Below are 72089 nucleotides of genomic sequence, written 5' to 3' on the forward strand. Positions count from 1 at the left end.
ATAAAGTAAGTGCCAGAGACTATTCCGGTTCTTATATTATTTCCAATCTTCATAACAACCACAAAATCCGTAGTATTACATTTTTTAAAAAAGAATTTGTCCAAGACCAAATAACAGTAACTTCTAGAATTAAAATTGAAATTAAGCTGAAATCTTTCGCTTGAGCCTGCCGTAGATAATGTAAAATAAAGCTATTTCGAAGGGTTACAGCCAATGATATGTGAAATTTAAAAACATGTGAGTGTTCTCCTACTAAAAATGCCTAGAAGTATTATAATCTGCCAGAAAGCCATCTAGTTAACTTAGTTCATTCAGAATAAACTATGACTATATTTTTTTGCTTTTTTCCTTTTAAAATTATTGTCCGTTGAAATAGCTTTATGTGGGATAGAGTTTGTATAAAAGTAAATCTTGCTTTTTCTCAAATGTTTATTACTATTTGTAGAAGGAAGGAATTTAAATATCTTTGACTCAAAGGTTACTTCTGTACTTTCCAATATGGTAGCCCTTAGCCGCATATGGCTATTAAGCAACAGTGATGTGGCTGGTACACATACAGATGTGCTGCTTGAAGTATAAAATACCTTTTAAAAATTGCAAATACCTCATTTTTAAATTGAGGTATAATCAACATGTAACTTATTAGTTTCAGGTGTATAACATAACGATACGATATTTGTTCTATTACAAAGTGACCACCACAATCAGTCTAAGTAATATCTGTCACCATAGTTACACATTTTTTTTCTTGTGATACCTTAAGATCTACTTTCAACAAAGAAATGCAAGACAGTATTATTAACTATAGTCACCATGCTGAACATCATATCCCCATGAATTATTTATTTTAATAACTGGAAGTTTGTACTTTTTGATCCTCTTCACCCATTTTGCAGACCTCCATCCCCTGCCTGTGGTAATTATGATCATGTGCTCTGTATCTCTGAGCTCAGTTTGTTTGTTTAGAGACCACATATAAGTGATATAACAGTCCCATTTTCTCTACATCTTCGCAAATACTTGTTATTTCTTCTCTTTTTTATAATACCCATTCTAACTCCTGTGAGGTGATATCTCATTGTGATTTTGATTTGCATTTCTGTGATAATTCATGATCTTGAGCATCTTTTCATGTGTCTATTGGCCATCTATGTCACCTCTGGAAAAATGTCTATTCATGTCCTTTGCCCATTTTTTAATTGGGTTATTTGGGATTTTTGGTGTTGTATAACTTCTTTATATATTTTGGATATTAACCCTTTATCAGATACGTCTTTACAAATATCTTCTCCCCTTCAGGAGGTTGCTTTGTCATTTTGTTGGTTTCCTTCACTGTGCAAAAGCTTTCTTATTTTGGTGTAGTCCCAGTAGTTTATTTTTGCTTTTGTTTCCCTTGCCTGAGGGGACATATCTAGAAAAATGTTTCTGTGGATGATGTCAGGAAAATTACTGCCTGTGCTCTCGCCTAGGATTTTTATGGTTTCAGGTATCACATTTAGGTCCTTAATCCATTTTGAGTTTATTTTTATGTATGGTGTAAGCAAGTGGTCCAGTTTCATTCTTTTGCATGTAGCTGTCCTGTTATTTGTTTTGTTTTGTTTTGCTTTTGAGTCATATGAGGGTTTTTTTAATTGTATATTTTGGATGTTGACCTCTTATCAGATACATGATTTGCAAATATTTTTCTCCCATTCTGTAGGTTGACTTTTCATTTTGCTGATGGTTTCCTTTGCTGTGCAGGAGCTTTTTAGTTTGATGCCATTCTACTTGTTTATTTTTGCTTTTGGTGCCAGATACAAAAAAAAATCATTGCCAAGAACAATGTCAAGGAGTTTTCTCCCTATGCTTTCTGTTAGGGGTTTTATGGTTTCAGGTATTACATTCAAGTCTTTAATCCATTTTGAGTTGATTTTTGTATATGGTGTAAGATAGTGGGCCAGTTTCATTCTTTTGCATGTGGCTGTCTAGTTTTCCCAACACCATTTATTGGAGAGATTACATATACTCTTGCTTCCTTTGTCATATATTAAGTGACCATTTATGTGTGGAATATTTCTGAGCTCTCCATTCTATTCCACTGATCTCTGTGTCTGTTATTATGCTAATACCATACCATTTTGATTGCTATTGGTCTGGAATATAATTTGAAATCAGATAACATGATGTCTCCAGTTCTGTTCTTTTTTCTCAATATGGTTTTGGTTATTTGAGGTCTTTTGTGGTTCCACACAGATTTTAGAATTTTTTTTTCTACTTCTGGGAAAAATTCCTTTGAAATTTTGATAGGGGTTGCATTGCATCTGCAGATTGCATTGGGGAGTATGGACATCTTAACAATATCAGTTCTTCCAATCTCTGAGCACAGAATATCTTTCCATTTATTTATCTCATTTTTTATATTTATTGAATGCTGATAATGATATATTGGATATGTTAGGTTAAACAAAATATATTACAGTTAATTTCATCGACTTCTTTTTTCCTTTTTTTAATGTGGCTCATATCTGGCTTACATTGTATTTCTGTTGCCCAGTGTTGTTTAAAACTTTAGTTTTCAGGGAGCCTCGGTGGCTCAGATGGTTAAGCCTCTGCCTTTGGCTGAGGGATTGAGCCCCACATCAGTCTCCTGGCTCAGCAGGAGGCCTATTTCTCCCTCTCCTTCTGCCTCTCCCCCTGCTCATGCTCTCTCTCTCTCTCTCTCTGTATCTCTGTGTCTCAAATGAATAAATAAAATCTTAAAAAATAATAAAACTTTAGTTTTCAATGGTAGAAATTGAGTGGGAGAAAATGGATATTTTTCTGATCAGCTCCTTTTCAGAGAACTTTAAATATCCTTTAGTGATGCAAATCTGCTGATCTAATCTGTTGTAGAAGCCTCAGGGAAAGTCCTAGAAATAAAAGATTATTCTGCACATTGAACAATTTTTCTGTATTTGTGTTAAGGATAATTTATTACACTGTTTTATTATCAACTATTCTGTGTTGGTAATGCACTGTATTAAATCCCAAGTAACATTTAATTGACCTATAGCAACCACAGCACAATTCTGATCACAAGCCTCTGAAAAAACATGTCAGTTGATTGTATAACATTTACACATTTATAGCTATAAAAGACTCAAAGTACAGAACTTGGATTATTATAAGATAGTGTAGAAATTTTGGTGCAAAGCACACCATAATCAGAGCCAAGTAGGAAGCCTTTAACACATAGGGTCTGAAGTCAACTATGTGTACGCCATATATCCTGAAGTAGTTCATATTCTTTTTCTTCCTTGCCAAGAGTTCCTGTTAGAACAGGAAGAGAGAATTACTTTGGCAGAAAAGGATAGAGAGCAAAGGTGGAAAGTGGAAATATTTCATTTGGCAATATAAGAGCTGCCAAATAAAATGAGGCAACTCTTCTGAAATGAAGGGTGAAGAAAAATTGCAAGTAAGAGAGAAAGCAGACAAAGTAAATAGGGATTTATGTGGGACAGAGCTAGAGAGAAAAGAAACCAAAAACTCGGGCATCTGGGTGGCTCAGTTGGTTAAGCGACTGCCTTCGGCTCAGGTCATGATCCTGGGGTCTTGGGATCGAGCCCCACATCGGGCTCCCTGCTCAGTGAGGAACCTGCTTCTCCCTCTCCCTCTGCCTGCCACTCTCCTTGCTTGTGTTCTCTATCTCTCTGTCAAATAAATAAGTAAAATCATTAAAAAAAAAAAAAGAAAGAAAGAAAGAAACCAAAAACTCAGATCATGCTTGAGCTGGGCACTCAGACCCTGCCGCCTCCTGACACACACTCTATTCTCTCTCCATACCAAAAATATTGCAGTGCATTTTTTTTCCCTACTGAAACGTTTTAAGACTGTGCACTGTTTAATAGGTATTTTAATAGGAAGGTGTCAGAGCATTTCAAGTATGACTAACATAGTGCTGCAAAATTGCTACAGAGCCCATTGCTTGAAAATCAACAGCTGGAACAAATTTTATTCTTATCTCTAGCCCCTGTGAGTCACTGTCTAAATTGTCAAGGTAACTGTCATTTTTATTATAAGTTTGAGGTAGTCATGTTTCCTCTATTGCATTTGGATCACATATTATGAATGCTACAAAATGTTTAGAAAATGAATTCATAATAATGTAGGTAACCCTACCTGAATAAATATCTCCTCATATAAGAAAAATTAAATAGACAAAACAGAAAAAAAAATAAACAGCAAGGACATGTAATGAAAGAAAACTATCGTATCAGGAAAGGAAATAGTATTGTTAGAAGTCGGAAAGAATAAAGTAAGCATTCAAAGAAAACCTAAATTTTGAAATTATGTGTGTGTGAGAGAAAGAGAGAGAGTGTGTGTGTGTTTATTCTTTTAGGCATCTCCTACAAGATGCAACGTGAAATGGCCTTTATGATGAAGGCATGAGACATTATAAGGAAAGGTTGTGTGCAGCGAATGGCTAAAATGAAAATAGACAAATGTAAAAGGAAATCTGTAAAGCTGATTTTAAAATTGTTTTGAATGCAGAGTACGAGCAGCCATGAGAATATAACAAACTGAAAAAGCTTTCCCAGAACTCAGGGGAAAAGAAATCTAAGAGTTGAAAATGCTGGGTGAGAATATCACTGACTAACACAGTGAGCAAAACAGAAAGGGCAAATGTGTACTGGCTTGCTGAAGGGATGACGAATGATCAAGAGGTGGAAAGAAAACACAGAGAAAATGAAAACACAGAGGAAAAATATTGCATTCAAAGCTTCCTCCACTGAAATGTAAAGACTTGAGCACACACACATGTAATTTTTACAATTACATTAAATTTATTAACTCATGTTTGCAATAGGATATATTCTGTTCTCATTTTAATTAGTTGCAAGGCTGATTTTAGTACTTGGGCAGAAACAAAACAAAACTATACTTCCAAGGGGCAAACATTAAAATGATGGTGGTATTGCTTCTGTAACACCAAGATAGTAGGATTATGTTTATTGAGGGCAAAATGTTATGAACTTAGAATTCTGTGCAATCCAAGTTGTTCTTCATGTGTGGAAGGGTAGGACCTTATTATTATTCTTGGAGAAAAATACTGAAATATTAAGAGTTCAAATAAAAGTATTTTATAGATTTTTATTTAAAAAATTCAAAAACCAGGGTGCCTGGGTGGCTCAGTCGTTAAGTGTCTGCCTTCGGCTCAGGTTATGATCCCAGAGTCCTGGGATCGAGTCCCACATCGGGCTCCCTGCTCAGTGGGAAGCCTGCTTTTCCCTCTCCCATTCCCCCTGCTTGTGTTCCTGCTCTCGCTGTCTCTGTCAAATAAATAAATAAAATCTTTAAAAAAAAAATCTTAAAAAAAAAATTCAAAAACCAAAAACATTTAAAAATACATATATGGTCAAAAAATAAAAATAGTGACTCTAATCCCCACTAAAAATAATAATAAACATGATTTGGGAGTATAAATCTTATGAGAAGTTTAAAAGAATGTGAGATTGTAACTTTGTTTAACTGGGAGGAAAGGATTAAAAAAGTACTCAAGGAACTGTACCATACACACAAAAAGACTTCAAAAGTGACAAATTTGAAGATTCATCAAAACTGTTATATAGGTTGACAACTTGTGAACATCATGAAGGATTAATCATTAATTTAAATATAAAGCATAACAGTTACAAACTGAAAGGGTAAAATAAAATTTAATAACACTCTGAATTTATATTTACTGTTAACATATTTTTACTCAGGTAATTTCTAGAAGAGCAGGAAGAACAAAGGGCAAACATAAGGTAAACAAGTTTTCATATGGGGGGGTATTTTAAAATGTAATTTTATTCTTAACCTTAATTATAGGGATGTAATTAAGAGATTCCAGATTTTAAAAATAAATGACTCTTAGTAGAAACAAAATCAAGATCTATAGCTCCCAAACCAAGGGCAGAGGACAAAACATAAAACCAGTGCCATACAGCATAATCCCTACAGGAAAACAGAATGCATAGAGAACATCAGGCATGCAAAAGTAATAAAGAAAAGAAAGCATACTAATTTTTTATTTATGACACTGTTAATATTTTAAACCCTTTTATGAAAGATACAACTCTCAGATTAAGTTAAAGTAATACCCATTTATATTCTGTGTCAAAGAGGCACAGGACTGAATCTGGAAGAATGGGAGATGCCAATTTGACTCAGACCCTGTGCAGCTGCTCATCTCTGACTTGCATCCGGCCTCTTTTTCCTCCAGACCGCCCCTCCCTGCTCTGTAATAACACAACGTTGTGGGCACAACGTTGTGACCTCCTAGAGGTCACATTTCAATTTCTACCAGAATCCTGGGAGTGCAAACCATTGTGGGATCACATGGCCAATGAACTGGGTAGTGCAGTGGAAATAAAATGCAGACTTGGCTCCTTGGCAGTGGGAGAGTGGGGGCTGGAGGGGTGCAGGGGTGGGGGGTTGGGGTGGGTGGTCTATTTCCCTGTAGCAGGTCCTAGCTCAGCCATCTTTGAGTCCTAAATGGAATCTGTGTGTGCCTCCCTGTGGCTTTCATTCCTAAGCAGCCTTTCTAAACCTGAGGGCTTAGTGAATTTAAGGGGAATAGTATTTGTCATTTGCCTGTCTCAAAGTCTCCATGGTTGGGAGAGAGATACGACTTGAGTATATAGGCATCCGAGAGTAGGAGAGCTCTCTTCTCACAACTCCTCAGTCTAAGAGTTCTTTGAGATCTCAACACACTGTTAGAGCAGAGCCTGTCGGGCATTCCATCAGCATCTGGTTTGCTAAAGCTGAATGACTTCAGTATCCTTCCATGAGGAGCTGCTGAGGGTACAAAAAAATCATATCCAAAATGTGGTCAAGAATAGTATTTTAATTAGAAGAAAGAATAGTGCTATAGGGATGAAATCAGAATATGAAAATTACATTTTGTTAACTAGAAAAATTCACAGAATAACCTTAAATTTGATGGGACTCCTCTTCAAAATATGAGATAATACATCAGCCCACACCAAGGCTACTGCCAACAACAACTAGGAAAAAATGGCCAAATTCAAAAGCCGTATTTTTAAAGGCATCTGAAATGTGTAGGTGCAACAGAGGTAGAGGGACTACAACTTCAGAGAGAAGAGAGCAATTCAGATCTGATCTGACAAGCACCAGTCACTCCTTATTTTCTATTTCCCTGGAGAATCAGCTAATTCTGATGAAGGCTTGGCTCCAACAGAGAACCATTACTGGGTGGGGATGGGGAGGAAGCAAGCAATGCTGTTAGGGACTCCACACAGCTGGGATGACAAACTCAAGACTTGAGGGCCAGCTTCCCAAGACATTCCTGAGTTCTCAGGCTATTGGGTAGGCTAAAGAGTTAAGCTAAAAGCTTCCGAAAAGAAAAGACTCTCCTAAAATCCCACCAGAGACAAAGCCCTGGAAATAGAGCAAGCAAGAGATGACAGCCTGGGAGGAAGCCAAGATTTACCCATGGACCCTACCAATCCAGGGGCAGCTAGAAACATGAGAATAGCAGAGGTTGAAATCAACAAACAAGAAAATGCTGGTTAAGAGGAAAGAAACAAAAACAACAGAGGGAAAAATAAAAGTAAATATTTACCTATTCACGGAGGTCAGAAAGAACATTGCATTCATAAGACATAAAGACATTTAAAATAATAAACAACTGGAGACTGCTTAAGTTAAAAATAGCGTAAAATTGGTATCTTGCATAGTGTTACTTTTATTAAGTGACTAGTGATATATATAAATGGATAGGTAAACACAAAAGATAAAAACAAGGAATTTAGGAATGCTGGGAAAGGGACATTCCCAACTGATAGAGCTGTACCCAAACAGAGATCCCTCCCAATGGTAAACAATACCATTGTTTATTTGGAATTAAGTGGTTGAACAGTAAGGTAGTCTGAAGAAAAAAAAAAAATGGCTATTTATAAAAATATACAAGTAAATAAAAATAAGCAATGATTAAGTTAAAAAGAACCAACATGCCAGACACTTAATTATAGTCCACCCCTAGGCTCTGCAGGAAACAAGTTGAACATTCTCCTGAAAGTGTAATTCATTTGACTCTGAATTTGTTATATACTCAGTTGTCATGAAGAGATAGAAGAGGTGTGGAGATTGGGGCATTTAAGAGTTCAAGCTAGATCTTCATCTAGTGTAGTGAATTCTCAAGAGATATTATTTAAAAAATAGTAGGAAAAGCATATGCTATAAAAACATGAAGATAAGTAGCAGGAAAAACACTTAACATATTTAAAAGCAGTTGCCTCTGGGGAATGAACCTTTGGTTAAAATGAAATCTATTAGAAAATTTCATAAAATCGATTATAACACTGTATGTTTACAACTGGAATGAAAATACAAAATCAGAAAAAAATCTCATAATGTTAAATATGTTATAATTTATAGCTTCTGAGATTTGTGTTTTCTTAAAAAGGTCTTCCCCAAATAACAAAATCTATTTTCTTGTAAGACTTTCAGAGTTTACTTTTGTTTTTTAATACTATCTCTTTTATCTACTTGCAGTTTAATTGTGTATGATTTGATATTGTTTTTTTTAGAAATTTTTTTAAAAGCTTTATTTTTAGAGAGAGTGCACATGTGAGTCAGGGGAGGAGCAGAGGGAAAGAATCTCAAGCAGACTCCCCACTGAGTGTAGAGCCCCACATGGGGCTTGATCTCAAGATCCAGAGATCATGACCTGAATTGAAATAAGAGTTGGACACTTAACCATCTGTGCTACCCAGGCGCTCCTAAAAAATTTTTTTTTTAATCTAACTCTATACTTTGACAGATTTATTTTTAATGTTACTAATTTAAATAAACATAGGGAGATAACTAATAGACTCATGTACTCTGTTCAAAGTCTTAATTCCATTGTGTTGTAGTGAAGAAACTATATAAAATTTTAATGTTTTAGACATCACCTTATAGATGTCTTAAATGTTACATGTGCCATTGTTCTCCCCAAATAGAATTTAGTTAACACAACTATCCACTTTCTCTTCTACTTTTTGTAGTTATCACAGACTTTGAATTTTAAACACCTTTTTCTTTTTTTTAAAGTTTTTATTTAAATTCCAGTTAAAGTGTCATATTAGTTTCAGGTGTACAATATAGTGATTCAACAATTCCATACAACGTTCAGTGCTCATCACAGATGCCCTCCTTAATCCCCATCACCTATTTAACCCATCCCCCCACCCCACCTCCCCTGTGATAACCATCAGTTTGTTCTCCGCAGTTAAGAGTCTGTTTCTTGGTCTGTCTCATTCTCTCCCTCTCTTTATATATAAAAGGAATTTCATGCTAAAGGAATTAGTAATCCTTCTTAAAGATTTCATTATAGTTCTCAATGGACTACAGGAGTTTTTCACATTGATCAAGTATCAGAGGAATAATAAAATCTGACCAAGGTATTATTCATACTTCCTCTTTAGACCTGTTCCAGTCTCTGAGACTCGGGCATTGGACAGCACTGCCCCATCACCATGTCACAAGCACTGATATCCAAGCACGGGGTATACTCAATCCACTCCTCGCAGAATCTTGGCAACAGGAAATGTATACTGCTAATATGAAGCATTCATGCTTTTCTTTGATCCTGAAATTCCTGTTGTTAAATGTTATTTTACAGTTTTTTAAACGCCCTGATGAATTTCTGGAATAAAAAAAAAAAAAAAAAAACCCAAGTACCTCAGCGTTAGTCAAGACATTTGTTGACTGATCTTCCAGTTTCCAAATATTTGTGGTATCTACCTCTGCTTTTGGTGGTGTCCCTGAGAGAAAGCACCAGCTTATGATTAGAATCATTGAGTTACTGGAATCCTCTGAAATTATTCTCATTCCTCCCCTTGATTTTATTTATTTTATTTATTTATTTATTTTTATTTTTTTAAAGATTTTATTTATTTATTTGAGAGAGAGAGCACATGAGAGGGGGGAGGGTCAGAGGGAGAAGCAGACTCCCTGCCGAGCAGGGAGCCCGATGCAGAACTCGATCCCGGGACTCCAGGATCATGACCTGAGCCGAAGGCAGTCACTTAACCAACTGAGCCACCCAGGCGTCCCCCCTTGATTTTAAATAAGTACTGCCTTTCTTGTATTTTCAGAAATGATCTCATCCTCTGTTACTACTGTCTGTTTAGCATCTAGGCTCAAAGCAGGGGGACTGTGATGTGTGTATGCATGTGAGTATTTTGTAGTCTCCAAATATTTTTTTTTTTCCTTTTCTAAATAATGAATCAGATTCTGGAAACATTAGCCCCACCATAGCACAGCAGGAATCATATTAAAGTTCTACTCTGTAGTTCAAATAAAGCAGTCACTTTTTAAATGTCACATTTAAGATAAGAGCATTTAGTCCAAAATATATTTCATACCTAGAGAAATTAAGTTAATTAAAGATTTATGTAAAAAGCTGCATTTCCATTAAACCATAATATCCTCTGAGCTATATTATCTAATCATTCACAGGAAATAAAAATAGACCTAAAAGCAAGCTAAAAAGAACTGATATATTCTGATTTTATTTAACTGAATGAATATGTCTAAGAGTATAGAAACATATTCATCCACAACATTACAATTTATAGATCTGAATACTATTTTCTTACTCTTTATCCCAAGTTTCAGCTTAATGTTAAAATGAAAGATCTTTTTAGTTTTAAATTCACATTCTTCTCTTAGTCGTCTCATGGTACAGAGGATTGCCTCATATCTTTTTCTGAGCAAAATTTGACTTGTTTGATAACAAACTGGAGCGACCATTAAGAGAAAAGAACCCTAATTCCTTCTCTTATCTCTTTATGGGAGATAGTCTCAAACCTATTCATCACTGTTGTTCTTCTTGAGATCCTTTCATTTTCATTTTTGGTCACCAAAATGGTGACCAAAAATGAAAAGTGTAGTCAATTTTAAATACTAATAAAATACATATGAAATAATAAAAAAATGATTAGTGAAATACTGACCAATGAAAAACATTTTATTGGTGTATATCTCAACTACAGTTAATCTGTCCTTAATTTAAGCCTCATAAAATAATCATAAAAATGTTGGCCTTCTTCAAAATGGCAGGATTTTCATATCATCAGTTATGGCTGCAAGCTCAAAATTAAATGGCTATTATCCGGGCGCCTGGGTGGCTCAGTTGGTTGAGCGACTGCCTTCGGCTCAGGTCATGGTCCTGGAGTCCCAGGATCGAGTCCCGCATCGGGCTCCCTGCTCGGCGGGGAGCCTGCTTCTCCCTCTGACCCTCCCCCCTCTCATGTGCTCTCTGTCTCTAATAAATAAATAAAATCTTTAAAAAAAAAAATAAATGGCTATTATCCTCTCCATTTTACAGGTGAGAAAACAGATTTCACAATACCAAGTGATTTGCTCAAATGTCTTGTGCACGTCTAATGGTTTCCAAAACCTCCCCTCTATAATTCTGGGAGGTCAATAAAGAAGAGGGTCTGTCCAATCCACAGACATGCATGTGCCACTTAAGCAAATCCTATATTCATCGAAGCCACTGTTTCTCCCCTGTAAAGTGTAGACACCAATATCTACAGCTCAAAGCAGGTAGAGTAGTGACTGTTGCATGGTGGGGGCAGGAATGAGAGCCATTGTTTCTATTATGTTTGTGCTTCAGCTGTCCTTCTTATAACACTAAGTTTTATTATGGGAGTTCTTTAAATTTGTTTCCTATTATGTTCTCTTCCTTTAGGGCCACTTTTATTTCTACTTCTCTTCTAATACAAAATAATATAGAATTATATATTGCTGTTTCTCTGTTTCTTTATCCAGCTTGTCATTGTGGCTTTCGGATAGCTTATTTAGGACAAATCTCTTTCATTTTGTTTTCTTTTTTTTTGAATTCTCTAACAAGCAAAGTTTAATAACACAATATGTTGATGAGAGTGTGGAAAACTGGCATTCTATACACTGTTGGTGGGAATACACATTTGCACAACTCGCTGGAGGACAATGTAGCAATTTCTATCAAAACTACAAATGCATTTCCCTTTATCCCATAGATTATACTTCTAGCAGCTTATTCCTGCAGATACTCTTATGTTCACAAAACCTCATATAAGGTTGTTGAGTACAGCATTTTTACAGCAAAATATTAGAATCACACTAAATGTCCTTTAGTAGGTGAACAGTTAAAGAAATGCAGAGGGAATACTTTGCAGGTGTAAAAATAAGAAAGCTCTTTATGGAGTGTTATGGAATGATTAACTATATATAATGTTTCACATCACTGCTGCCGTTAATTGGTAACACACCCCCATAATTATGGTTCAACTTGGACTTGAGTATTTTCTCCAAATAGAATACATTCGAATATAAGATATATTTCTCTTGTATTTTAGAGGTCCAAATAAGAACATTATTACATTCAATATCAAATTGTTTTCCTATTTAAACTTCTCAAGCTATTATTGCAGAAAATAATTATACTGGTCTGGTAGAGTTTCCTTTTGAATACATCTCTTTCCTTTTTATTAGTTTCTTTGGTGAATATGGTGGATATAGATGCATAGAACACATCCCTAAAAATTACTCTTTTTTAACCAGAAGAATCATCCTCAATGAGAGTGGAGTCTTTCAAATGTTCCTTCATTAGTTATGTCCCCAAATGAATTTAGTCTTCATTTGAAGATATAGAAACCAGATTTTTGGAGTTTATTTCAAAAAATATTATTGTCCTGACAATAATATATCATGGGAAGAAACTTTTTATGCATTCTCACTTAGAAATGGATTATGTCAACAAGATAAAAATGTATTAAAATTAGAAATAATCATTCTCATGCTTGCCACTCCATCTGGTGTGATGTACCCCATGTTCAGCCACAGAGAGGAGATCTGTTTGTTTACCAAGGCAAGAGGCTTTGGAGATTTTTTCATATCCCACACCGATCACAGTCTACATTTTTATTCCTAAGAATAAGCAAGGGTCGGGTCAGGCCAGGACATCTTGGAGGAAAATGCGCACAATGTGTAGTTCCTTCCACACTAATCTTTAAAGTCTATGTAGCAGCTCCTTTTGGGATATGAAGACAATACTGTATTTTCACCATTTTGATTTAAAGTCAACTAACAGCTCCTTTCTTCCATACATTTGTATTAACCTCTGTAATGGCAGCATCATAAGGTAGGCATTATTGGAAGCATGAATAAACAAGGCTATTTTCCACATATATCACTTCACGTTTTACATAAATGTTAAACTTCACAATAAAATGTTCAACTTTCTTTATTGTGATATCTCTTTCTTTAGGCTGTTCAGTATAAACTATGCTAAGTTATTATAGTTCTGTTTTAAAATATTTATATCAGAAGTTGATCAATACAATAAAAAGAATGAAAAGGGGTATTTTCAAAACAATATTGATTTTCAGGGCATGTGGGTGGCTCAGTCAGTTAAGTGTCTGCCTTTGGCTCAGGTCATGATCTCAGGGTCTGGGAATTGAGCTCTGTGTTGGGCTCTGTGCTCAGTGGGGAGTCTGCTTGAGGATTCTCTCTCTCCCTCTCCTTCTGCCCCTCCCCATGCTTGTGCTCTCTCTCTCTCTCTAAAATAAATGTCTTTAAAAATATATTGTTTTTTAAATTAATGTGGCTATGTGTATTCTAATTTAAGGAAAATATTTAGATTACTGTTTTCTTTTATTCTCAGTGTTTTATAGTATTTACAATTCTAAATGTTTTCCTTAAAATTACAAATAATATTTGAAGAGAAAAATTCAGACCTTTACTTTATTGGTTAATGCCTATGTTTTTATATTACAGTATTGTGTCCCTGACACTTTTTTAGTCTAATATATAAGAGTTTCAGGTGTTGTCAAGATATTTATTATATAATGTTTAGTAGATATGTAAATAATTTCAAGAGATTTCAAAAGAGATAGGACCACATAGCCAATAAAAGGACACAGGTTTAAGTACTTAAAATCAACAGCAAGCATTACAATTTTAAAATTTTCTGTGAGGCATTTCCAAGATTTCTTAAAAAGTGCACTTTCCTTTTTGCACAGAAAATTTACTTTCTAAATGTATTTGTTCTGAGGGAAATTATCTCTTAAAAAGTACAGGGAGGTGAATAAACCTCTATTTGTTAAATATTTATTAAAGTCAGGTATGAGGTCAGATGGTTCTCGTATACTATTTCAGTCTTTGAGGGAGTGTTCTATTACAAGTAACACGCTCAAGGTCACAGAAATGATAAATAGCAAAGTCTATCTTCTGATCTAGTTGGAGGAATATGAGCGCAAGCAAAACAAATCAGAGGTTACTGTATTTGTGGTGAATTGTCTGCAAAGATGAATGGCAACAACTTCTAGGACGTCCCTGTGTGTGCATATGGCTCTTTCCATAAAGCCATGGGGCCAGTTTCCTCTTCTCTTGAATAAATCCACATACTCTGGAATGGCCCTTTGACCCTCTTGGACCAGTAGAATCTGGAGGGGGGTAGATTGTGTGACTCCCCAGGAATCTTCCTGAAAGTCAACATCCATGTGAAGAAACTCAAGCCTGACTACTTGAAGTCAACCAGAGGCCTAGCCAACAAATTGCCACTCCTCAACCCCTGTAAGGTATCAGAGATGGGAGCGAGGTCATCTTGGACACTCTGGCCCCAGTGATCTCTCTGTGGAATGTGCTGCTGGAGTAACCACAGCCACCTCCATTTAAAACAGAAAACCATCCCACTGAACCCAGCAAACCCACAGAACTGTGATAAACAACTTATAAATTTTGTAGGCAATTAAATATTTGGGTAATTCATTTTGCATCAAGAACTATCTCAAACATACATTGGTCCCTGGAAGTGAGGTGCTGCCATAACAAAACCCTAAAATCGGTGGCATTGGATTAGGGACCATGGACAAGTAAATGCCAAAAGGACAGCAAAGAGATTGTCGGTGATGGCTGCAAGATTGGGGACAAGATTGTTACTGGAGGCTGGAGAAAAGGAGACTCAGTGTAATGCACGGTTGTAACCATTAGCGGTCGTGTTACCTGTGAGAACATGGAAAATCTAACACCGTGTAACAAACTTGTGAGCCTAACTAACAAGATTTCCAGGCAGAATGTTAAAGTGACAAATGTCTTCTGTTAGCCATGTATGATAAGCAGTTGTATGAGGAAAAACAAGCTAAACATTGATTTAGTTTTCATGCAGATTTTACAGGAAATAGAGAAGGGATTGTCTCCAGGTGCAGATAAAATCAAATTGACAATAACACCTTTTATTAAGAACTAAAAAAGACTTAAGGCAGGGCTTAATAGCAGTTCATAGGTAGACAAAGAATATAAAAATCTTAAGAGTATTATGTATAGCAGCCTGACAAGCACCAAGAAGAGAGAAATCTGTCTCAAAAGGACGGTAGCTATGGTTTGTGGGACATAGCTGTAGTAAGTACTGATAAGGTTCATATAAAACTCTTAAAGGTTTAAAGGGGGTACTACCAGGAAAATCACCACCAGGTTGAATTAAAATAAAGAGTTAAAAATGAAAAGACACCTCTACTTTCCCAGTATTCTATGGTGAGGCTGTGGGAGAAGAGCTAATTGACAGCAAACTTGACCCTTTCTTTGAAAGAAGGATGAGTATGCGGGCAAGCAAGAGTCCAGAGTATAAAGCTGCAATCATGCTACCTCTTGGGAACTAGCTACCATTTAAGAAGCACAGACTGTGCTACCGAGTGGTGAGAAATGAACGACATGGGGGAAAATGCCTGGGCCACAGAAACCCCAGCCCCTCCAGGGATCTGAGTGAGGCCATCTTGGACATCCCAGCCACAGTCAGACTCCCGGTTCAATGTAACCACAGACCAATATCACACAGGGAAAACCAACTTTTCAGCACAGTCTACCCACCAAAACCTGAACAGTGAGAAATCACTGCTGTTCCAGCCACTGAGTTTTGGACTAATTTGCTGCATAGCAAGCTAGAATTAAAACAAAAATTTTGTTCCCAACATTTAGTAAGGAAATCATTGAGGCAACTGACAGTCCAAAACCATTACCTGCACAAACCAAATGTCCACTATGCAAATCCCAGTCCTGAGGAGGATTTACCCAGAAAGCTGGGTGTGCTTTCTTCCACAATCCTGTCCACTTAACCAACTGTACCTCCATTTCTTCATTTGGTTCATGAGGATAATAACAGGCCCCATCACATAACTCTTGTGGAGATTAAATGAGTTGACCTATATGAAGCGCCTAGAATAATGCTTTGCATACAGTAGCCCCGTAAGTGGTAGCTGTCAATAAGAGTCTGTATTGAGATCCTAGATTGCTGCCTCATCTGCCTATCACAATAGTTGAGCTTTAGAGTAAAAAAAGGACATGATATAATGAGGATAGAGAAGCCCACTTCTTTTTTAGCTCTGGGAACCCAATTTTAAGAAAAGCTTTTTCAGTTCTCCTTTATGTGCTTCAGTATGGATTGTGTGCAAGGAACTGCTACAGAACATAAATCTGAATTGAGGGAGGGAGGTGGGGAGACTCTTGTTTTTTACAAGCATCTGGGATCTCAGGAGGAAGATAGCTCATGTTGTCCCATATTCACCTGGGACACAACTACAGAAAAACTGAGAAACGTGGTCAGGCAGAGGGAGGTGCTAATATTTAACTTCTCAAAACTGCATTCAGTTCTCATAGGGGTTGTGGCTGAAAGGAGAGCCCATCCTGAAGGTTCCATTGTATGAATCACTCAGTCTGTTGGTTCATAGGGGAAGTGCTGGGATACAACTCAAGTTGTACCAGAAAGAGCCAAGATGGGGCCAGTTTAGAAAGATGAATGTTGAGCAAAAAGAAGAGAGTTCACATTTCAGCATCACAGTGCTTCAGAGCATCCAGGGACAAAATGGACTAGATCCCACCATACAGACCAACAAATACCCACCAGTGCATGCTTAAGGGCCAGCATAAGGCTGACAACTGGCCTCTTTGCCCCAGATCTCAGAGTCTCCCTTAGTCGTACCTTCCCCAAATTAGAGAAAGAAACAGGGATAAAAGGGAAAGATGGGTGAACAAAACACAGAGACAGCTAATTCGTCAGACAAAAGTAAGCTTTATTCACTAATCAATTAGTAAGTTTCATTTTTTCCCCACTAATTGAGAGATAAACACCATGTATATTATTTTACAAGTCTGCTTCATTTGGAAGTAGCTATCTAGGATTCCATAGTGGGATTTTTTAAAGTAAATTTCTTTATCTTAAAAACTAAACTTAAATATAAAGTAGTTTACTATATAAAAACATTTTAAAGACCTATTCCTCCAAGTAAAAGTTCATACTTTGTTCATACCACTCACAGGGATATCACAGCTTTATTGCAGCCTGATTTATACCTAGATAAAATACTTTTCAACACTGGTGGACTTTTCTATGATTTTACTGCAAAATGACGGTCCAGATAAAAGCCAGAAGCCTTCTTAGTTTCTCAGAGGTACTTATAGCTTTTCCATAGCTTTAATCACAGGTGATCTATTACTTTTCTGAGAGTATTTGTATCAATATGAGTGTAAATCTTAGCTTGCTCTGTCAGTCTCCTTTTAATACAGATCATGTTGTTTGACACCTCTGTCTACTTTTGCCCTGAAGATCCTTTTGCCTTTCAGGAATTTTACACCTTTTAGAACTAGTTTTTAAAATGACATTTAAATTGTGTTTACCATAACATGAAACATTTATTGGACAAAAAATAATAAAGGCTAAGAAGTCCATCAATTCAGGGCGCCTGGGTGGCTCAGTCAGTTAAATGTCTGCCTTCGGCTCAAGTCACGGGAGCCTGCTTCTCCCTCTCCCTTTGCCTCTTCCCTCTGCTTGTGCTCTCGCTCAAATAAATAAATCTTTTTTTAAAAAGTCCAATTGAAATATTAAGTGACTTTGAGTTTCTTTCATTAATATTTCTAACTAATGAAAATGTTATTGATATATAAGAAAATATGGGAAAAAAGATAGCAGTATTTTCTTATCTAAGGGTTCATTTTTTTTTTTTTTAGATTTTATGTATTTATTTGACAGAGAGAAAGAGAGCAAGCACAAGCAGTGGGGAAAGACAGAGGGAGAGGGAGAAGCAGTTTCCCCACTGAGCAGGGAGCCCGATGTGGAGCTTGATCCCATGACCTGAGCCAAAGGTAGACGCCCAACCAACTGAGCCACCCAGGCACCCCTAAGGGTTCATTCTTGAAATCAACGTATTTTCTGAAATAATTTGTAAGTGCCTGAGTTTGCTTTCCAAGTTTTCATTTGTCTCTGTTCATCTCGAGATCCCTGGAGCTTATAGATCTGATTCAGGAAATCATCAAGCTGAAAGCAAAGCAGAAAATGTTTGACTTAAAATGATTGAAATGAGAGAATCCTTTTAAAAACAAATTCGGTTTTTAGGTGATATTCTTTAAAAAAAAATTTTTTTTTAACATTGAGTATAGTTGATCCCAATGCCACATTAGTTTCCGGTATCCAACATAGTGATTCAATCCTCTATATGTTAGGCTATGCTCACCCCAAGTATAGCTCCCATCTGGCACCATACAACGCTATCACAACACAATTAACTATATCCCCTATGCTATATCTTTTATATCTGTGACGTGTTGCATAACAGGAAGCCTGTATTTCCAACTCTCCTTCACCCATTTTGCCCATCCCCCTACTTGCCTCCCCTCTGGCAACCAACCCTTCTCTTTATTTATAAGTCTGATTCTGCTTTTTGTGTATTCATTTAGATTCCACCTGTAAGTGAAATCATATGGTATTTGCTTTTGACTTACTTCACTTAGCACAAATACACTCTTGGTCCATTCATGTTGTTGTGAATGGCAAATCTCATCCGTTTTATGGCCGAATAAAATCCCATTATGTATATATACTACCACTTGTTTTATCTTTTCACTTATGAATGAACATACCTGGAGTTGCTTCCATATCTTGGCAATTGTAAATAATGCTTTAATAAATAGAGGGGTGTATATATCTTTTTAGATTAGTGTTTCCATATTCTTTGAGTGAATACTCAGTAGTAGAATTACTGGATCCTATGGTAATTCTTTTTAATTATACTTTAATTTATTGGATAATATAAATATGGATAATATATTTAATTACCAATACTGTTTTCCAAGTGGCTGCATCAGTTCTCATTCCCACCAACAGTGCCCAGGAGTTCCTTTTTCTCCACATCCTTGCCAATACTTGTTGTTTCTTCTGTTTTTGAGTTTGGCCATTTTGACAGGTGTGAGATGGTATCTCATTGTGATTTTGATTTGCATTTCCCTGATGATGAGTGATGATGAACATCTTTTCATGTGTCTGTTGACCATCTGTATGTATCTTTGGAGAAATGTCTGTATATGTCTTCTGCCCTATTTTATTTTATTTTATTATGTTAATCACCGTACGTTACATCATTAGTTTTTGATGTAGTGTTCCATGATTCATTGTTTGCGTATAACACCCAGTGCTCCATGTAGTACGTACCCATCACCAGGCGAACCCATCCCCCCACCCCCCTCCCCTCTAGAACCCTCAGTTTTGTTTCTCAGAGTCCATAGCCTTTCATGGTTCATCTCCCCCTCTGATCTCCCCTCCTTCATTTTTCCCTTCCTGCTTTTTTCTTCTTCTTCTTCTTCTTCCTTCCTTCTTCCTCTTCCTCTTCTTCTTCTTCACATACAATGTATTACTTGTTTCAGAGGTACAGGTCTGTGATTCAACAGTCCTACAAATTCACAGTGCTCACCATAGCACATACCCTCCCCAATGTCTATCACCCAGTCACCCCATCCCTCCCACCCCCCACCACTCCAGCAACCCTCAATTTGATTCTGAGATTAAGAATTGCTCATATCAGGGCACCTGGGTGGCTCAGTCGTTAAGCATCTGCCTTCGGCTCAGGTCATGATCCCAGGGTCCTGGGATCGAGTCCCACATCGGGCTCCCTGCTCGGCAGGAAGCCTGCTTCTTGCTCTCCCACTCCCCCTGCTTGTGTTCCTGCTCTCACTGTCTCTCTCTCTGTCAAATAAATAAATAAAATCTTTAAAAAAAAAAAAAAAAAAAGAATTCCTCATATCAGTGAGATCATATGATACATGTCTTTTTTAAAGATTTTATTTATTTATTAGAGAGAGAAAGAGAGAGAGCAAGCACATGAGAGGGGGGAGGGTCAGAGGGAGAAGCAGACTCCCTGCCGAGCAGGGAGCCCAATGCGGGACTCGATCCAGGGACTCCAGGATCATGATCTGAGCTGAAGGCAGTCGCCTAACCAACTGAGCCACCCAGGCACCTGATACATGTCTTTCTCTGATTGACTTATTTCGCTTAGCATAATACCCTCTAGTTCCATCCATGTTGTTGAAAATGGAAAGATTTAATTGTCCATCTGTTGATGGACATCTTGGCTCTTTGCATAGTTTGGCTATTGTGGACATTGCTGCTATAAACATCGGGGTGCACGTACCCCTTCAGATCCCTACATTTGTTATCTTTGGGGTAAATACCCAGTAGTGCAATTGCTGGATCGTAGGGTAGCTCTATTTTCAACTTTTGAGGAACCTCCACACTGTTTTCCAGAGTGGTTGGACCAGGTTGCATTCCCACCAACACTGTAGGAGGGTTCCCCTTTCTCCACATCCCCGCCAACATCTGTCGTTTCCTGACATGTAAACTTTAGCCATTCTGACTGGTGTGAGGTGGTATCTCATTGAGGTTTTGATTTGGATTTCCCTGATGCCGAGTGATGCTGAGCACTTTTTCATGTGTCTATTGGCCATTTGGATGTCTTCTTTGGAAAAACGTCTGTTCATGTCTTCTGCCCATTTTTTGATTGGATCATTTGTTCTCTGGGTGTTGAGTTTAACAAGTTCTTTATAGATTTTGGATACTAGCCCTTTATCTGATATATCATTTGCAAATATCTTCTCCCATCCTGTCAGTTGTCTTTTGGTTTTGTTGGCTGTTTCTTTTGCTGTGCAAAAGCTTTTTATCTTGATGAAGTCCCAAGAGTTCATTTTTCCCCTTGCTTCCCTTGCCTTTGGTGATGTTTCTAGGAAGAAGTTGCTGCGCCTGAGGTCGAAGAGGTTGCTGCCTGTGTTCTCCTTTAGGATTTTGATGGACTCCTGTCTCACATTGAGGTCTTTCAACCATTTTGAGTCTATTTTTGTGTGTGGTGTAAGGAAATGGTCCAGTTTCATTCTTCTGCATGTGGCTGTCCAATTTTCCCAACACCATTTGTTGAAGAGACTGTCTTTTTTCCACTGGACATTCTTTCCTGCTTTGTCAAAGATTAGTTGACCATAGAGTTGAGGGTCCATTTCTGGGCTCTCTATTCTGTTCCATTGATCTATATGCCTGTTTTTGTGCCAGTACCATGCTGTCTTGATGATGGCAGCTTTGTAATAGAGCTGGAAGTCCGGAATTGTGATGCTGCCAGCTTTGGGTTTCTTTTTCAACATTCCTCTAGCTCTTCGGGGTCTTTTCTGGTTCCATACAAATTTTAGGATTATTTGTTCCATTTCTTTGAAAAAACTGGATGGTATTTTGATGGGGATTGCATTAAATGTGTAGATTGCTCTAGGTAGCATGGACATCTTCACAATATTTGTTCTTCCAATCCATGAGCATGGAACGTTTTTCCATTTCTTTGTGTCTTCCTCAATTTCTTTCATGAGTATTTTATAGTTTTTTGAGTACAGATCCTTTGTCTCTTTGGTTAGACTTATTCCTAGGTATCTTATGATTTTGGGTGCAATTGTAAATGGGATCGACTCCTTCATTTCTCTTTCTTCTGTCTTGTGGTTGGTGTATAGGAATGCCACTGATTTCTGTGCATTGATTTTCTATCCTGCCACTTTACTGAATTCCTGTATGAGTTCTAGCAGTTTTGGAGTGGAGTCTTTTGGGTTTTCCACATAAAGTATCATATCATCTGCAAGAGTGAGAGTTTGACTTCTTCTTTGCCAATTTGGATGCCTTTGATTTCTTTTTGTTGTCTGATTGCTGTGGCTAGGACTTCTAATACTATGTTGAATAGCATTGGTGATAGTGGACATCCCTGCCGCGTTCCTGACCTTAGGGGGAAAGCTCTCAGTTTCTCCCCAATGAGAATGATATTTGCTGTGGGTTTTTCATAGATGGCTTTTATGATATTGAGGTATGTACCCTCTATCCCTATACTCTAAAGAGTTTTGATCTAGAAAGGATGCTGTACCTTGTCAAATGCTTTTTCTGCATTGATTGAGAGGATCATATGATTTATTTTTTTGATCATATGATTCTTGTTCTTTCTTTTATTAATGTATTGTATCACATTGATTTGTGGATGTTGAACCAACCTTACAGCCCAGGAATAAATCCCACTTGGTCGTGGTGAATAATCCTTTTAATGTACTGTTGGATCTTATTGGCTGGTATTTTGGTGAGAATTTTTGCATCTGTGTTCATCAAGGATATTGGTCTGTAATTCTCCTTTTTGATGGGGTCTTTGTCTGGTTTCGGGATCAAGGTAATGGTGGCCTCATAAAACGAGTTTGAAAGTTTTCCTTCCATTTCTATTTTTTGGAACAGTTTCAGAAGAATAGGTATTAATTCTTCTTTAAATGTTTGTTAGAATTCCGGGCACCTGGGTGGCTCAGATGGTTAAGCGTCTGCCTTCGGCTCAGGTCATGATCTCAGGGTCCTGGGATCAAGACCCGCATCAGGTTCCCTGCTCAGTGCAGAGCCTGCTTCTCCCTCTCCCTCTGCACTCCCTCTGCTTGTGCTCTTCTATCTCTCGGTCAAATAAATAAATAAAATCTTTAAAAAAAAAAAAGAATTCTGCTGGGAAGCCATCTGGCCCTGGGCTTTTGTTTGTTGGGAGATTTTTGATAACTGCTTCCATTTCCTTTCTGGTTATGGGTCTGTTCAGGTTTTCTATTTCTTCCTGGTTCAGTATTGGTGGTTTATACGTCTCTAGGAATGCATCCATTTCTTCCAGATTATCTAATTTTCTGGCATAGAGTTGCTCATAATATGTTCTTATAATTGTTTGTATTTCTTTGGTGTTGGTTGTGATCTCTCCTCTTTCATTCATGATTTTGTTGATTTGGGTCATTTCTCTTCTCTTTTTGGTAAGTCTGGCCAGGGGTTTATCAGTCTTGTTAATTCTTTCAAAGAACCAGCTCCTAGTTTCGTTGATCTGTTCTGTTCTTTGGTTTCTATTTCATTGATTTCTGCTCTGATCTTTATTATTTCTCTTCTCCTGCTGGGTTTAGGCTTTATTTGCTGTTCTTTCTCCAGTTCCTTTAGGTGTAGGGTTAGGTTGTGTATTTGAGACCTTTCTTGTTTCTTGAGAAAGGCTTGTATTGCTATATACTTGCCTCTTAGGACTGCCTTTGCTGCATCCCAAAGATTTTGAACAGTTGTGTTTTCATTTTCATTGGTTTCCATGAATTTTTTTAATTCTTCTTTAATTTCCTGGTTGACCCATTCATTCTTTAGTAGGATGCTCTTTAGCCTCCATGTATTTGAGTTCTTTCCAACTTTCCTCTTGTGATTGAGTTCAAGTTTCAAAGCATTGTGGTCTGAAAATAGGCAGGGAATGATCCCAATCTTTTAGTACCAGTTGAGACCTGATTTGTGACCTAGAATGTGATCTGGAGAATGTTCATGGGCACTAGAGAAGAATGTGTATTCTGTTGCTTTGGGATGGAATGTTCTGAATTTATCTGTGAAGTCCATCTGGTCCAGTGTGTCATTTAAAGACTTTATTTCCTTGTTGATCTTCTGCTTATATGATCTGTCCATTTTAGTGAGGGGGGTTTTAAATTCCCCCACTATTATTGTATTGTTGATGTGTTTCTTTGATTTTGTTATTAATTGGCTTATATAATTGGCTGTTCCCATGTTAGGGGCATAGATATTTATAATTGTTAGATCTTCTTGTTGGATAGACTCTTTAAGTATGATATATTGTCCTTCCTCAGCTCTTATTATAGTCTTCGGTTTAAAATTTAATTTGTCTCATATAAGGATTGCCACCCCAGCTTTCTTTTGATGTCCATTAGCATGGTAAATGGTTTTTCATCCCCTCACTTTCAATCTGGGGGTGTCTTTGGGTCCAAAATGAGTCTCTTGCAGACAGCATATCAATGGGTCTTGTTTTTTATCCAATATGATGGGCCTGTGTCTTTTGATTGGGGCATTTAGCCCATTTACATTCAGGGTAACTATTGAAAGATAGGAATTTAGTGCCATTGTATTGCCTGTAAGGTGACTGTTACTGTATATTGTCTGTGTTCCTTTCTGGCCTATGTTACTTTTAGGCTCTCTCTGCTTAGAGGACCCCTTTCAATATTTCTTGTAGGGCTGGTTTCATGTTTGCAAATTCCTTTAGTTTTTGTTTGTCCTGGAAACTTTTATCTCTCCTTTTATTTTCAATGACAGCCTAGCTGGATATAGTTTTCTTGGCTGCATATTTTTCTCATTTAGTGCTCTGAATATATCATGCCAGTCCTTTCTGGCCTGCCAGGTCTCTGTGGATAGGTCTGTTGTCAGTCTAATGTTTCTACCATTGTAGGTTACAGATCTCTTGTCCCAAGTTGCTTTCAGGATTTTCTCTTTGTCTCTGAGTATCATAAGTTTTACTATTAGATGTCAGGGTGTTGACCTATTTATATTAATTTTAAGGGGGGTTCTCTGTGCCTCCTGGATTTTGATGCCTGTTTCCTTCCCCAAATTAGGGACATTCTCTGCTATAATTTGCTCCAATATACCTTCTTCCCCTCTTTCTCTTTCTTCTTTTTCTGGGATCCCAATTATTCTAATATTGTTTCATCTTATGGTATTACTTCTCAAATTCTGCCCTCATAATCCAGTAGTTGTTTATCTCTCTTTTTCTCAGGTTCTTTATTTTCCATTATATGGTCTTCTATATCACTAATTCTCTCTTCTGTCTCATTTATCTTAGCAGTTAGAACCTCCATTTTGATTGCACCTCATTAATAGCCTTTTTGATTTCAACTTGGTTAGATTTTAGTTCTTTCATTTCTCCAGAAAGGGTTTCTCTAATAGCTTCCATGCTTTTTTCAAGCCCAGCTAGTATCTTTAAAATCATCATTCTGAACTCTAGTTCTGACATCTTACCAATGTCCTTATTGATTAGGTACCTGGCAGTACTGACTCTTGTTCTTTTTTTGTGGTGATTTTTTCCATCTTGTCATTTTGTCCAGAGGAGAATAGATGAATGAGAGAACAAAATGCTAACAGGGTAACAACGACCCCAGAAAAATATACACTAAACAAATCAGAAGAGACCTGAAACGGGAAAAGAAAGGGAAAGAAAGAAAAAAAGAAAAAGATAAAAACAAACAAGCAAACAAACAAAAAAGAGTGTGTTCAAATATGATCAGGCTGGTGCATAGATCAGTGCCACACACTAGATTTTGGGTGTATTTTGGTCTGTTAGAAGAAAGTGCCTCTGGGACTATATCAAAAAGCTTCTGAACGGCAAAGGAAACAATCAACAAAACAAAAAAGGCAACCTAATAAATGGGAGGAGATTTTTGCAAATGGCATATTTGATAAGGGGTTAGTATACAATAAATAATATATATACTCAACACCAAAAAAATAATATAAATATATATAATTTAAAAATGGGCAATGGGAGGAGCAAGTGTCTGAGGAGTAGGAGACCTAAATTTCGTCTGGTCCCAGGAATTCAGCTGAATAGGGATCAAACCATTCTGAACACCTATGAACTCAACAGGAGATCAAAGAAAAGAATAGCAGCAACACTCTGAACAGAAAAGTGACCACTTTTCCTACTGGAAAGTAGGACGTGCAGAGAAGTGAATCCGAGGCGATATTTGGGAAGATAGACTGAGGGGGAGGGGGCCTCACTCTATCACTTCTGGCAAGTGATAGAGCAGCAGAGTACAAAATAGGAACTTTTAGAAGTCTGCTCCACTGAGGGACGTGATACCTCCAGTTTTGTTCTTAAGATCACTTTGGCTATTTGGGTTTTTTTGTGGTTCCATATAAATTTTAGGATTTTTTTCTTTAGTTCTGTGAAAAATGCTGTTGGTATTTAGATAGGAATTACATTGAATCTGGAGATTGCTTTAGGTAGTATAGACATTTTAACAATATTCTTCCATCCATGAGCATGGGATACCTTCCCATTTGTTTCTCTCACCATTAATTTCTTTTATCAGTGTTTTATGGTTTCCAGAATACAGGTCTTTCAATTCCTTGGTTAAATTTATTCCTAGGTATTTTATTCTTTTTGGTGCAATTGTAAATGAAATTGTTTTCTTAATTTCTCTTTCTACTGCTTCATTTTTAGTGTTTGTAAATGCAACTGATTTATGGATATTAATTTTGTATCCTGCAACTTTACTGAATTCATATATTCTAATAGTTTTTTGGTGGAGTCTTTAGGGTTTTCTGTATAGTATCATGTCTTCTGCAAATAGCAGTGGTTTAACGTCTTCCTTTCCAATATGGATGGCTTTTCTTTTTCTTTTCTTTTTAATATAATTACCAGGGCTAGGACTTCCAGTATGGTGTTGAATAAAAGTCGAAAGAGTGGATATCCCTGTCCTGTTCCTGATCTCAGAGAAAAAACTATTTTTCATCTTTGAGTATGATGTTAGCTGTAGGTTTTTCATAGAGGGACTTTATTATGTTGAGTTATGTTCCCTCTAACCCACTGTGTTGAGAGTTTTTATCATGAACATATGTTGACTTTTGTCAAATGCTGCTTCTGCTTTGGTTGAGATGGTATGGTTTTTATCCTTTGTGTTGTTGATGTGGTATATCATGTTAATTGATTTGCAATTGTTGAACCATCCTTGCATCCCTGTAATAAATCCCATTTGATTGTGATGAATGATCCTGTTAATGTATTGTTGGATTTGGTTTGCTAATATTTTGTTGATTTTTGCATCTATGTTCATCAGGGATATTGGCCTGTAGTTTTCTTTTTTTGTGGTGTCTTTGTTTTGGTACCAGAGTAATGCTGGCCTTGTAGAATGTATTTGGAAGCTTTCCTTCCTTTTCTATTTTTTGAAATAACTTGAGGGCAATAGGTATTAGCTCTTTAAATGTTTGGTAGGAGTCACATAGGAATCTATTTGGTCCTGGAAATCTATTTTTTGGTATTTTTCTGATTGCTGATTCCATTTTGTTACTAGTAATAAGTCTATTCAGGTTTTCTATTTCTTGATTCAGTGTTGGAAGTTTGTATACTTTTAGGACTTTATTCATTTCTTCTAGGTTGTCTAATTTGTTGGCCTACAATTTTTCATAGTAGTCCCTTTAGTCCTTTGTATTTCTCTGTGTTAGTTTTTACTTGTCTTTGTTTTTATTTTGGGTCCTCTTTTCTTTTTTAGTCTGGCTGAAGATTGTTATCTTTTCAAAGAACCAGCTCCTGGTTTCATTGATCTTTTCTATTTTTTAAAAAAGTTTTTATGTCATTTAGTTCTGCTCCGATCCTTATTTTCTTCCTTCTACTCACCTTGAGTTTTTTTTTTTCTCTCCTAGTTCCTTTAAATGTAAGTTTATATTATCTGAGATATTTCCTATTTTTTGAGCTAGGCCTATATTGCTATATATTTCCCTCTTAAAACTGCTTTTTCTGTGTCCCAAAGTTTTTGGACTGTGTGTTTTCATTTTCCTCCACCTATTTTTTTAATTTTTACCTTGTTGTTTGTTGATGCATTTGTTGTTTAGTATCATGTTCTTTAACCTCCACATGTTTGTATTTTTTCCATGTGATTGATTTCTCATTTCATACCACTGTGGTTGAAAAAGATGCATGATATGATTCAAACTTATTAAATTTACTGAGACTTGTTTTGTGGCCTAACATGTGATCTATCCTGGAGAATGTTCCATGTGCACTTATAAAGAATGTATATTCTGTTTTTTGGGGATGGAATATTCTGTATATATCTGTTATGTCCATCTAGTCTAAAGTGTTGTTTGAAGGCACTATTGTATGACACACTCTTATGCATGAGTTTCTTTTGTATATATACATGAGTATATGAGAATATTCATTTACTTTCAATAACAATTAATACATGTATTCAATAAAATAAACATCTATATGGAGTCTAGAGTATTTGAACAAATCCTTTCTATTTAGGCACTCTCCTTTTCTACCCTTTCCTCCCCTAAGTCAGTCACTATACTGGAACTTGTACTTACTATTCCCATGATTTTGAAAATATATAGTTTTAACATGTATAAATATATATATTTAGATATATTTAAACATAACATGTGTTTATACATACACATATGCTAAGTGTATGTATATGTGCAAATATAAATATTAAAAACAACTAAAGGAAACATTACATTTTAACTTCAATATACAAAAATTTGGTTATCATGCTGTATGCAATGTTTAGATACTTGTTTTTTAATTCAGTTGCTAAAACTTATTTATGTCTCACTGTAGTCTATTGGTTGTATATGTTTTGCATTATAGCACTGCATAAATATGCTATGACATTAAACCACCCTCCTGTCCATCAGTGTTAGTTTGTAGCCTTGTGTTGCTCTGAATATCCTTGTATATACCTCCCGATGCATATGGGCAAAGTTTTCTTTTGAGATAACTAGGAGGAGAGTTACTAAGTTATAACTTTATAATGTTTAATTTTATAAGATTATACCATCATGTCTCCTAAAATGGTTTAGTAATTTACCTCTCATGAACAATTACAAGTTGTGAGATACTAAAACTTTGCCTATCTGGTTAATAACATATTTGATACATCTTTAATGTTTTCTTTTGTGTTTATTCCAATTTACGCTCATTCTATTTGGAGATTTTCCTTTTTTTCTCATCTGTACATTATTACATTATAATCTTGGAACACTTATAACAAAGGATGAATATAAAGTGTCTCCACCTAGTATATATCAACTTTATAACTTATTTTTCCATTTTATTTAAGATATCTTTGAGGAATATTTTGTTAAATAAAATTTGTCAATATTTTCTTATATTAGAATGTATTTAAAAATGCTAAAAATACTTCCTTACTCAGTTTAGAGAAATATTAATCTATTTTGTACTAAAATTTGTTAAAGTTTTGCATTTGTCATTTGAGAGAGCGAGCGAGCGAGCACGGGGAGAGGGGCGGGGAGAGAGAGTCTTAATCAGACTCTGCATTCAGCATGGACCCTGATGCAGGGCTTGATCTTAAGACCCTGAGATCACAACCTGAGCCAAAATGAAGTCAGATGCTTAATTAACCCACTTAGGTGCCCCTGGGTTAATTTTTATGTATGAGGTAAGATAGATATGCAATCTACTTTTCTATATAGAGGAAATATATCAAATTTGTCAGATATAAAAATTCTATATATTCTGTGCATCAAATTTCCTCTATGAAATCTATGGGTCTGTTTTTGGGGGTTACTTTATTTGTCCCTTTATCCTATGAATTTCTAGGGCCTGCATTATAAACCTTTATATGTAATAGGGTAGGCTCTCTTCTAGCTTTTTTTCCTCAGAAATATAAAAGGTATTATTGATTCTTCATAATTTTGGAAACAACACAGTTATTCATGTTTCCATGAGCCACCTGATTTGTATTTAGCCCAGAATTATATTTATAGGATAATTTGACATTATTTCAATATTTAATGTTTTAATTTCCATGAACATACTTATTCATTAGGAATTGTATACTACATTTTATTTATAAGAATTTTATATTTATATTTATTTATAATATATGTTTATATATTTATAATGGGGTATTTAAATTTTTTTCTAAATTTTGTTGATGTATAGTATTTAATTAAATCTTATTAACTGAATTATTTTATAAAACTTACATCTTGCTAAACATTCCTTGTATTCCTAAAAATTAGTTGACATTTTCCTTTTTTCTGATATAAGGTAATTATTTTAAAGGTTTCATTTTGAAATGTGACTTTAAGCTTTGAAATGAAACCGTCATTAATTTTTTTTATTTGTGTAATACAGCAAGTTTCTTATGCAGAGAGTCTCAAATTCCTCTTGTTTAGAAGGGTTATAATACTAGCACTTATTTTACAGGCTTGTTAAGAAGATGAAGTAAGATGTTACATATAAAATACATAGTGTGGTACTGGGTATGCAGTAAGTATTCAATATATGTTAACTAATCTAAACTTGTTTTATTAGAAGCATAATCATGATTAAAATCTAGAGTAATTCTTGTGGCACCATTGGTTCAGCATCTGACTCTGGGTTTCAGCTTAGGTCATGACCTCAGGGTCCTGAGACCGAGCCCTGGATCAGGCCCCATGCTCAGCGTGGAGTCTGCTTAAGACTCTCTCCCTTTGCCACCTCCCCATAAAATAAATAAATCTTTAAAGTCTAGAGTTACTCTGAGTCCTGCAATTATGAGTAATGCTTAGCTACCGTATGGCATCATCGTGACTGGGAATGCTAATGCAGTAAAATGTGGAAGTCACTTTAAAAATAGAGCAAGACTTAAGGTGATGCCTAGAATGTAACAGAAATGGTAGAATCAGAAATTAGACATTTTCAAGAAGTGCAGCACACGTGATGATCTAATCCTACTGAAATTTTATTCTCTCTCTGTAGTTACAAGTTGTAATGCTCAAGCCTTGTGAGTTGAAGGACAACCCTGTGTGCAAGAGTCTCCTTCAACTCTTGGTTCATAAACAATATCAAGTTTCTGGAAATGCAAGCTTAAGCGATGGACCCTGGCACACTCTGAACAAGGTGTGAGTTCTTGGCTTTGAAATAAAAATATATCTTCTTCAAATATTATTGAGTTTCTCCAATTTAAACATTAAGTATTTTTAGTTTTACCATCCTTTTCCTCACAATAATTGCTAGCAACCCTATTCCTTCAATGGAATATTTCAAAATCTTATGGAGATTTCCATGCATATGCAACTTTAAGACAAAAATCTTGCCTCTCCAGATTTCTGCTCTATTGTACCATAGAAAATAATTTTAGTATTTAACAAAATTGTAAGAGTAATCAAATCTTCCTTATTATGTACAAAGTCAGAGTACTCCTAAAAACCTGGTCCCAATTCCCTAATCCCTTAGGCCAGTGTTATTCAAGTTAAATCACTTTAAACATTAGAAAGAATTATACATAGTTAAGTTGGTATTATTTTCCAGGGAGAATAAAAAAGCTATTTTCTTCATACCCTCATGGGGGTAATACCATTCTATAAGCTCTTTTTATCAATTATTTTTGTTAAAGTATATAAAAATTAAATATTGTTTCTAAATTTCAAACATTCAGACATTTTTAGTAATACCCATTTTATTGACACCCACAATTTTTAAGTTCATATACACCTAATATAACTACTTTTATATAATCTAAGTTTACTTTTTACCATAAAAATTCTCCCTTCTTAAACTTTCATAGATCTTTGCAGACCTCACTTTTTTTAGTTTCCACTTTATATAAATATTGAATTAAAAAATTTTTATGGAACTGTTACATTTCTGCAGTTCTAATTTTGTCTGCATTTGTTAATATAACATAACAGATATGTTAGGCTTATGTTGCATTTTAATCATATTTTACCTAAAGTTAGTTATTCAAATCAATATTGTTATCAATTTAATAGGTAAAGGTGACAAAAATATGTGAGTGCAATTATATACTAATTTTTCTCTTGATCATATAAAGTAATAGGCTAATAATAATGTTTGCCTAATAATATTCTGGAACCTCAGCTTAATTCACATTTTAATCCTCTTTCCTAAATATCTACTTGGCTAAACAGCACTTATTTGGCATTACAGTGTGAGTTCCAAGGACAGTTCCTAAATGACTTAATTATGAATGAGAAATATTATTTGAAATTTTTTTCTTTAAGGCATAATTTTTAGCTTGTATGCTTTCATTATAGATTTCAATATATGAATAGTAATATGGGATATATGGTAACTACTTAGAAAGCTTAATCACAGACTGGTATTATTAGCTTAATGAATATTGCAATTCAACTACATGAAAAAAAGTTTGAGTACAGTATGATACTATAATACATAAAAGTTATATTCACAATTAGAGTACCTGGAGTAAATAAGTTTTGTGATCGGTTTTGGAAATGTATACCAAAAGTGATGGTTTTTTATTTATCATTTAGTGAAAGGTCTGAAAAATACCAGAAAAACATAAAAGCTCTCTTAGTACAAATATTTTTCATTATGATCATGAAAAAGATTGACCTGAATGTATTACATTTAATTATAGTATTACATTTATAGTCCATCACTCTGATAGAACATTCTGTAGACTTTAAAAAGTTTAGTTAGCTTTTATAAATCCTTATATTGTGAGTATGACATTTCTCACGTTAAACATAAAACTTTTATGTTTAGAAGTTTTGACATTTTCTAAATCTGTGCCATGCTTTCATAAATTTACAGTAAAAAAAAAAAAAAAAACTTTTAAGTAACTTCAAGGATGCTTTAAGTACAATGGAAAGTGCCCAAGGTGTAATCCAGGCCTTCTTAAGTCCTCATCTGGCTACCTCAAGGACTTGGCTAAAATGCAGACCATATTGCCCCACTAGACAAATCCCTTAATAGCCTCCAGTAGCTACAGAATGTATCTTAGTGACCAGGTTAGCCCATAAACCCTCTTCTATTTTCCTCTCTCACATTACCTCCTCCCAGGGTAACTGCAGGGTTTTTTTTGTTTTGTTTTGTTCCTCCAGCAACCCTGAACTTTCTGCAGTTCTCAGCATACAACACAGAGGGTTTGGTGGTGGGCATGTTCTCTTTTTTTCTTTTCCAAGGCCTTTACTTACATTCTATCTTCTCTCTGGAATGGACCACCCTACTCCTAAAATCCTTTAAAACAAGCTTCTTAAACTTTAACATCTTTATGAATTACCTTAGTGTCCTGTTAAAATGCAAATAATTCAGTTGGTCTCAGGTAAGCCTCAAGATTTTTGCATTTTGCCAAGTTCCCAGATGATACTGATGATGCTCATCCTTGGAATAATCTGTGAGTAGAAGTCAATACAATTACCCATGCTTGAATGATGTAGCTTTCCTTAGATATTCAGTTATAACTGTTATTTATATACTTATCAAACTATACTGGTCATTTTCTGTTTCTCTTATAGACTGTGAACTTCTTGATAATGGTGTAGTCATATATTGTATGAGCATGTGTATACATATATATGGGGTGTGTCTATATACAATTTATATAAATACTAAAGTATATATATACTTTATATATACTTAACTTTCTCTGCCCCCAGCTGTGCACTAGATCCCATTTTCTTTCACCTGCTCAAGAATGTACATAGTTGCATCAGTATGTAGTGCTTGGTCATATATCATCTGGTTTCTTTCCCTATTTTATCATCATTCCCATTCGGGGCTTTCTACTGATTCTTCCTTCTGCCTAGAATCTTCTTTCAACAGATATTTGAATGATTAACATCTTTCATGCATTTACTCACATCTGAGACCAGACTCCATATTTAATATTGCAACCTGTTCCCAAAGCAAGAACACTGATTTTTTTTCTAACAGTTATATGATTTATATATTAGCTTAGTCTCTCTCCACTGGAATGTAAATTGCATGCAGAAAAGATATTCATTTTATTCATGTGTATATTTCTAGTGCTTGAAATAGTGTTTACATATTAAAAATAAGAATAAATGGATGATTGATGGGTTAAAGCAACAGATGCCCTTCCCTTCTTGTTAAGTCTTTGCCAAGAAAGTAGGCTGTAATTTAAAAAATTCTGTATCAATAGTATCCTAAAACTTTTACATGCTAGATAAATCCAATTCAACATATATTGTGAGTAGAGAATAATTGCTTTGTTCCTACTGCTACTCTGTCAAAGCTCCAGGCAGTCTGGCTAAAACCTGGGTAGATTCCCAAAAATTTATGATTCAAGAAAAATGTGTTCAAACCGTATCTTTATAATCTGGTCAAACTGGCAATATAACAAGGTCCAAACTATAGTCCAAGCCTTGGTAATATGGAGACAATGATTTCAGCCAGAAAAAAAAAAAAAAGGCTGCAATTTCTGGAAAATACTAATTTCTACCATTGCAAAGAAAGGAAAATAATACAAAGGCTAGAAAAGGAAAGCTTGTTAGATGTTGCACATGGCAGTACATAAATCCTATTTTTACTTGTATTATAAATCTTTATCTAAATCTAACTGAAAACAGTTGATAATCAGTTTTGATACATCCTTCCATTAGCAACTGAACAGGACTGATTCCTGTCACAGAAATTTAACTGACAGGTTGAGCATGGAGTATTCTGGCAAGTCCTCCTGGCAAATCTGGTCCAACTCTGCTCCAGGGCATCCACAGTGGGATGTCTTTATAATCTCTCCAGGCTGGAATTTGATGAAGGTAAGAAGGAATGATGGCACAAATTCAAGTAAATATCCTATTCACAAATTCCCTAAATCTAACTCATGTAATGCAGAGCCTTTGTAAGCAATGAGTGGGTGTGACAACTTGCCAACTTCAAATAATTAACAGACTAAATCTTGTACAGATATTTATAATTGGAACTGAAGTATTCTGAACCATTTTATTAAGGATTATACAATATGCTCTTCTCCTTAAAAAAAAAAAAGGCAAAAATCAATAGGAATATTTTACTAAAACTTCACTCACTGATCTCTAATGGAAAGTGGTTGCATTTTGAGAAGTTTATAGTTTGTGTTACATGATTCCACCTATTTTTCAATGTTAACGTTAACTTTAAGTCTTTAAATGTAATAATGCATTCCTACCTATATAGAAATTATCGAATGATTTAAATTCAGTGACTTCAAATTATTACCAAGGTATTCAAAAATTGAGATCTCATTTTATTTAAATATCTATTTATGATCTAATATGATCTCATTTTGATAGAATATAAAATGTGTGATTTTATAACCTGTGATAAGTGTGATTTACCAGAATTATTTGTTTCCTCACTGACTTTTTTATACATATATCATTGAATTTCATAGAATTTTCAAGCTTCATGAAACTGGTCGCTAAATTTCTACCACGTTTTTTCCATGTAAAGTAAGTAGCTTCAGTGTCTCCTGGACAGTTGTTAAGATGCTTGAGGAAAGTGAAGCTAGCACTGGATAGAAACACTGCTGAAATAATTTATTGACCTTTGAGGTTCTATAAACTATAACTTTTCTAATGAGCTAAGGTGACAATACAATTGTTGTCAATATAAGGTTAGTGAAACTGAGTATATCTCAGCTAAATAACTTAATCTGTGACTTGTTTTTTAGAGCAAAAAGTATAATTTCTGCTTATAAATACATTGGTTTAATCCCCACAAGGTTCAGATCTGAGATATTCCCATTTTAAGGAAACTGTATTTTTGGAAACCTGGAGACCATTTTCTCTATGAAAGCCTTATAGTGCATGCAATGATAATAACATTTCCAATGATTTGAACCAATCATTTCTCCAGAGGCAGTTTTGCCTCAGCAACAAAAGCCAGAATAATTTCCAAGTGGTTGTTCTTTAGTGCCAGTTTTGGAGGCACATGTGGATAACATTCTTAACCAAAAAAAAAAAAAAAGTATGAAAACAATAGAAGAATTAGAAGAGAATAATAACTTTGGAGAACTGGCACTACCTGGTTTTAACACTTACTCAAAAACTATAGGATTCACAATTTTTAACTGGCAGGATACACATTTAGCTCAATGGAATAAAATTTGTGTCCACAGACCAGAAAGAAACTTACATTTGTGGTTAACTGGATATTGGCATGTTATTTCAATAAGAAAGAATAATCGTTTCAACAAATAGTTCTGGGCCAACTAGATATCCACAAGCAAAACATTGAAGTTGAACCCCTATCTCACCTCACCTCGTTTATAAAAATGAACTCAGAATGTACTATACATCTAAATATAAGACCTAAAACTATAAAACTCTTAGGACAAAATATGGTAGTAAATCTCTATTGCATTGAAAACAGAAAATTTTGATGAAACCAATTTGTTTTATGCTTTAAATAAAAGTGCCGAGAATTTGAAAAGACAACTACATAATGAGAAAATACTTGCAAATCCTATATCTGAGAAGGGACTTGTGTCCAGAATATACAAAAACAAAACAAAGACAAATAACCCAATTAGAAATGGGCAAAGTATCTGGATATATATTTTTCCAAGAAAATATGCAAGTGACCCTTTAGTATATGAAAACATTAGTTATTAGGAAATTCAAATCAAAGCCACAATAAGATACCATGTCACCTCTACCAGGATAGCTATAATGAAAAAGATGGACTCTAACAGGTGTTGGTGAGAATGTGGAGAAATTGGAACCCCCAAACATTGCTTGTGAGAATATAAAATATTGCAGCCATTTTTGGAAGTAGTTTGACAGTCCTTAAAAATGTAAACATTAAGAATTGTCATATGATCCAGTAATTCCAAGGGAAGTAACCTACATCTACACAAAAACTTGTATATAGATATTCATAGCACCATTTTCATAATAGCCAAAAACTGAAAACAACCCAAATACTCATCAACTGAAGAATGAGAAAGATAGGTGGTATGTCCATATAATGGAATATTATTTGGTCATAAAAAGAACTGATCCATACTACAATGTGGATGAACCTTGAAAACATTATACTAAGTGAAAGAAACCAGTCACAAAAGGTCATATGTTCTATGATTCCATTTACATGAAATGTCCAAAATAGGTAGATCCATAGAGACAGAAAATAGATTAATGGTTAGTAAAGGGAGAATGGGCAATAGCTGCTGGTGGGTAGGTAGTTTCTTTCTGGGATGATGACAAATCTTTTAAAATTAGATTATAGTAATTGTTGCACAACTCTGATTTTACTAAAAACCATTGAATTGAGCACTTTAAATGAATGAATTTTGTGGTATGTGACTTAGATACCAATTTGTTCTTAAAGCAAACAAACAGAAGTAAATATTAAGCCAAATAAAAATTAGTTTTAGGGTATCTACAAAAGAAGTCAATTGAATACAAACAATGATTCCAAAACTCTTAAGAGTATTATCTCTATATAATGAACTTTTGAAATACTCAAGAATTGGGAGTTTAAATGGACATTGATGCCTTAATCTAAAAAATATTGATATTGCTTTAAAATGTTTCAACCCAGATAATCTTATATGATTATTGGTATTTATATACAAAGGATTCTATTTAATAGTTTATTCCAGCTCAGAGCTAGTTTTCTTTTCTTTTCAATAAATTAAACCAGCATCATGACCAGTGGGAGCTAAGCACTTGACATCCTACAATGCTGGTGTTTCTTAATTTATGCCCTGAGGGACTAATACTGAGAATATGTTCAGGGTACCATAGCAACTGCAGAATCAAAGCAATGATATCATATGGCAAGTTTGTAGCTGAGAAAACACTTCAGGATTCTATGGGATCACCTGGGGCAGCAATATTACAAGTGTTCATGGTGTGGCATCTTGATAAGGGACACTTAATTGGTGTTAATTTTATCCAAATTGAAGACAATATAGAGCATCTCTTTCCATAGAGTAGAATTGTCTCATAAAGACGTGTTACAAAACATTAAGGATGTTTAATTTGTAATAGTGTTTCACAAGGGTTTTGATATGGATCTTTATTAAAACTGACTTCAAGTTGCTTTAACCTTAGTAATATACTAAAATGTTTGTGCAGGGAATAACAATATCTTGTCTAACATCAAAGGAAGACAAAACATTGTCAACTAATATCAATATTAATTTTCATGACAACAGCAGTTGTATTTGATCATCACCTGATATACGTATTCCCCACTTTTCTTTGAGAATCTGAATAGTGAGAACACTAATAAAGTACCCAGGGAACCAACAATCCCTCCTTTCCTATTTCATTTTACTCAATTAACATACAACAGATGTCAACTTTCAGAAGAAGCTTTTTAAGAGCACTGGGCTATGTGCCTCTTTGCCTTTGGATATTGGAATGAATTCCATCATCATGAAACTCAAAGAAATAAAATTGCCATTATCTCCCCAAGTTCCAATCTGTTATCACATATCATAAGCCACCAGGCTTAATATCCAACTAATGTTGAATACAGGTATAAAAATCCAGTTATTTCTCCTTATTCTCTTAATCCAAAAAAAAGGAAATTATGAAAACATTAATTATAAAAATCAAAGGTGAAATGGGATTAAAATTATGAAGCTCTCTAAAGGAATTTAAACATTAAGAACAAGAGGATTCAGTACAAAACTTAATTTTACTTATTAAAACATGTTTTGGGGGTGCCTCAATGGGTTAAGCATCTAACTCGATCTCTGCTCAGGTCTTGATCTCAGGATCATGAGCCCAGCATGGAGCCCACTTAAAAAAAAAAAAAAAGAGCAAAAAACATGATTCGGAAACTCTCTTGGCTCTGTACTCTAGCAATTCAGCCCAGTTATTAAGACTGTCCTCTGTGTAGATAGCCTATGGTATGGCAGGCACTGACAAAAATCTGTTTCCACAACAAGGTGGAATTTTATTAAGAACCCCATGACCTGCATCCAAAAATAAAAAAAAAAAAAGGAAAAAGAAGTTAGGAACTAATGGAATATTTAAAAACCAGTAAGTATTCTTAATTAATCGATTACAACTAATGTTCATGTTATTAATACAAAAATTAGATATCCAAAATTAGTAAGAGAAGTAGTTATTTCAAAATGAAATTGATAAAGTGGAAAAAATCTTCAAAAAGGTGTTTTATAAACAAGTAGACTACAAAAAAGTAATACAGAAATGAATACAAATGAAGAGAACGGCAAACAAATAAATCAAAGGACTAATCCTTAGCTTCCCACAGAGGAAAGAAAAGATATTGTAATGTAATATTCATTTGTTTAAATTTAAAAGTGAACCCCTAAATCTCTAAAAGGAGCTATAATGAAAGATGGGTAATGTATGATAACAGGAAGAAATATTTTCTTCCACAATACACATATTTTTCCAGATTATAATTTCCAAAATGACAAAAGCATGCAGGTGAAGTTACTTACCCTGCAACTTCTTGAATGAATACCCTTAGGTCAGAGGTACCTAAAAGCTTTTATATGGGCTTCTTTCCTGGAATAGAAAATAAGACAGGACAAACTAAATCTTTCTTCCATTGAATAAGATTCAAATAGAAAACCTTATACTGAAATATATACTTCATTTTAAGAAAAGATTTATATGGATTTGTAAATGAACTTTTGCATGTATAACCTATGAGCATGATTATTGGATACATTCCCATGAAAGTTTCAAAGAACCTTAAGGGATTCCCAAACTGCAATGTTTCTAAAACTGTTTTGGAAACAGATATGGACACCTCATTGTTTGTTGAATTATGTTTAAGCTTCTGAGCTCCAAAATTCCTGCATTTGTCTACTATAAATTTGATTATTATGTAACTGGACCTATAGCCATATCTTTCCAGATAATTCCTCAAGAAACTTCCATTAATTTCCTCTGAATAATGTTGATGACTGCTATCTGGAATAATCAGCATTTGCGGCAGTAACTAAATTGCTGAAGACAAGAGAAAAGAGGAGTTAACTGGCACATTAGGATAAGTGTTTAAATGTAAAAAATGTTTAAGTATTTTACATATTCCTAGTAAAAATAAGTTCATGATTTTTCCCTGTTGTCATGGTTAAGCTACTTTGACAACAAGAAATAGTAAATGGAAAATGTCATGTTTTACAAACTTTATGCAGTCTTGAAATATAAAGAAAACATTTCTCCCACTAAATAATTAGAATAAAGTTGGCATATTTTTATTTCAACACACCACTTCCAGTCATAGCATTAGTGATATTACAAAAGTCAAAGTAGACTCGTTAGTGCTGATAGGATAAAGACAGATGACCAGTACCTAAAGCATATTCCTTAAAATGAAAATCCAATTCTGACATATGAAAACTAATGATAAAATAGTAAGCATTCTTTCAGTAGAGTAATATGCATTCCAAAATTTCAAAATATTTCTTTGCACATTTCTTTGAGCATAATCTCTCCTACAATCTGAGTCACTGGAACCAACTGCTCTGCTATTTATTTTGAGCTATCAATTCAAAGTCAATATAATGAAAAGAGTGAAAAACATCTTTATTACAGAAGTAGTTTTGACCTCACAGAAGCTCCAGAAAGATTCTGTAGGACCACCAGCGTTGGGAATTCCTAGTTTGAAGGTTCTTTTCTCAATACAATACATTCCAAGTTGGATGAGCTCTTAATGTATTTAGTTTACTTTGCATTTGGCTAGAAGTTACTAGAGACAGTATGGAAAAAACATCCTCATGTATCTGATACAAACTTCCTTGCATGTAGATTACATGGAAATGGAGAAGCAGGTCATCCAACCTGCTCAGGAATGAAGACTTCTCATGTTAAGAATGCCACACAACAATATCTGCTTTAAAAGACAACAGCTTGTGAATCACTATATTGTAGACTTGAAACTATTACTATACTATATGTTAACTCACTGAAATTTAAATGAAAACTTAAAAAGAGCATTAAAAGACCCTAGCTTGGAATGCTGCTATTCAATTCATCTAAGACTACCTGTATAAAGTTTTGGAGATTTCCTCCATTAATAGTGTGCACGTCCTACCACACTTAGCCTCTTGATAAAGAACTAAAGATAAGTGAGTAAATGAAAGCAAACAAACATGCCTTAAGTGCATATAAGTGAAGTGGGATATGGATTGGAAAAATTCCTGAGTGCTATTGGTGATCTTGTTTACACACATCCACTTTGCCCTCCACACCTAGGCCATTGAGTGGACACATTCTTTGTGGAGAGGCCAGTGTAAAACTTTCTACATCTATTTGGTGAGATAAAAATCATGTAACTCTTTGGAATTCTAATTTTTCCTATATTTGAGTAAATATAAACTGATAAAACTATTATTTTACATTAAGATTATGCTGGATATTTTATGTAACAGAAATCATAAACATCAAAGAAATGTTGTATTAGCTAAGGACTAGAATGTCCTGGGCTATTAGTTCACTCTGTTATTCAGGGAATTTTGTGAAAAATAGCCATCACTATAGAATACCAGTTATTATACTTACATAAGACAACACTACTTATTATACACCTCAATTTAGTAATGTGAGTATATTTCTCCTTTTGAACATTATTGATTAAAATTGAGGGTTTTCCCCCCCAAAGACCATATTCTTCTAGAAGGCAATATGCCATGAAGTGTTTAATTTTGTTTGCTTAGTACTTAAAATGCAGTGTGGTAGTATAGGTACTGAAGTAAATGCTGTAATGCTAGAGATGTTTAATAGAATTTTAGCATGTAGGAGTTTTAGGGACTTTTAGCAGACTTTATTTTCTAGAGCAGTTTTAGGTTTACATAAAAATTGAAGGGAAAGTAAAGAATTCTCATGTAACCCCTCTGCTGCCCACCTCCCCCACCCCACTTTTTCCTATTAACATCTTGTGTTAGTGTGGAATAGACAAAAGATAATGGTGTCTTGAGCAAGACTGGCAGTCATGAGGTTGGTGATAAGTGGTCACATTTGTGATATATTAGAAATAAGAGACTTCAAGAACGTGTGGATTGATTTTATATGGAGTAGGGGAGAAAGAAGAGCTAAAAATGAGTCAACTATTTTGCCTGAGCACTGGAATAGCTAGAGATGCAAGTTTGAAGGTATAAATTTGAGACAGATCAACATAAAGATGGATTCTGAAGCCATGAGGGTTAAAGATAACCTCTCTGTGGTGAGTGTAGCAAAAACAGAGGGATAACTTTGGAGACCCTCATGCATGCCAAATTGGAGACATGAAGAGAAATCAACAGAGATCAACAAGTACAACAGAAGATTGTACAAGAAACAAGAAACACTACTTTTTCTAGAATCCAAGTAAGTAAATTAGCTTAAGAAGGTGACTGACTGGGTGTGTCAAATCATGATATTTCCAGAAAGATGAAGACTGAGAATGAACTATTGGCTTTAGACGTATGGGAAACATTTGTGATCTTGACATCTTTTCTTTTGTTAAAGGGGAACTAGTCAGACTATCCCTGCTGGGATTTAGAAAGATAAATATATTTCTTTCAAGGATTTTTGTTGTGAAGGGATGGATTGAAATTTTTAGTAGCAGCAATGGAATGTGTGCTAAAAGGAAGCTCATTTTAAACATTTTATACATAAAATCTTTATGCATGTATATGTATAAATACATATGTATGTTTATATGCACGTATGCACATCTATACCATAAATACATCTCAGATATATATTTATATATATCAGATATGTATATCTCTATTACTGAGATATATAATCAGATATATGTATAGATATCACCATTGTTGCATTTTTACATCATCATTGTATCATTGCTACTTAATTAGGACATGGCACTTGGTAAGACCTTAGTACACAGTAGCTTTTCATGCAAAAATTCATGTGTAGGATGAATGACAGTTCACTTATTGGTAATTTATGTTATAGTCCCTGGTTATCTGTCAATCACAGCAATACTGCACATATGTACTGCTTAAGGAAAAAAAATTCTATCACTAAATATGGAATACTTTCACTATGAAGTAGTTTTAATTTGACTAAAACAAAGATTACCTTCTCCATCAATCTGCCACTATTCTAAAATTTTGCTGATGTCATAAAGTGTAAAACTGCACATTGAACAAGATTTTAAACTGCCAGAGCTTTAAAGTTAAAAAGTTAATGTTCCAAATGATTTACACCTGGACGTAGCATGCAAAACCATCAAAATGAGTCTTGCCTGTTGCATATAGAAAATTCCATTTCTAAAATTATATACATTGATATAATAAAAACTGAGTGCCTATAAAGGGTATGTGCTTATGGCAATCAAGAAAATTTAAAAATGTGCTTTGCATTGTTTTATGATGTATTAGAGTTGAAAAACCATTTTAATAAAGTCAAGGAGCAAACTGTTTCCATAGGATCATGGATATGAAAAACATTTGCTAAAGTCATCTAAACCATCACGTTGCCTCAAACAATGGGTCCTGTAGTCCACCTCTAATGAAGGAACTCTAAAGATCTCGTGAGCCCTGTTTAACACTTCTGAGAGGACATTACAAAACAGCTGTGGAAAATTTGACGATTTAAAAATTTTGAATAGTATGAGTTTATATTAGCTTTGAATAAAAGTTCTAAAGAATAATGCTGGAAAAATGTCTGTTCATGTCTTCTACCCATTTCTTGATTGGATCATTTGTTCTTTGGGTGTTAAGTTCTTTATAGATTTTGGACACTAACCCTTTATCTGATATGTCATTTGCAAATATCTTCTCCCATTCTGTCAGTTGTCATCCAAATGGCCAACAGACACATGAAGAAGTGCTCAACATCGCTCGGCATCAGGGAAATCCAAATCAAAACCTCAGTGAGATACCACCTCATACCAGTCATAATGGCTAAAATTAACAAGTCAGGAAATGACAGATGTTGGCAGGGATGCGGAGAAAGGGGAACCCTCCTACACTGCTGATGGGAATGCAAGCTGGAAGCCAGTCTGGAAAACAGTATGGAGGTTCCTCAAAAAGTTGAAAATAGAGCTACCATACAATCCAGCAATTGCACTACTGGGCATTTACCCCAAAGATGCAAATGTAGTGATCTGAAGGGATACATGCACCCCGATGTTTATAGCAGCAATGTCCACAATAGCCAAACTATGGAAAGAGCCAAGATGTCCATCGACAGATGAATGGATAAAGAAGATGTGGTGTGTATATATATATACAATGGAATATTATGCAGCCATCAAAAGGAATGAAATCTTGCCATTTGCAATGACGTGGATGGAACTGGAGGGTATTATGTTGAGTGAAATAAGTCAATCAGAGGAAGGCATGTATATGATTCCACTGATATGAGGAATTCTTAATCTCAGGAAACAATCAAGGTTGCTGGAGTGGTGAGGGGTGGGAGGGATGGTGTGGCTGTGTGATAGACATGGAGAGGGTATGTGCTATGGTGAGTGCTGTGAATTGTGTAGGACTGTTGAATCACAGACCTGTACCTCTGAAACAAATAATACATTATATGTTAAAAAAGATGATAGTAGGAAGGGAAAAATGAAGGGGGGGGAATCAGAGGGGGAGATGAACCATGAGAGACTATGGACTCTGAGAAACAAACTGAGGGTTCTAGAGGGGAGGGGAGTGGGGGGGATGGGTTAGCCTGGTGATGAGTATTAAAGAGGGCATGTACAGAATGGAGAACTGGGTGTTATACGCAAACAATGAATCATGGAACACTACATCAAAAACTAATGATGTAATGTATGGTGATTAACGTAACATAATAATAAAAAAAAATGCTAGAAGTGGAAGGTGAACCTCATTTAATCCTACTCTGTCAATTCATGATTGACATAGCTGAGGAACAGAAAAACTGGCTCATTTTTTAAACACTACCCAGCAAGGTGAGTGGGACTTCCCAGATCACTTTCTGATACCTTCCCAACCCCCCATGCTTATTTTTATTGTACATTTAGATGCTATTTCTGTAATTCTTTTTCTAGAATATAAGTTCTTAGAGAATTGGGACTACAGGTCTATTTCTATGTATAAAGTGGAAAAAATAACAAATACACAACAGAATAAATATGACATAATGTTTTGGGGTCTACCCATAGGTGTCATTTTGGAGATTTTAAATTCTCAGTCTCTACCTCCTTCTCTTCTCCCACCTCCAGAACTAATATATTTCCATATTTGTTTTCTAGAGAGTTTCCTGGCTTTAGTTAAGGAAGATTTTAAGGAGCCCAGGATTACCATTCTGAAACATTTGTTGATCATTTGTCTTTACACTGAGCCTCTAAAGTGTTCTGCTTCATTCTGAGATCAAGACATCACCTCTCAGCTTTGAGACTAGATTTTTTTTCTTGATATACTGCTGAGTATTCCAGTTCCTTTTCAGTTGAGGCCCTGATTGAATCACAACGGTCTTCTCTGTCAGAACAAAAGTTCTCTGCTTTAGAAACCCATGCAAGAAGGTTTTATGAGGGACAGTGATAATTGTATGCCAACTCCAAGGACTCCCTGCTCCTGGATTCTTCAGAATCATGTTTAGAAAACCCCTTTTGGAATTATCTTGTGTGGATCACCTACCAAAATAATTTCAATCTAGGTTTGACATTCTAGCTCTGGCTTACCTCCATTCTGACGTCCTGATTTATGGATCTCAACTCTCTTATTCAGCTCTACTCTTTGATTCTTCTAGAGTTATGTCCAGTTGTGTCCTGAAATATGATAATCAGCCCTGGAACATACAAATTGGAATTCAATGTACTACTTTAACTCTGAAAAAGCATTTTTGATTTATAGAGCATGACACCAACAAGATGGCAACATAAGTCATTCCTGACTTTGTTCCCCCTCACAAGAAGAATAACTAACAACTATTTATGGCCAAAACATCATGGAGATAATCCTGGAACATGAAAATGAGGCTGAAGCACCACCCTGCAGCACAGAGACCAAGACAGACTGCTTTAGAAAGTAAGAAGAATGGCTACTGGAAACTAACAAAGCTCTAATAACTGATCATAAAGAAATGGAGATATATGAACTGTCAGGCAAAAATTCAGAATAATCCTCTTAAAGAATTGTAGTAAACTTACAAGAACACAGTCAACTAAATAAAAAGGAAAATAATGAATCAACAAAATGAGAAGTTTGACAAAGAAATAGAAACCATAAAAAAATGAGAAGTCCTAGAGTTGAAAAACACACTGAACTGAAGAATTCAATGGAGAACTTCAGAAGCAGACTGGACCATGCTGAAGAAAGAATCAATGACCTGGAAGATAAGGGGTTTTAAATTATCCACCAGAGCAAAAAGAAAAAAGAAGAAAGCCTTGGGACACAATGAAAAAAAAATTCACATTATGGGAATTCCAGGAGAAGAGAAAAAGGGAAGAAACAATATTTAAAGCAATAAAATGGCTGAAAACTTTACAAGCCCAAGAGAGAAAAAGACATCCAGATCCAAGAGGCCTAAAAAATTCCAAATAGGTTGAACCAAATAGGGCTACACCAAGACACATAACTGTCAAATCAAAGACAGCTTATTTTAAAAGCAGCAAAAGAGAGAAGTTATATACAAGGGGACCCTATAAGACAATTGGTAGATTCTCAACAGAAACTTTTCAGTCCAGAAAAGAATGGGGTGACATATTCAAAATATTGAAAGGAAATGACTTTCAGGGACAAATAAATGCTGAGGAAATTCATCACTACTAGCTAAAAGGAGTTCCATGATTGGAAATAAAACAATGTTAGTTAACATCATAAAAACATAAGGTAGTATAAAACTCACTGGTAATGGTATATATATAGTCAAAGTTGGAATCTGTAATATGGTAATGGTGGAGCATTAAGCATTTAACAACTCTACTTTAAACATTAAAAGAGTAAAAATAACCTTAACCATAATAAATGGTTATTGTGCAATATAAAAAAATATGTAAACTGTAACACCGATAACCTAAAATGTGAGGGAGAGAAGAAGTAAAAGTGTAAAGCTTAGGTATTAATTTAAAATAGGGTGTTATAATTTAAAAATATTTTAGGTAACCCTCATCATAGCCACAAGGGAAAAACCTGGAGTACTCACACATAAGAACATGATAAAGAAGTCAAAGGATATTGATCTCACGTAGCATCAAAACATACACACACACACACACAAGATAGCAGGAGAAGAAATAAGAACAATGGATCTGCAAGATAACCAGAAAACAATGAACAAAACAGCAATAGGAAGTTCTTATCAATAATTACATCAAATAAAAACATATTAAATTCTATCATCAAAAGATATAGAATGGCTGAATGGATTTTTAAAAAAAGATTAAATGATATGTTGCGTACAGGACACTGACTTTATCCTTAAAGACACAAATAAGCAGAGATAGCTACCCAAATATCAGACAAAACAGACTTTACAAATAGTAAAAAGAGACAAGGAAGGTCATTATATAATGATAAAAGGGTCAATATATCAAGAAGATAATAATTGTTAGTATCTATGTACCTAACATCAGAGAACATAAATGCATAAAGCAAAGCCAGAAATAAACAGCAATAGTTGGAGATTTTATTTATTTTATTATGTTAATCACCATACATTACATCATTAGTTTTTGATGTGGTGTTCCATGATTCATTGTTTGCATATAACACCCAGTGCTCCATTCAATACATGCCCTCTTTAATACCCATCACCAGGCTAACCCATCGCCCCACCCCTCTCCCCTCTAGAACCCTCAGTTTGTTTCTCAGAGTCCATAGTCTCTCATGGCTCCTCTTCCCCTCCAATTTCCCCCCTTTCATTTTTCCCTTCCTACCTCTGAAACAAATAATACATTATATGTTAAAAAAAAAAATTGTAGGAATAGTTGGAAATTTTAATACCCCACTCTCAATAATAGATCATCCAGTCAAATAATCGGTAAGGAAATGGTGAATTTGAATAACACTGTAAACAATTTAATTTCGCAAGAGCAGAATACATATTTTTAAGTTCACATGGAACATTTTCTAGGATAGATCATAGGTTAAGCCATGAAACAAATATTAGCAAATTCAAGCTTGAAATCATACCATCAAAAGATACCAAGTGTCTTCTATGACCACACTAGTATAAAACTTGAAATCAATGGAGGAAAATTGTTTAATTTCCATGTATTTGTGAATTTTCCAACAGTCTCCTGAGTAACGAATGGATCAAAAAATAAAGGGGGAAACAAAGCATCTTGAGATGAACAAAAATGAAAACACAAATAACCGGGTGCCTGGGTAATTCAGTCAGTTAAGCATCTGACTCTTGGTTTAGGCTGGTCATGATCTCAGAGTTGTGAGATTGAGCCCTACATCGGGCTCCGTCTGGGCTTGGTGCGGAGTCTGCTTGGAATTCTCTCCCTCTAAACCTCTCCTCACTAGCTCGCTCTCTCTCTCTCTCTCTCTCTCTCTCAGGTAAATAAATAAAATCTTAAAAAAAAAAAAAAAAAGGAAAACACAAATACCAAAACTTATCGGATGCAGCAAAAGCAGGTCTTAGAGGGAAGCTGATAGCAGTAAATGCCCACATTAAGAAGCAAGAAAGATCCCAAACAACCTAATTCTACACCTTAAGGAACTAGAAAAAGAAGAAACTGAGCCCAATGTTAGTAGAAAAAAGGAAGTAATAAGGAATAGAACAGAAAAAAATGAAATAGGGAAAAGGAAATCAATAGATGAGACTAACCAAACTAAGAGTTGGTTCTTTGAGAAGATAAAATTGGTAAAATTTTACTAGACTGACTGGGGGGGGGGGGGACAAAAACAGAACTCAAATCAACAAAATTATAAATGAAAACGGAAACATTACAAATGACATCACAGAAATACAAAGAATCTTGAGTTTACTATGAACAACTGTACTCCAACAAACTGGACAACCGAGAATGGAAAAAAAATTCTTATAAACAAACTACCAACCAAGACTGACTCAGGAAGAAATAGAAAGTCTGAGTAGATCAATTAATACTAACAACATTGAATCAGTAATCAAAAATCTCCAGTGAAGAAAAACCCAAGACTAAATGGTTTTTACACTCATTTTATCAGGCCAGCATCGCCCTGATACCAAAGCCAGAGAAAGACACTACCAGAAAACAACAGAACAATATTTCTGATATAGATGCAAAAATTCTCAGTAAAATACTAGCAAAGCAAAGTCAGCAGCATATTAAAAGGATCATTCGATCAAGTGGAATTACACATGGGATGCCAGGATGGTTTGACATAATCAAATCAAGCAATGTGATACATTAATAGAATGAAAGAAAAATCATATGATCATCTCAATAGACACATTTGAGAAAATGAAACACCCATTCATGATAAAAACTCTAAACAAATTAGGTACAGAAGGAATGTACCTAAACATAATAAAAGCCATATATAAGTCCACAGCTTTCATCATACTAAATGGTGAAAGGTTGAAAGATTTTCCTCTAAAAACAGGAACAAAACAAGTGTGCCCACTCTCAGCACTCCTATACATCATAATACCAGAAGTCCTAGCTTGAGCAACCAAGAAAAGAAAAAGAAAGGCATCAGAACTGGAATAGAAGAAGTAAAATTGTCTTTATTTGCAGGTGGCATAATCTTATATAGGGAAATCCTAAAAACTCCACACAAAAAAAACTGTTAGATCTAATCAATAAATTCAATACAGTTTCAGGATACAAAATTAACATAAAAATTGGTAGCAGTTCCAGACATTAACAACAAATTATCTGAAAAAGAAATAAGAAAAAAAATCCCATTTACAATAGCATCAAAAACAATAAAATATTTAGGAATGAACTTAGCCAAAGAGGGAAAAGATCTCTATTTGTAAACTACAAGATATTGAAGGGAATAAAAGACACAAATAAATGGAAAGGTATCCCATGTTCATAGATTGGAAGAATTCATATTTTTAAAATTTTCATACTACCAAAGTAGGTTCAATACAAACATTATAACGATTTGAATAACATTATTTACAGAAGTAGAAAAAACAATTATAAAATTTATATGGAATCACAGAAGATCCCAAATAGCCAAAAGAATCCTGAGAAAGAAGAACAAAGGGGAAAGGCATCACACTTCCTAATTTTAAGCTGTATTAATCAAAACCATATGGTACTGGCATAAAAACAGACAACAGATCAATGGAACAGAATTGAGAGCCCAGAAATAAACCTAAGCATATAGTCACCTTATATTTAACAAGGGAGACAAGAATACTCAGTAGAGAAAAGACAATCTTTTCAATAAATTGTGCTGGAAAAACTGGATATTCACAAGTAAAAGAATGAAGCTTAGACCTCTGTCTTATAAAACTTACATAAATTAACTAGAAATGGATTAAAGATTTAAATGTAAGACCTGAACCATGAAACTCCTTAAAGAAAACATAGGAATAAAAGCTCCTAACATGGTCTTGGCAGTGATTCTTTAGATAGGATACTTAAAACACAAGGAACAGAATAAAAATAAACAACTAGGACTACATAAAACTAAAAAGCTTCTGCACAGCAAAAGAAACAAAGTGAAAGACAATGATAATGGGAAAGAAGTAGTTGTAAATCATATCTGATAAGGTGTTAATAGCCAAAATATACAAAACCACATATAACTCAATATACACTACTTAAAAATATTTATATAAATCTTTATAAAAAATTATGTTTATTCAATACTTCAAAAATATTTATTGAGCTTTCCCTAAAATTCTCAGTACTGGTGATACAAGGAAAAACCGAATATTCATAAATTTCTACTATAGGAAACATCCTATGCTTATAATTATTCATATATCTTTATTCAAATGTAATTAGCCCAGTTTATACATATTTTAAAATATAAAATCAGGTAAATTTATCCATCTTGAATTTAAAAAACCTATTCATTCTTCTCCCACAAAAAGAAAAAAACAAAACTGCTCAGTATTTCTTGATAATTTGTGCCAATATAAATTTTTGTCTTATATTTATAGTCCTAGAATTCTTGCCACTCGCAACAACATGAATGGATCTAGAACGTATAATGCTAAGTGAAACAAGCCCATCAGAGAAAGACAAATACCATATGATTTCACTCATAAGTTGAATTTAAGAAATAAAACAAAGGAAAAGACAGACAAAAACAAGAAAAAGACTCTTAACTATAGAGAACTGATGGTTACCAGAAGGGAGGAGGGTGGGGGATGGGTGAAATAGGTGATGGGGATTAAGAGTACACTTACCATGATGAGCACTGAGTAATTTATAGAATTGTTGTATCACTATATTGTACACCTGAAACTAATATACCAACATATGTTAACTCTGCTAGAATTAAAATTTTTTTGAATTTCATAGGCTTAAAGCTGAGTTTTTAAATACAAGTAGTCATTCCTTTTAAAAAGAGTTCTAGATTGAGCAACACTAAAAATAAATAATTTAGCTTTCTATATTAGTTAGGTAACCAAAATGTCTTCTAATAAAAAGCCCTGACAAATCTTTGAAAAAGATACAATTTAAAATATCACTTGTGAAAACTAATATGATTTTTATTTTAGAAAGTTAGAAAACATTTAAATCTAAGTCTACCTTTGACATTTGTTTTCTTTTGAACATAACTTCAATACCGTAAAGATGTCACTATTTCCTATTATATATTGTGTATAAGAAAACTTAGAATTTTACTTCTGGCAACATGATAAACTGTCCCTTGTTTTATTTTCATCTTACTGGAATATTATTTGAAATATTTTATTATTGAAATCAATTCTGATTTTTGCATGAAGAGAACATTCTGATTAGAACAGGAAAAAAAAAATGTCCCTAAGTGTTCCCTTTGAATGGCTCACCAGGAATATGGAACACCAATCTTTTATCAAAATGCTTGGTAATCGAACATGAAAGCCAAGATACTCAATAATATTTTCTTTTTAAATTTTCATTTGCGGGGAAAAATAGCTGAACCCACATAATAAGTATTGTTGCCATGTAAAGAATATGATAATATATAAAAACAGAATATGTTTTTACCTATTTTAACAATACCCAAGTTGGTATCTTAACTCTTCCTTACCTGTCTGTGACCAGGGTCTTGTTATATCCTTGCTTAAATCTCAAATTTTTGTAATTACTAAAATTATGGTACCTAATTTCAAAGTTGTAGTAAAACTTACATGAAATCATTATATTAATATTTATATTGATAAATTATGATCACAGCCATTAGAAGTTTATAATAAAAATTAGGTTAAATATTATATGTTAAATACTGGAATATTCAATTAAGCACTGTTAAATACTGTAACATTAAATTAAATGCGGAACATTTGACCCAAGACCTAGTTAGATCACTTATGCATTTTTTTTTCATATTTAAGGTATAGTGTTTCTTTCCTCCCAAGGTTTTATTAAGAAACCTACACACATTTCAGTGGTTAAATTTAGGTAATCTTATACATTATTCTTCATTTTATAGATGAGGAAAGTGTATCTCATAGAGGCTAAATGCCAAGATCACACCATTAGTAAAGGCATACATCAGTTTACTTTCATATCTAACTCCATTTCTTTATCTTGCTAACTATACCATACATTGTGTCAAAATTTCAGAACCTAGAGGGAGTTTATAATTTCTCCTGCCTTTTTTTAACATTTAATCACAGTCACAGATCTAGAAAATACTTTAAAAAAAAAAAATCTCCTTCTCTAGTTTCAGTAAGCATGGTTTCTAAAATCCCTCAGCATTCGGGTGTATTTGTGTAATCTGCTGTGAAGTAGAGCGCTCCATGGTGCACCTACACAGATTTGCTGTTTGCTCTCCCAGTGAGCAAGCCCAGCTGCACCCCTCTCTCAGCCCTTAGAAACAATCCTGCCACGAATACTCTGTACCTGTCCCGTCTTGGTTCTGTGTGAGAATTTCCCTGGGATATGGCCAGGAACAGGGTTAGCATAAATTAAAATACATACACATAAAAGGACATAGTGTGAAACAACACACTTAAATGATACACAAAAACCTCATTCAAATGGCTGCACATGGTGGGAGGGGAATGAGACGTGAGTATGAAAGGGAATATGTAAGTAAAGGGAATGGATTTGCATGGAAGAATGAATGTGCCAAGAAATAAGTGAGATTAACTAAATCTTCAGCACCAGAGTCCCAAAGAAGAAAAAAAAAATTGCTCTCTGCTGAGTTGCCTTTTAATAGAATGAGGTCCATCACTTCCATCAATTTTCATAGCATATATGAGTAGACAACAATAGAGCTGAATAAGAGGGGATAAACTATCAAATGTTCAAAAGAAAAAAATATAAGGGGCGCCTGGGTGGCTCAGTTGGTTGGGCGTCTGCCTTCGGCTCAGGTCATGATCCCAGGGTCCTGGGATTCAGCCCCACATCCGGCTCCTGGCTCAGCAGGGAGCCTGCTTCTCCCTCTCCCTCTGCCTCTCTCCCTGCTCATGCTCTCTGTCTCTGTATCTCCTTGTCTCAAATGAATTAATAAAATCTTTTAAAAAAAATATAAGAGGTTAAAGGATGGTAGTCTAATGAATGCTGTGCCTACATTTAAAAGGAGAGGAAAAACAGAAGATCCTGGTCTAAACCTTTCCATAAAACCCGGAGAACATTTCGCAGAGGATACAGCATGCCTGCGAGGTTTGGTTTGTTACAAGGTTCTGAAGGGGAGCAGAAGTGCTACACAATGGAGTGGCTGGTAAAGGAGAACAAGATCATGATAAAGGACTGCAAGAAATGGTAACCTTCAAATTAGCCAGGGAAAGTAGAAGGAAATTATTAGCGTGACTCAGATTAGAAATATATAGAGACTGAGTTGTGGGACTTCTGTCCGTGTGGTGGTGTCTATGATGTCTTCATTTTAGAGAACTCTGGACAGCTCTACAGAATGCTGGCACTTTTAGAGGTACAGACGGTGCGGTCCTTGCCTGTATACTCCAGTTGGAGTGTCAGACAAGAAATAATTAAACACATAATTACAAATAGCCCTTAAGCACTGGAAAAGAAATATGGCAAATTATTTCTGGTGCATCCTGTGAATGAATGTCACCATCCTGACTTTTATTTTGTCACATTTAACTTCCTGTATTTATGTTTCAATATCCCTGCCACACTAAAACCTGTTCTTGGGAAGAAGTCAAGTATGTTCTAACATCTAACATATCAGTTAGGAAGTCATAAATATTAAATGAACTGGTCTGGTTGTTACATTTGATTCAGATCCTGGGTCTGTGGTCACTTCCTGTGTCCCCATGTGAACCTACAGATTGGCCTCTTTATTATTTTAAACCATCTTACCTGAAACACAACATCTTTTTTCATAGATAAATGTGAATTTCAGTCTGTCACTATTCTTACAATCTTAAAATTAGTGAGGTGCAAATTAATGAGATTTTAGGGCTAGGAAAGGATTTCTGTGTCCTTCCAAATTAAGACTTGTTTAAAAATTAGCTGTTTATTTAGATAATTAATGTTTTGTAAGTTTAAACAAAGTGTCTCTCACATTCATCACCACTTATATCAGACTTTTGAAAAGATTCACCTTTTGATGCCAGAAGGCATTAAAATGTGAGGCCAGAATTAGCTAAACTGTAATAAAGTGATAATTGCTAAGTGAAAAGCCACAGAAACAGTGTATTTAACTAAACACTAACACTTTTAGTGTGAACTTACAATGCTCAGTGGTATCTTATTTTTTCCATCTGTCCAAGTGATTTTGCATCTTTTGATTTTTCTCAAACTAGAAGACATTACATTAATTTTGCATATTATAATGCTAACAGGTACAAACTGCAATGGAATAAGAAATTCTTTAGCTGCAAGCCATTTTATTTATGCTTTACTGGTAAAATCTATTATCACAAATATATATATGTTCAATGGGAACCAAAGTTATGAATTTGAGTCTCACTAATGGCAGCTTTTTCTCATCAGATCAGTGGTTCTGACAGTTGGCTAGACATTAGAATCATTTGAGAAGCTGTTTACAATACTCCTGTACAGCCCAACCCCCCTTAACAATTGGCTCAGATTCTGTAGATGAGATTTGAATATTAGTATTTTAAAAATCTTCCAAAGTGTTTCTATTGTGCAGATGGGTTAGAAATCAATGTTAGACATTAAACCTTATGCTGGCAATATATTTTACCTCTATATTCTTTCTCCCAAAATTGTACTGAGCACCTAGATTCTTGAATGTTAGTTTGATAAATCCATAAATTACTTAAAGCATGAATATCATTTTTTTTAAAGATTTTATTTATTTGACAGAGACACAGCAAGAGCAGGAACACAAGCAGGGGGAGTGGGAGAGGGAGAAGCAGGCTCCCCGCTGAGCAGGGAGCCCGATGCGGGGCTCGATCCCAGGACCCTGGAATCGTGACCTGAGCTGAAGGCAGACGCTTAAGACTGAGCCACCCAGGCGCCCCATAAAGCATGAATATCATTTTAAAGTTAGGTAATTCTTCTTCCCCTTACCATAGGAATTTTATTTTTCAATTACTATATATCTTAACTCTTATCCCCTGTATCTTGATTTTTGAGTTATAGGCATCAAGAGGCTAGGCACAACTTGATCCCTGAATTTACATCTCTTTAATATAAAATATTCACAGAGTGTTTTGAAAGTCCTTTTATACAGAGAAGGTATTACTAAAAAATAGAGAAAACAAACCAAGAGTAAGTATTGAATTACACTAGGGGAAAAGAGCTCAACAAAAGGAAAAGAGCTCAACAAAAGGAAGAAACTGAAATTAAAAGTATATCCAATTAGCAACTCAGCAAATTGATTAAACTCATACTAATTTTGTAAGTAAATCATTTGAGGTTTAACTTACTTTTGCATCATTTAAAATGCAGTTGGGTTTTGATTAGACAATAAACATTTCCACAATTTGACCTATCATTGAGAAGCACAGAAAATTGGGAATGCTGGGTATATGAAGAGCCAAATCATATTCATATCCTTTAACCAAATAATTACACCTAGAAAACTTTCTTTATCCAATGGGAAAAGACGACCTATAGAAAAAAATCCAAATGACCTTTACTAAGGGAAAATTGGTTAATTAAATAAATTCATATTCAAGGAAATATTACACATTCCCTTGAAATGCCAACTACACAGCAACATGAAAACTGGTTATGGTAATTGATAAGAAGAGTATATTATTTGCAAACAATGACTGCAGTTATGCAGAAAATTGCCTAAATGTTTGAAATCAATGCACTGAAGGATACACAGTGCAGTGGATAATTGACTTTTTTCCCTTTATTTTTTCTTATGTAATATGATACTGCTTTACAAATTTTAAAATATTCTTTGGCCACCTTATCTCATTCATCCTTTGGCCTTCCTGAACACTAGTTCTGCAATGTGAGCATCCATGTGTCTTCGTAATTATTTATTTTATACCCCTTGCTTCTTAGGTACGAGAGGCATAATCTTGTAAATTCAGACACTTGTTCTGTCTCTAATAACTTTATTACTATATTATTCATTAGATTTTTCTTCCACCATATTTATTAAAGTAGTCAGTTATTTTGGTATTTTAATATGACTATAGATGCTATTGGTCCTGCACTATGGGAGTGAAGTCTCAATTAAATTTCACAAATTACATATTTTGAAATCATATATTCACAGATGAAATAAGAATGTTTACCTCCTAACAAATATACATCAAATTGTTTTTTTTTTGTAAATATGCCTTGAGCAACTCATCAAAAACAATTTTTTAATTTGCTCATTTCTTTAATTAAGCCCTAGGTTTTGTCCTATGAGCCCCCAAATATCTATTCTCTCTATAATATAGAGGATTAATATTTCATTTTCATTTATTTAAAATCTGTTGACTTGGGGGAGTTGGAAACTTTGTATTTGACAGTTTCAATTAAACATTAATTTCAACTAATTATACTTTGAAGAATTTGCTACTATAAAATTAAAAATCTGAGCAGTGAAAATGACAGAATTTTCTTTGCTCCCAGTGAAAAGTCAAACTGTGGAAATGTTGATTGTCATTTCAAAATCTTATTTCCATGAGGAATATTTTCATTCCCATCCACTGGAAACAGTAATGACCTTTCATCAGAGAAAAACTGAAGATTTGACAACTGCAATCAAATAATCCAAATTACATTCATATGAGTTGATAGTGCTTTGGGTCAATCCTCTCTGGTGCTCAACTGCTTGGATGTAGAGGTGCAGAACATTGAAATATTTTGTGTGTTGAATGCATATTTCAATACATCTATTTCTAGGCTTCAAATAGGAAATGTTCCCAAATAGTTTTCCATATGAAACTATGGTTCCTAAAGTTTCTGTTGGGAAGCAGCATAAATTCCCTTTGCCAAATAAATCACAGGATCGTGTTCACCATTTTTGCTTGAGATTATATTCTTCCCACAGAAAAGGGCAGCTACGATTAAAATATGACCATACTCATTCCCATACAATATAACACAGTCCATCCTCTTGATCACAAAGTATTTGTTTGCCTCCCTTCATTCAAAATTTTTTACTCTCTCCCCAAGGGAAATTACTCAAACAACCTTCCTCAAAGTCAAAGATCCTATGATAATGTGTACATCAGATCTCTGTATGTCTTCTCTTGCTTCAGAAGTCTATGTACTAGGGCACCTGGGTGGCTCAGTTGGTTAAGCCACTGCCTTCGGCTCAGGTCATGGTCCCGGAGTTCCGGGATCGAGTCCGCATCGGGCTCCCTGCTTGGCAGGGAGCCTGCTTCTGCCTCTGACCCTCCCCCCTCTCATGTGCTCTCTCTCTTTCTGTCTCAAATAAATAAATTAAAAAAATCTTAAAAAAAAAAAAAGTCTATGTACTCAAAAGGCAAGTGATTTACACACCTCCCCTCCCCTCAGACCCAATATAATATAGTGAAACTAGGACAACAAACAATACTTCCATACAGAAAGGAGATATAGAAAATATTTATGAAATCTAACTCTATTATGCCTGTGGAAATGCTCCTTTATTTGGTTCAGTTTCCATCCCCTGAAAATAGTTGCTCAGTCTGTAATTTTCTATGGTCTTTGGCTTTTACTTTCTAGGAGATACATATACCTATACACATACATATACATGCATATACATGCATATACATACATATATAAACACATATACATACATACATACACATATACATATATATGCTGCTGTGTCCACGTTTGAATGGCAATGGATATTATGGACATTATTCCCTCTCAAGATGTTGACAGCATGCTCAGCCAGCTTCCTGCTTGTGGAAGTTTAGAGAAATGAGGGATGATGAATTCATTCAAATCTTGACAAGTCACTCTTTTATCCCAGACTGGAGGCTCATTTGCCAGTATAACTCTCACAAAAACTTAGTAATTTTTTTCTCTATTTTTTTTTTTCAATAAATTCCACAGGTCAGTTGTCACATCTGCAATTCTTTTGGAGACATTCCATTACCTCTGAGCTATTCACACCTTGAATTTGGGAGATGTTCTGGTAGAAGCACAATATCAATCTCCTTGTGTCATTTTGTTCAGTGAAAAATATTTACAGATAACAAAATTTAATAGATTAAGAGCTTTTAACAACAGGCTTGATGGCCATACCATTGATTTGATCCTTTCCAGAAAGTTAAACTTTAATTGACATTTATTTTTCAAATAAAGATGAATAAAAAAGAATGAGATCTTGCCATTGTGACAACATGGATGCACCTAGAGGGTATTATGCTAAGTGAAGCAAGTCAGAGAAAGACAAATATATGATTTCAACTTATATTTGGAATCTTAAAATGTGAAACCTGAAATCATAAAACTAAAAGAAAACATAGGCAATAATCTCTTGGATGTGAGCCTTGGCAACATATTTATGGAACTGTTTCCTCAAGCAAAGGAAACAAAAGCAAAAATAAGCAACTGGGACTACACAAAAATATTATTTATAAATAATATAGCTGGTTATTATCCAAAATATATGAAGAATTCATACAACTTAAAGCAGAAAAACAATCAAATTGGAAAATGGGCAGAAGACCTAGAGAGACATTTTTCCAAAGATAACACAGGTGGCCAACAGACACATGAAAAGATGTTCAACATCACTCATCATCAGGGAAATACAAATCAAAACCACAATGAGATATCACTTTATACCAGCCAAAATGGCTAAAATCAAAAAGAATAACAAGTTGGTGAGGATGTGGAGAAAAGGGAACCTTCATGCAGTTTTGGTATGAATGCAAACTGGTGCAGCCATTTTGGAAAACAGTATGGAGATTCCTCAAAATATTAAAAATAGAAATATATGATTAATTCCCCTACTGGATATTTACCAAAATAAAACAAAAACAGTAATTTAGGAAGATATGCCTTCCTTTCATTGCAGCATATTTACAATAGCCAAGATATAGAAGCAATCTAAGTGTCCATCAATAGATGAATGGATAAAGATGAGTACATACATACATACATACACACACACACACACACACACGAATGTTATTCAGCCATAAAAAAGAATGAACTCTTGCCATTTGCAACAACATGGATTAAGTTAGAGTGTGTAATGCTAAGGGAAATAAGCCAGTTAGAGAAAGACAAATACCATGTGATTTCATTCCTGTGTAGAATTTAAGAAACAAAACAAATGAGCAAAGGGAAAAAAAAAAGGAGAGGCAAACCAAGAAACAGACCGTTAACTATAGAGAACAAACTGATGGTTACCAGAGGGAAGGTGAGTAGGGGGATGGGTAAAATAGGTGTTGGGGATTAAAGAGTACACTTATCATGATGAGCACTGAGTAATGTATGGAACTGTTAAATCACTATATTGTACACCTGAAATTAACACTATGGTAACTATACTGAATTTTTAAAAATAATACACACACACACACAGTGGACTGTTTCTCAGCCATAAAAAGAATAGGATTTTGCCATTTGTAGATGGATCTTGAGGGTATTATGCTTAGTGAAATTCAGAGAAAAATATATAATTTTACTTATGTGGAATCTAAAAAAAAATGAACAAACAAAAAGCAGAAACAGACTCATAAATACAGAAAACAAATTGGTGGTAGCCAAGGGTGGGGGTGGGGGGGAAGGAATGGCTAAATAGATGTAGGGGATTAAGGAGAAAAAAAAGGGATCAAAGATGAAATGTCCACCAAAAAGTCATTGCTTGTAAGAGCAGGGGGACAATGTATGAGCCTTGCTGGCCAATGATTCTGTTTTTTTTTTTTTGTTTTTTTTTTTTAAGATTTTATTTATTTATTTGAGAGAGAGAGAATGAGAGAGAGCACATGAGAGGGGGGAGGGTCAGAGTGAGAAGCAGACTCCCTGCTGAGCAGGGAGCCCGATATGGGACTTGATCCCGGGACTCCAGGATCATGACCTGAGCCAAAGGCAGTCGCTTAACCAACTGAGCCACCCAGGCGCCCTGATTCTGTTTTCATGTGCTTTATTAGAGAAGAAAATCTAGTTTGCCTGACTAGGATTGGATATTGGATATTGGATATTGGATAAATATTGGATAAATAATTGAGGCTTTTAAAAATTTTTTTTATTTCCAAGTGTTTGGCATTATCAGGAAGCATCCTTACTAACCAGGGAACTGATGCTTTTTACCTCCTAAATTGTCCAACAGGAGATGCAGCGACTGGAACTCCATCTGAACTAGCTGCTGCCATGTGGTACCAGACACAATCCCATTAACATCGGAGACTGTTTCCTTCCAAAAAAAAAAAAAAAAGTCTCTTTGTGGTTTGTAATTGCAGCTGAAATCACTTCCTCATTGCAGGTGTGCAGGACATCCCACCAAGGCCTCTACCTTCCAGAAATCTTTTAAATACTCCATAGACCAGTAACAAGTCGACCTTACATAACAAAGGTGCCTACCTTCTTTTCAACATCAGAGAGCACTGGGGAGAATATGTATCATAGTATAGAATCATAACATATATCCTATTGCTCTGATCTATAGGCTTAAAGCTGAAAACATCAAGCTTTCATGATCCTGTGCCTGTATGTAAACACACACACACACACACACAGAGGACCATGTTCAACCATATTCAGAGTTACAGAACACACAGAAAAAATACACTTCACATCACAAAGATGAGCATATTGTCTATGGAGTATTTTCTTTCCTTATTTTTTATTGATTCTAGTTTTTTAAATGTGAAGATTTTTATCTCAATGAAGCCATATGTTAATAGAGGAGAAAATGCTTTATAGAAGCTATAAAATGCTACTTTAACTCTATCCAACAGGTGTTCGTGTATAAGCTACCTCCTCTTCCTTTTGGCTGAGCCCTGTTTTGGTTCTTCCACTGGAAGTCTGTTTCTTTACTTCAGCTTTGTTTTGATCCACACAGTTTGCATGCATCAGTTCTGCTATTTTTGCCTGCTTAGTTTATAGCACGCATGTTGAAAGCCCAACAATTCTTTTTAAAAGAAAACAAATTCCCTTATTTATAATTTGCTCTGATAAGGTCAGAAGAATGGCAATTTCTTTTGATAAAGGAGAAAAACATTTTTGGAAGAATTCAGATGAGGCATCTCTTCATCTGGGACTCTTTATTTCTGAAATTAAGTAGGATTAGCATATAACCATAAATGGAAGATGTATTTTTGTGTGCCTGGAATGGCTAAAACAAAATGTAACTCTATGTTCTTGAATGAATGATCTATTTTCTATGTTATGCAAATTTGGTTTTAATGTAGGCTTTCCAAAAGAGGAAATCACATATCCATAAATGAAGAATAAAATATAATAAAAATAAATGCAAGAAGAACTGTTCATCTGCTCAATCAGATCATTTAGTTAGCTATCTGCTTTTAATTATTGTTCTAAGAGAAAGGGTTTTGTGCTGCAAGTCGTGCTTGAACAGCACCCTTCTGAAACCACATGGTTTTGGCTCAGAGACCTGGAGGAAGGGGCCCATCCTGTGAAGAAACCGAATAAACCTATCATGAAATGATTGGATCTCCAACCAGTCTTGTTGTAAATATCATACAAGATATGAATTAACAGATTACATTAATTGGCCTCAGATTGTTACTAATGGAGCTTCTCATAAACGGTGCTGAGCCAAGTTACCAAAACTGTCATTGCAGAAAGCATCTAGCTTTTCATAATTTGTAATCCTTTAAGAAAAATCTAAGGATATTTCCTTAAATTTCAGAAAAATACTGTCATAATACTTTGTGAAAACCACATAAAATGACACTAAAGATTAAATTATTTTCCAAAAATTAGGTGGGTAACTGAAAATGGGATTCCTTCCCACATCTTATACCACCACTATTATTACTATTACTACCACTTACTACTAAAGAGTCAGAGACTCGATAGTAAAAAATAAAGCCATAAAATATTGGAAAATACTGGAAAAAATTTGGACACTTTTTTTATTACCAAATGGGAAAATTTATCTAAGTATGATCTCAAATCATGAGTTCATAGAATTATAAATGTAATCAAATAAGGATACAATTTGTGTATAGCAATAAAATATGTCCTACACAGAAAATGTAACAAGGGACAAGTCTCTTATATGAAAAGTTATATCAATTCTATGCAAATTGACATAAAATATGGAGGGACAGGGTTCACAAGAAAGAAAACAGAATCTCTCTTAAATATTGAGAGCTATGTGGCTTCACTCAAAATTAGGGAAAAACTTTTCCAATTTATGTAACATTTAATATATACTTCCACTTTATCCATTCAACTACCGATGGACACTTGGGTTGCTTCCATACCTTGGCTATGGTAAGTAATGCTGCAATAAACATAAGAGTGCATATATCCTTTCAAATTAGTGTTTTTGTATTCTTTGGGTAAAGGCCCAATTTGTAAAATAATTTTTTCAGGAATTATGCACCTTATTACACCTACCTAGATACCTTTCTGATTTATCAAAAATTTTTGTGGATAGTAAATGATTAGTCATTAGACTTGTACAATTCACTTTTTAATTCCAGTGTAATTAATGTACAGTGTTATATTAGTTTCAGGTGTACAATATAGTGATTCAACAATTCTGTTATTACATGTTTTCTTTGGAGAATGTTCTGCCCATTTTTAATTAGATTTTTTTTGGTATTGAGTTATAAGAGTTCTTTATATATTTTGGATACAAACCATTTATCAAATATCTTATTTGCAAATATCTTCTCCCATTCAGTAGGATTTTAGTTTTGTTGATTGTCTCTTGTTTCAGAACTTTCAATTTTGATGTTGATCCAATAGTTTATTTTTGCTTTTGTTTCCCTTGCCTCAGGAGACCTATGTAGAAAGATGTTGTTACAGCCAATGTCAGAGAGACTATTGCCTGTGCCTTTTTCTAGAATTTTTATGGTTTCTGGTCTCACATTTCAGTCCTTAATCCATTTTGAGTTTATTTTTGTGGATGGTGTAATACAGTGGTCTAGTTTCATTATTGTACATGTAGCTGTTCAGTTTTTCCACTACCATTTGTTGAAGAGTGTCTTTTTCCCATTGCATATTTTTTGCCTCCTTTGTCAAAGATTAATTGACCATATAATCATGGGTTTATATTTGGGTTCTCTATACTGTTAAATTGATATACATGTCTATTTTTGTGCGAGTACCATGGTGTTTTGATTACTACAGCTGTTTTTAATTATGTTCAGTTAGCCAACATACTAATTTTTGATGTAGTGTTCAACGATTCATTAGTTGCGCATAACACCCAGTGCTCATCAAAACACATGCCCTCCTTAATACCCATCACCTCATCACCCAGCTTACCTCATCCCCCCACCCCCTCCCTTCTGTAACTCTCAGTTTGTAGTACATCCAAGTGGGATTGTGATACCTCCAGCTTTGTTTTTTTCTTTCTTAGATTGTTTCAGCTACTTGGGGTCTTTTGTGATTCCACAGAAATTTTAGGATTATTTGTTCTAGTTCTGTGAAAAATGCTGTTGGTATTTTGATAGGGTTGCATTAAATGTGTAGATTGCTTTGGGTAGTAGGGACATTTTGACAATATATTTTCTCCCAATCCATGAGCATAGGATATCTTTTCATTAGTTTGTGTCATCTTCAATTTCTTCATCAATGTTTTATAGTTTTCATTGTACAGGTCTTTCACTTCCTTGCTTAAGTTTATTCCTAGGTTCTTTTTGGTGCAATTGTATAGTTGATGTTATGTGTCACATCAGTTGATTTGCAAATATTAAATCACCCTTGTATCCCAGGAATAAATCCTACTTGATCATGGTGAATGATTTTTTAATGTATTATTGGATTTGGTTTGCAAATATTTTGTTGAGGATTTTTGCATCTATGTTCATCAGAGATACTGGCCTGTAGTTTTCTTTTTTTATGGTTTCTTAATCTGGTTTTGGAATCAGGGTATGCTGGCCTCATAGAATGAATTTGAAATCTTTTCTTCCTCCTCTATTCTTTGGAATAGTTTGGGAAAAATAGGTATTAACTCTTCTTTAACTGGTAGAATTCACCTGTGAAGCCATCTGGTCCTGGACTTTTGTTTTGGGGAGTTTTTTTTTTTTTTTATGGATTCAGTTTCTTTGCTGGTAGTAGGTCTTTCAAGTTTTTCTCTTTCTTCCTGATTCAGCTTTGGGAGGTTATATGTTTCTAGGAATTTACCCATTTCTTCTGAATTGTCCAATTTGTTGGCATATAATTTTTCATAATATTCTCCTACAATCATTTGTATTTCTGTGGTGTCAGTTGTTATTTTTCTCCTTTCATTTATTATTTTGTTTGAGGGTTTTTTTTTTTTCTTTGATGAGTTGGCTAAAAGTTTTATCAATTTTGTTGAATTTTTTATAGAATTACCTAATTTTATTTTTTTAGTTTGTATTTGTTTATGTCTGCTCTAGTCTTTATCTCCCTCTTTCTACTGATATAAGGTTTTATTGTTCTTTGCTAGCTCCCTCGGGTGTAAGGTTTAGTGGTCTGAGATTTTTCTTGCTTCTTGAGGTGGGCCCGTATTGCTATAAACTTTCCTCTTAGACCGGTTTTTGCTGCATCTCAAAGATTTTCGACCATTGTGTTTTCATTTTTATTTGTCTCCATTTTTTTTTTTTTTTTTTTTTACCTCCTCTTTGATTTCTTGGTTGACCAATTCATTGTTTAGTAGCATGTCCTTTAACCTCCATATATTTGTGTTCTTCCTAGATTTTTTTCTTGTGGTTGATTTTAAGTTTCATAGCATTGTGGCCAGAAAAGATGCATCATATGACTTCAATCTTTTTCAGTTTGTTGAGACTTGTTTTGTGGCCTATTCTGATCTGTGATCTATTCTGGAGAATATTCCACGTGCACTTGAAAAGAATGTGTATTATGCTGTTTTAGGATAGAATGTTTTTAATATATGTTAAATCCATCTGGTCCAATGTGTCATTCAAAGCTATTGTTTCCTTGTTGATTTTCTGTTTGATCTATCCATTGATGTAAGTAGGGTGTTAAAGCCCTCTATAATTATATGATTGTTACTTCCTTTTTGTTTGTTATTAACTGCTTTATGTATTTGGGTGCCCTCTTGTTGGATGCATATTTACAATTCTTATATCTTCCTTTTGGATTGTTTCTTTATGATTATGTAATGTCCTTGTCTCTTATTACAGTCTTTAAGTCTATTTTATCTGATGTCAGTATTGCTACCCTTTCTTTTCACCTCCATTTGCATAATTTTTTTCCATCACTTCACTTTTAGTCTGTATGTTTCTTTAGGTTTGACATGAGTCTCTTGTAGGCAGCAGATAGATAGATCTTGCATTTTTATCCATTCCATCACCCTATGTCTTTTGACTAGAGTATTTAATCCATTTAAATTCAAAGTAATTATCAATAGGCATGTACTTATTGCCATTTGGTTATTTTTCCCTTTTTAAAAATTTTTTGTTATGTTAATCACCATACATCATCAGTTTTTGATGTAGTGTTCCATGATTCATTGTTTGTGTATAACACCTAGTGCTCCATGCAGAACATGCCCTCTTTAATACCCATCACCAGGCTAATCCATCCTCCCACCCCCTTCCCCTCTAGAACCCTCAGTTTGTTTTTCAGAGTCCATCGTCTCTCATGGTTCGTCTCCCGCTCCAGTTACTTTTTAAATGGTTTTTGCAGTTCTTCTCGGTTCCTTTCTTCTCTGTCTTCTCTCATAGATTGCTGGCTTTCTTTAGTGATATACTCGGATTCCTTTCTCTTTAATTGTTGCATATCTATTACCAGATTTTGACTTGTGGTTACCATTTAGGTTTATATGTAATATCTTTTGCATATATTCTATATTAAGTTTATGGTTGATTAATCCCATTCTAAAAGCACTAAACATTTATTCCTCTCCCCATCACACACATTTTAAGTATATGGCAATATACTTCATATCCTTTTTATTTCATAAATCCCTTGATTCATTTTTATAGATATAACAATTTTACTCCTTTTGTGTTTCCTACTTTTCTTACTCCTGTTTATGGTCTTTCCTTTCCATTCAAAGAATCCCCTTTAGTATTTCTTGTAGGGCTGGCTTAGTGGTGATGAATTCCTTTAAGTTTTGTATGTCCAGGGAAACTCTTTATCCCTCCTTCCATTCTGAATGTTAGATTTGCTGGATAGAGTATTCTTGCTGCAGGTTTTTTTCTTTCAGCACTTTGAATATATCATGCCACTCTCTTCTTGCCTGAAAAGTTTCTGCTGAAAAATCAGTTGATAGCTTTATGGGGTTTCCCTTGTATATGACGGTTTTGTTTGCTCTGGCTGCTTGTAAAATTCTCTCTTTATCAGGACTTTTTACTGTTTTAATTACTATGTCTCTTGGTGTAGATCTCCTTGCATTGCTTTTGTTAAGAGTTTTCTGTGCCTCCTGCATCTGGATTTGTTTCCTTCCTCAGACTTGGGAAGATTTTAGCTATGATTTCTTCAAATACATTTTCTGCCCCCTTTACTCTTTTTTTTTTTCCCTTCTGGGATCCCTATAATGTGAATGTTGTTATGCTTATGTCCCAAAGTTCCCTTAATCTATTCTCATTTATTTTTTTCTTCTTTTCAGCTGATTGCTCTGGATTCCACATTCCTGATATGTTCTTCGGCTTCCTCTACTATTTTTTCTGTCTAGTGTATTTTTAATTTCAGTTATTGAATTCTTCATCTTTGGTTGGTTCTTTTTAATGTTTTCTAGCTCTTTGTTGAGGGTCTCACTGAGATCGTCCCCTCTTTGCTCAAGTCCAATAAGTATCTTTATGACCAATACCTTAAATTCTCTATCAGGCATATTATTTATCTCCATTGCATTTGGCTCTCTTGCTATGATTTTGTCCTAATTCTTTCATTTGGGACATATTCCTTTGTCTCCTCATTTTTTCTAACTCTGTTTCTATGTGTTAGGATAGTCAGTTACATCTCCTGCTCTTGAAAGTAGTTGCCTTATGAAGAAGAGGTCCTGTAGTGTCCTGCAGTACAATGTCCCCTGTTCACCCAAACCTGGTGTTTCATGGATGTCTCCTTGTGTGTTGCATGCACCCTACTATTGTGGGTAAGCTGTGTTTGCCTTCAGTCCAGTCATCTGCAATGGCTCTCTTTGCCTGTTGTAGACAGGGTTTGGTCCCTGTGTTGTTAATGGGCAGTCTGAGGCCACCATTGTCTTGAGTTGGGCCAGATCAGATATTTGCCAGATCTATGATTGCATCAAACTGCAAGGTGCTCTTCCTGTGTTGTCCCCTGAGCAGCTTTCTTTGGTGGGTAGGGCCTGTAGTCAGACTAGATGTCTGCCCCCAGCCCACTGCTAGGGCCATAGTTGAACTGGTGTGTGTGGTTATCTTCCCTCTCTCCCTAGGGCAAAAGTTACTTTGGAGTGATGCTAGCCCTTGTTGGGTTTGCTTGCACACTGCCATGCTTGTGGTGCTGCTTTGGATGGACTCCTGCTGAAGGCCTGTTGGAGCGGGCTGGTCTACAGGAGAATGTGTAGGAGGGTACACAGTGTTAGCAAGGTTTACATGGGTCTACTGTGGAGGGGACCTGTAGGTGCTTTGGAAAACTTTTTTCCAGTGCTGGTTGGAGGGGGCAGGTTGCAGGAGAATGCAGAGGCAAGGCACACTGATTAGTAAGCTAGGTGGAGAGTGTTTCATCTATACTGGTTCCAGCATGTGTCCATGTATCTGGGCTGGGGAGCAGGGCAGGGAAATGGGACCCCTCCCAGCTCTTTTATTCTCAGAGAAGTCTCCTAAAGATCACTGCTCCTATAGCACACATTCTGAGATCGGTCAATAAATCTTCCCATATACACCAAGGGTTTTTCAAACTGCTGCTTCAATGCTGTATCTCAGTGGGGCTGTTAGTTATGCTTTCTCTTTAAGGGTGAGGACTCAATTTTTATTGCCCTCTGGATTTCAGAACCAAGCTGCTGATTTTTAATGTTCCAGTTGTTAAGCCTCACCAATTATAAGAACTCAGAAGTTAACCAATCTGGTTTTCAAAGCCAAATCTTATGGGGATTCATTTTCTCAGTGCAGGTTCCCCATGCCTGGGGTCCCCGGTGTAGGTTCTGCCCCTCTCCTCTCTCTGCTCCTGCAGTGTCCCTCCCTTCTGCAGATAGTCCCATGAGTCCAACCATGTCTCTGCCCTTCCTCTTCTCTACAGTTATAGAGAGTGTTCTATCAGTCTTTCAGTCATTTTCTGAGTTACTTACACTGATGTGGGTATTATCTAGGTATATCCATGGGATGAGGCGAGCTTAGGATACTCCTACTCTGCTATCTTCCCTGGAAGTCTCACTTGTTTACTTAACTCTCTTTAAAGAAAACTAACAAAAACAAATTTGAGAAGGACATACAGAAAGTAAAAAAAAATAAGAAAGGAGGAAGGATGGAAGAAGGGAAGAAAAAGGGAGAGAATGATAAGGAGAAAGAGAAGAAGGAAGAGAAGAAGGCAAGAGGGAGGGGAAAAAGGAAAGAAGGGGAAAACACTACAATTTGTCAACAAAAATTGCACCTCAACCATGTGTCATCCTTGCAGGCAGAGCCCCTAGCATTCACATTCTACAGCTTGGCCCTTTGCTTAGGGAAGGTTAACCTATTCTCAGGACCAGAGGGGGCTATGTATTATTGGCCAAAATCTATTCTCAATCCATAATCTTCAGCCTGCAGCATCAGCATCACCTAGGAATTCCATCCAAGACCAACTGAATCAGAAACTCAGGGGTTGGGGCCCAGCAACCTTGGGTTTAACAAGCCCTCTGTGTGTTTCTGATTCAGCTTAAAGTTTGGGGACCATTAGTATATGCCAGTTGTAGTAAGATTTACTCTTGCCAAGTGCTTTTTTAGGAAAGTAGATATAACCTGAGTAATAAAATATGGGGTGGTAGGAGATGATCTAGAATTTTTAGCATTTGAATATGTAAATGGAAGATATATGCTTGTAGGCACTGCAACAATGTAGGCCAAAAGGGGAATCCTGCTTACAGTTGAGTTTGGAAGACCTGGCCTGGGCATATTTTGTTACATGAGCAAATATGCCAAATTTTATCTACAAACATATTTTAATTATATTTATTTCATAATTTTTACTTTTACTTTCTATTCTAATAAAGATGAAAACTGGATTTCACTTTAGGAGGAAAAGATTATTTCATTAATACAAAGATGTTTTTAAAAGTCAGTTTAGGGGGAAAGGAATTAGTATTAGCCAAGTACCTACTATAATGCCAAACTCTTCACATACCTTGTCTCTCTCTCTCTTTTTTAAAAAAAGACTGTATTTATTTGAGAGAGAGAACAAGTCAGGGGTGGAGAGGCAGAGGGAGAAACAGGCTCCACAGGGAGCCTAACACAGGGCTCAATCTCAGGACCCTGAGATAATGACCTGAGCCCAAGGCAGACACTTAACTGACTGAGCCACCTAGGTACCCCAACATACCTTCTCTTTATTACCATTTTCCCTATTCAGTCTTAGGCTAATTCAATTCCTTATAGTCAACCTAGTTGTAAATTACTCCTGTACTTTTCATTTTATCAGAACACTCTCTCATAGCTGGCTTTAATCTTGTTATCAGGCCTTATCTTTCAAGACTTCACAAGTTCTTTGACATTTTAAGACATTAATTCTCCACAATCTGCATTTGACTTTCTGGAGAGAGATGGATTTCTTTTTTTAATTCTCAAAGCTCTGGCCTTTGCTACTGTATACCTAATTTTTTGTTATTCTTGTAATGAGTCCTCCCCAATCCAGTTTTTTCTTTGAATACACATTACTGTAAAGGATGAAGGCTCTTAGGATTACAAATCATAGTCCCATGCATATGTTTAATGCCTTTATCTGAAATATCTTTTTCCCTGTAAATCGCTTATAAACATTCGATTGGAAGGCAACCAAATATATGTTTATTTAAAGAGTTAATGGTTTGCATTTGAAAAGAGAATTAAGTGGATAATAAAGATTCTTATGGACTTTTAGAGCATGCTTATCCTAATATGTTTTAATGGTAAAATGCATAAAACCATGATGTAGTATATTTATATTTTATTTTGGAAGAGAAAAATCTGAATGGAAATCAAACATATATAAAGAATATATACAGTACTACAGATTGTCAGTGTGCAATCCTCAGTAAATCTAAAGCTATAAAACTGAACAGTAAATATAATTCACAATCCTTTTATAAGTGGCTATGAATAATGATACTGGGTCTTGCTATAGAAAATAAATAGTGTGTTTATATAAGATATTTTGATAGGATAATACTAGCTTCTAAAATAAATTGACTGTTTCTAGTGATGTAAAGGATTTGATTTAAATTTTGTATATAATTTTTGAAATCATGCATTAGTTTATGTTCTTATAAGTAAGAATATTGCTTTCTACCTAGAATTAATCTTATATCTGATACATCAAGTATTGAGGCTTACATGCTTTTGATTGTGGCAAGCTTACAGAACTAAAATACATTTCTTATAACTTGAAATGAGAGGCTGGTAAAATTAATCACATACATTTAGAAGCATCTATTTGAAGGAAAAACAAAATAACATGCAGCAGATTTAAAAGTATTACTATGTTGTTTTTCTTTGCTCAATTTTTTAAATCTACAGAAAATTAGAAATTTTTGCATCTGTAATATCAAATATTCATAACAATAGTGTATTGACATGTATAAATCTGAAATTTACAATGTAATATATAGTTCAACTATATTTAATAGAGAGAAACACTTGGAAAGTTGGAAATAACTTGCTCATGGTCTGTTCATAGCCTTCCTAGCAGTATTACACACAGCTGGAGTCTATCAACAAGAGCAGATTTTTCTCAAAGTTGACTCAGATAGATTGGACAATAAGATCAAATCCATCTACTTAAATACATTAAGGAACTCACAATCTCATCCAAATTAAGCATATTCTAAAAATATCTTTTACCACTTGCCTATTTCTTATGATAAATGTCAATATCCATATCTATGTATACAATAATTCTTACATCAAGAAATTAGAAATCAAAGAAACATATTTCAACAGAAATAAATTCAGTGTTATTCATAAACGTTTATGAGGCTTGGTGACATTACTTTAAGAGCACTGTGGTTATAAGTAACATCTTTAGAGGGTTCATTTAATATCTTATATGTTAAATATAAATAGAGTATTTTAGTGCTAGCTATAGAGTTGACATATTATCAGTCATTCAGTTAACAGGCATCCACTGAGCATCTACTGTGTGCCAGAGACTTGGCTATGCATTCTATATATAATAGTAAACAAACAGACACAATCTCTAACCTTATAGAGCCTACAAGCCAGTAGAGGTCATGGATTAAAGATAGTCTAATAAGCAAATTTTCCAAATGTGATAAGTACTAAGAAATAGTCAAATGAGTTGTTAAGGATAGGGAATTGGGAATAAATCATGAGGGGGTAGATGAGAAGCATGGATGATCTGGTGCCAGGGAATGCTGTCCTGTGCCCTTCAGGGCCACCTTCAGGATGGGAGAATGTATTCCACCAGTAGCTGGAAATGTAATACCACTCTTTCCCCTTGGGGTCAAAGATCTTTCTCCCTAAGTCCACATCCCTCTCCTGGAGCAGCCTGACCAATTTAGAAATAGAAACAACTGCTTTTCTCACTTTGATTAGGCACACTCCACAGGTTCATCCTGGCTTCAGAACTGCCCAGAGGTCAGCAGAAGTACTGTTATCTCTCACTCCAGTCCCATCTCTCCCTCTGCCCTACACTGCCTGTTCCCTTCCCCCATAGGCATTATACCCCCAATAAACTTCCTGTATGTTGTTATCTCAGAATCTGCCTCCTGCGTAACACATACTTCAACAGCCAATGCCCCATGGCTGTGACTTGGAGAGATCTACCATAGAGAATTAAATATCACAGGAAAGAGGCCATGGATGGAAAAACAGAGGATAGAAACTTTGCTGACAAAGTAATGTAAAAAGGGTGTGAAGATGCAGTAGCATATTCACTAATATTGCTTGTATATATTAATAAACCCAAGTAATTGAGGAATAG

At 35.0% G+C, this 72089-nt stretch overlaps 1 long non-coding RNA gene across 1 annotated transcript; it reads right to left on the minus strand.

The window, feature by feature from the left end:
• Positions 1 to 16092: 16092 nt before the first annotated feature.
• Positions 16093 to 60257, minus strand: LOC118004561. Its single transcript, XR_004677619.1, has 5 exons — positions 60204 to 60257; positions 45186 to 45292; positions 39022 to 39088; positions 32875 to 32986; positions 16093 to 18301 (listed from the first exon to the last, which is right to left on the minus strand). It is a non-coding gene; the product is annotated as an uncharacterized LOC118004561 (long non-coding RNA).
• Positions 60258 to 72089: the final 11832 nt, after the last annotated feature.

Source organism: Mirounga leonina, unplaced genomic scaffold (assembly GCF_011800145.1).
Source record: "Mirounga leonina isolate KUSES-001 unplaced genomic scaffold, KU_Mleo_1.0 Mir_93, whole genome shotgun sequence".
Classification (NCBI taxonomy): domain Eukaryota; kingdom Metazoa; phylum Chordata; class Mammalia; order Carnivora; family Phocidae; genus Mirounga; species Mirounga leonina.